Here is a 60948-nt window from a genome sequence, read left to right as displayed (position 1 = left end):
CCTGCCCTGTTTTGCCATCCCAATGCCCCATTTTTGTCTCAAGGAAATGTGGTCAGCCTACTTTGTGCAAATCTACACCAATTTCTCTCTGGAACTCTGGTCGTTAGTCTAAATTACATTGGGTTAGCCAACCCCATCATCCGACTTGGCTGAAAGTAGCTTCTGGCATCTGTCCCTTACCCGTCAAAACCCACCCATTTTATATACCAGAATGAATTTGGGATATTGAGTTTGCAAAGATGAGGACAGCAGTGATCACGAATACTATTTATACTGTGGTTTATGTTAAAAGGATTTATAGACATGCCCATGTATAAGATTTGCCTTGGCCTCTACCACCCAATGGAGTTGGGTGGCATATACGTTTAATAAATTATTGTTATTGTATTTTTATGGACTTTGCCCTTTCTAGAGTTTTGCCATGGGCTACTTTAACGTTTCTCTTCTGCGGAACTTACCAGTTCAGTTAATTTCAGCTGTCCTGCATTTTACCATATTTACTTGAAAGGAAGATATAAAATTTAAGAAAATTTCTCCTCCCCTCCAAAAGGTTGGAATAAAACACACACAAAACTCCTGTACATTATGCAGCTTCTCTGCCTTGCCGATTACCAGCTCCCGTTGAATCCAATCCAAAAGAATGTGTTAATGTGATACATTTAATCATGTTTGTGCACACACACACACACACAGACACGCACACACACAAGTAGTTAGAAGCCATACCACCCCTTCCCCCAAAGACAAGCTCAGGACGAGTGAATTATCATTAAATTAATAATCTCTTATTAAAATTATTTCTTGTAAATTAAGCGCTCCCTTTATAAAATTGATCCTCTATCTGCATCCATACTCACAAACTGTTCTTTAACAGACTAACTGCTCTCTCAGGCACTCATATACACGTAAGTATAGAAACAAAGGCAGTTGGTGGAAACTCGGCCTCAGCAAATATAAACTTTTGCAGCACACAGGCTGGAATCCAAAACGTTATTTAAAAAGATAGTAAGTAACTAGCTTAACTAGGTCTACATTGATTTTATTTGGCATTCTGTGTGTTCTTGTTACCTTTCATTCTTTTCCTTTTGAGATAAACTCCTTTTTCTATCTATAGATTCGGTTTCTTTGGTTTTATAAATAAATTGAGTATCTTCCCCATATGCAGGACTACACACTTACATAGCCACCTCTTGCATTTTAGGATTGGCACACCTTGTTCTGTTCTGTAATTCTGGCTTTGAGCAGAGAGACCCTGGATTTTGGTACTGGGTAGGGGTTGGACTAGATGATCTCCAAGGTACTTTCACACCCTTACATTCTATGATTCAAAGCGCCAGAGGTTCCTGCAGGATCTGAAGCTTTGCTCAAAGTGATAAAAGCAGCCTCTTGCTATTGCAATGAGAGCTCTGTCCCTTTCATATGGGCATGTGATGCCATTTATTTATCTGATTCCAGAGCGACCCCGGGCGGCTGTGCATACAAAAGTCTCAAATTGCTTTTGGCCCCCCATTGACCCCCCTCCCCTGCAGACCCCTCTTCAAAGCACCTCCCTTTCTCTTCCCAGAAATGAACTGAGAGAAGTCCTAGATATAAGGATGAAGACTCCCCAACTAGACTGATTATCTTTTACTGGGGAACCCTGGAAAGGGTCTGCCTGGAAAGTTTCAAATCACCCCCCCTCCCAGTTTGTGACACTCCCCTAAAACTATTAAAAACATGTCCCTGACTGCTGAGAGGTTGCCCACCTCCTGGTGCTGCAGGTGCAGTTGGGTTGCAGAGGGCCCTTTGAGTAGGAGCCATCTGTAGGCACAAGACTTGGGAGGGGGTCAGAAGGTCAAGCCACCTCTTTCTGTACACACAGACTTCTCCAGATGTTTCAGTCAACCTGAGTGGCTCCATCCTGCGGCCTCTCAGTAGGGTTAGCTTCCTATTTGAGGACTGAGAAAGGAGTGCTTGGCTGGGCCATCTCATAGAATCATAGACTCATAGGGTTGGAAGGGACCTGGAGATCTTCCAGTCCAACACCCTGCCCAGTACAGGAATCCTCATACCCTTCTGGACCGGTGGCTGTCCAGTCTTTTTTTGAAAACCTCAAACGATGGAGCACCCACAACTCTAGGAGGCAGGCTGTTCCACTGCTTAATAACTGTCCCAGTCAAGAAATTCCTCCTTGGTTCAAGTTTGGATCTTTCCCTGTTAAGCTTCCACCCACTGGTTCTTGCCCTACCCTTGGGTGCTGGGAGAAGAAATCTACATTCTTTGCCCTGTGACATCCCTTCACGTATCAAAAGACGACTATCATGTCTCCCCTTAGCCTTCTCTTCTTTAAGCTAAACATATCAAGTTCCTTTAACCACTCTTTGTAGGATTTAGCCTCCTCTCTCCATGGATTCCAGCTGGCTTAAATGGCAGTAGCAGGTAGCATTTCCATGCATCATCCTGTGACTGAGGGTAGCTACTGTTGCAGCTTTCTACAAAACTTCTGGAGGAACACCATGTTGATTTATTGTGAGAATCTGGACGAGGTGGACGAGGTCCAGTTGACTCTCCCTGTTTGCCATGCTATGCCATAAAATAATAATAATAATAATAATAATAATAATAATAATAATAAGTAATTAATGATTAAAAAATGGGAGCAGAGAAGTCACTAATGGGAGTCCTGGCAGATACAGAAGGATGTTCAAGTGCTGATGTAGGACTTGGCCCATATTTCTCAGTTGTGTCCTGCATTTGAAAAGGTCCTTCTTAGAGTCCAATTTGCATTTTCATTCCTGAGATCAGAGCTAGTGGGGATGGTGGTACCTTTACTTCCCTACTTGTTATTGTCACACTGGCTCTCCCCTCCTTTCCTCCCTTCTCATTGCATGCAGTCCATATTCCTGAGTATCTGCAAGGTTCGTTCATTCATTCATTCATTCTATTCATATGGCCACCCAACTCACCCAAGGTGAGCAATTATTTGTGGGTACAGGCAATACAGATCTAGAAAAGATATTTTAAAACATTTATTAAAGCACCCCTTAATGAACCAAGTAGAATTTCATATTTTCTACCTCCTGCCCTGAAGGAGGTAATTGATTTGAAAGGTCTGTGACTTGTCTGAAAGAGCAGAAACACAGAACCAGCCTAATAGTACTTTTTTTCTCCTCCTATTCTGTTTAGTTGGAATTCTCCAGGGCAAATTATTTTTGTATCTCAATTAAAGGAATGCTAGGGCTAATGCTACCATATCTGGGCTGCAAAAATGCAGACAATGAGTGGTTCACAGCAAAGAAATAGATTTTCTGTACTGTTTTGCCACCATCTACTGGTCATCCAGATTTATGCATTCCTAGAGGTCTGTTCCGAATCCCGGTTGTCACTCATGGCCGAAATTCTTGAAACTATGTCTTGTTTTGACGAGACACAGAACATCCGCATTAGTTTTAATTTTGTTCCCAGCATTGCAACCACTTTGGATTGGTTTATTAGAACATTTTGGATGCAACATTTCAAATAAGAGACAGAATTTGGATCGCACTGAAAATTAAAAAGTATTCATATTTAATTTCCAGATTTTCTTTTAGACCTTTCGATACACAATCTTCCAAATTCATGTTGAAATGAAATCCACAGCGGAACGATATAAAATCTCACATTACAAAAACTTCTTTGAATAAAGGTTTTTTTTTTTTTAAATGGTAGCTGATGATTAGTGCAGCGATTGTCTGTACAATTTAAGGTTTTTTTGTTTTTTTTTAAGGCTCATCTGGGGTGGCTTTGCTTGAGAGTGGTGTAGATCTTTAAGGTGTTCTCTGACTGCCTTTGCAGTTCTTCAATGTGAGAGTTTAGAACCTGTTCAAAGTCTTTTGCTCGCCTCTCTTCCTCCTGTCGGAATTTCTCTGCTGCAGCGGCCGGAAACGAAGTCTCTGGGGAAGGCTGAACGACACAAAGGATTGGCACAGTGAAGACAGGTATAATTAGGCAGCTTTTCTTGTTTGCCCAGGGCCACTGCTGCAACTATGCCTGGTGATATATGGTTTATATCTCACAGACATTCAATTTTTACAGAGATCCTGTTGTGCCCTACACCCTCTCCAATGATATTATGAGGTTCTAAATCTGGGTTGCACACATCCAGAGGACCTCCTGATGCCAGCAACGTGTACAAAGTATCCTGTCATCTCTCTGCTGCCATCTAGTGATTGTTAGAAGTCTAGCATCCCAAATATGATAGGCTTAATATTATATTCTGTTGAAGTAGCTCCAGAAAGAGTCTGCATGATGGAAAGGGAAGCGTGCTCACATAAATAGCTCTCCTCTATTCTTCTAACTGCATCCTGCTGCAATGTATTCATTTATTTATTTAGGCCACATGAAGTCAATAGTACGTTAATCAGGAATGTGCATGAAAACCTGAAATACCAAGATAATTATTGCTATTATAACTGATTAGTTTTGCAGCCTTGAATGTAAATGTTGCTCCACCTGATCACCTGATCGCAATATTAAACTTTACTTCAGATGGGGACCCTCCTTGTGGGTCAATTGCTCACTCCAAGTCAGGTCCACATTGGAGTATTATTGTCCTTGGATCTGAAGAAGCATATCGAAAAGTGTTTGACTGCATCCATATGAAAATGCAAATGCGTCAGCATTTTTATATTACTGAAGCTTGATGCAAGTTTTAATCTCTGAGACTTGGTTCACATTATTTTTATTTTGACAAAGACTATATCCAGTGCTGCTTGAGTTAGCAATCCTATCTGGGGGTAAGCATCATTCTCAGCCTACTATACTGTTATTTATTTACTAACTGACTCCATCCAAGTGGGGTTCTTGCATATCTATTTTCTCACTTTTTTAGTGCAGTTAATTCTCACGTGCATGAATGAGCTATTACAAATTAATCGGCAGATATAATTTTTATATTACTTTGGGTATTATCAGCAATGTGACATTTTTCAGCACAGCAAATTGGATGATTCCTGGAGAATCATCCAATGCTCAAGCAAAGAAAATTCTGTAGAATTGTGAGACTTCCACAATGCCAAAAGGATACAAACCTCAATCTGAAATTGGATAGGTAGAGTAGAATATTTAAATACCTTTTTAAAAAGGCAATGGAATTTTTTTAATTCTACAGAAGTCTTTAAATTTAGGCTGATTGCAGATTTAAGGTTTTTTTCCCTTTTAACTGACTATCCATTTGACTTAGTTGATTGCTGATATTTTGTAAGCAGAGCAAAGCTGTCATGAGTACTGATGGTGAGCAGGAGGGGGCCTCTATCCAGGGGGGAAAACGCATGCGTAGTACTGAGGAGTGAAGCAGCCATTCAAAGAGACACAGATCAGACCCGCCTTGACTTTTGGGGTTTATCTGTCTGGGTTTTCCCACGCTTCTTCAGTTTGTTAGGATTCTGTTTAATGTAGCAGTAATAAACACTAGAGACCTACTCCTTGTCTCAGCGTGATTTCTGACTGTTAGGACAAAAGCAACCTAATTCCAGCATGCATTTGTCCCTTAGTTTATTTGATTTTATGAGTGCCTATGAAGGGATGCGGTGGCGCTGCGGGTTAAACCGCTGAGCTGCCGATTGGAAGGTCGGCGGTTCGAAACCGCGCGGCGGGGTGAGCTCCCGCTGCTAGTCCCAGCTCCTGCTCACCTAGCAGTTTGAAAACATGCAAATGTGAGTAGATCAATAGGTACCGCTTCGGCGGGAAGGTAACGGCGTTCCGTGTCGTCATGCTGGCCACATGACCCGGAAGTGTCTATGGACAACGCCGGCTCTAAGGCTTAGAAACGGAGATGAGCACCACCCCCTAGAGTCGGACACGACTGGACTTTACGTCAAGGGAAACCTTTACCTTTACCTATGATGCTGATTGTTCATTTTTAAAAAAATGTTCTATTTTATTTTTGTATACTGTTTATTTTATTTGCTTAACCTTGTTGCAACTTGCCCAGAGTCCTGTAGGAATTGGGTGGACTATAAATATTGTGAAATTAAAAAAAAGTTACTGAAACAAAAAGTCTCTTGCTTTGATAATACTAGAAGGCAGCACCCTGAAATACTAGGATGTAGTGCTTGTGTTCATCCTCTTCCTCTTTTTAATCTGTATTATTTGTTTAGCCCACAATTCAAAGGGGCAGCTAGAACTGGAGATCCACCATGCAATAGTGATCTGCTGTTGCAACAGGTGTCAGGAGTAGGTTACCCTGAACTTGATTTATCACTTTGATAGAGGAGGGGAGTAGAAGGAGTATAAATTGGTATATCCAAATTTGTGCAAGTATAATATTGCTCATATAGCAGGGCAGAATTTTCCCTACCAAATTTTCTTCATGACACATTCCAACTCAGAAATGGATTTTCAGAAAATACAGAATCTACAGAGCAGAAGGGGGTTAGATTTTTTCCCCTCATAAACAGCCTCCTTTTGGGAGGATTTTTGGATGCAGCTCAATACTTCACTTAGCAGTGTATGTGAATTATTATAGACAAATCACTTGGAGCAAGGATAGGCAATGTAATGTTTCTGAGCATTAATGTGTTCACACATAGTTCTCTTGGTGTGAACCAGTTCCCTGCTAACCCAGACATGAAGGTTTTAAATAAATAGATGTGCAGCTAGCATGGTAGAAGCATAGCAGACTCCATAGAGGACTTCTTATAAAATAGAAAGGGTGAGCTGAATATTGTGTTTGGAAGTGTGTGAACCTTCCTAGAAAAACAAATGACAAACAAAAAAACCCCCGAGACGCTGGGGATGAAGAACATTTTGGGGAGCGCAAGTAGATAGAGGAAGCAATGCCATCAATTTGCATGTTGCTAAAGGGACCTAGTGGGACTGAGCTGTCATTTGTGAATATACAAGTTCCTCATAGCTGTCATTTTGTGGGCGGACCCACAACATGCTGTTAAAAGTTTCAGCTGTGCCCACTAGTTGAAAAAGATTGTCATCCCTTGGCTCACTGGGTGAATTTTGATCACCCTCTTATAAAGCAAACCAATAAATTACCATCTGACTTTCTTCCACAATGTAGACACGGTTCAGCAATGTATCAGACTTATTCCTTTCAGGAAAGGAAGTGCTGTAAAATGGTGGGAGTGCCTCCAGCGGGGATGGAGATCTACTGTCAGCTATAGGTTCACGATGTCTGCTTGATCTTTGAGGAGGTAAAGTGCTGTTGCTTTCAAGAGTAATAATGTCCTGTTGGCCATGCCACACAGGAACTTGTGTTCGGTAGAGTCCAAAATGGTCACAGATTGCAGACTGGGCTGAATTCTTCACAGGCCTAAAAAAGCAAAATGTTTACAAGGTTATGGGGACCAGTGAGGGCCTCAAAATGTTGCTAACAAGCAAAATAACTTTGTACTAAACAGTCCATCCAGCTTTGTTTTATGGAATGCCAGGTAATGTCCATGGGGCAGAAGAAAACATTCAACTGTCCACACTCCAACATACTAATTTCAACATACTAAAGATATTAAATATACACTTGAATGGAAGGTTGTTCAGAAAGTCCAGCTGAACAACACTTACATGAACAAAGTCATCCCACCGGCTGATGTAACTCAGTATTGTCATAGGAAGTGGTCTTCCATACGCTTTGAGATCTCAGATCCTTTTAAGTTTGGGCTCTGTCTGTGCTACATAACTGGCATTTTCTAATATTGCTAGGGGGAACATTTGAAGCAAATAGTTTCTGTTTATCACAATGAAGAATTACTGCATTTTGCTATCCATCTTGGCATTATGACAGTGAATGAAACAATGTGTTTAAACAATGCATACATCCTTTGGCTCATTTTTGAGAAGTTGGCTGAAATACTGATCGAATTAATACATGATGAAATGCCCAACAGAATTAACTTGATACAACCTCCTCAGGGTCACTTGTATGAGTACATGTGTGGATTAGAACTCTGTGAAAGCAGAGACATGTCTGTTAGGAAGACCTGGCGTTTGATAATCAGGCTGTCACTTTTATTGGACCAGAGGCTTACTTGCAGCCCACCAACTCAAACACACAGAGCCCCATTTGGTAACCCACCACCATTCCATCAGATGTCCTATGGTTTGGCTTGCCAGAGACTTCACAACGCCCTGCACTGCTGAGAGCTTTAGAGATAGCCATGCATTGTTACTGACTACACACACTTGGTGAAGAGATGATACTGATCTGATAGGAATCTCTCCAAAACATTTAAAGAGTGTGTAAACATGTCAAAAGTTTTTTTTTAAAAAAAAAACATATTTAAAGATGGTTGCTTGATGATCCTTATAAGATTGGTCTGTTTCACTTTTGAACAGAAGCAAAAATTGAGAAAGAAATTCATTAACAATCTAGCAAACATCAAGCCCATTTTAGTTGGCAAGCTCAGGAAGAGGTCGCAGATGATTACAGAGAGAATTATCAATGTTGGCAGGGTGAACTGGTTTTTTGCTGGCCTGCTCTGCCAATAACTTGCAATGCAATTTTTGTTTTCTCTTGCTTTATAGGATCTTCCCATGTGAGCGGGCACTTCCTTGTTCATTTTGTATGGAAGGCTGATCATCTTATTGACACTGAACAGAAAAAAGAAGAAGCAGGTTGTAGGTGAGAATTCTGAGTAAAAGGAATATAGGGGTTGGATATTTTAACACAAATATTGCCTTCCCATGGACCCAAATGTACTAAAACCTCTTCTATGCTATTTGCTTATGGTTTTTTTTTAAGTGTGCACATTTCACACCTTGGTGGATTTGGGGATGGTACAGCTCCTCTATCTAAAAGATGTGATGTAATAAAAGAAGAACCCTACTGGGTTGGATCAGTAGATCTGGTTTCTTTATTTCATAAAATCATAGAATTATAGAATGGGAAGAGACTCCCAGTTCATCTAGTCCAGCCCTCTGCAATATGCAGGAAAACTAAGTAAACTATCCAGGAGAGGTGTCTGTCCAACCTAGTCTTTAAAATCTCCAGAGATAGCCCACGATCTTTGTAGGCAGGATGTTCAACGCTTGTACAGATCTGTCAGGGGGTTCTTCCTTCTATTTCAGTGAAATCTGGATAGCTGCAACTTCATACCCATGTTTTCCTTTTATCCCATTAAAATTACAGTTGGGTAACAACTTTTGTCAATCTCAAAGGGCTACCTCAAGATTTTTAGAGATCACATGCTGCCAGGGGGGCTTAGATAAGGAACTTTTCTCTTAAATACAAGGTTTATATTGAATGATTCTAGGCTAAGGCTCCCAGTTCAAAGCTGTTAAACTCTAAAAGCTAGTGGTCTAGTGGTTAAGGCAATGGGCTAGAAACCAGGAGACCAAGAGTTCTAGTCCCGCCTCAGGCATAAAAGGCAGCTGGGTGACCTTGGGCCAGTCCCTCTCTCTCAGCCCAAGAGCCAATCAGGCGTGGTAGGAGAGTTCTAGTCCCGCCTTAGGCATGAAAGCCGGCTGGGTGACCTTGGGCCAGTCCCTCTCTCTTAGCCCAAGAGCCAATCAGGCGTGGTAGGAGAGTTCTAGTCCCGCCTTAGGCATGAAAGCCGGCTGGGTGACCTTGGGCCAGTCCCTCTCTCTTAGCCCAAGAGCCAATCAGGCGTGGTAGGAGAGTTCTAGTCCCGCCTTAGGCATGAAAGCCGGCTGGGTGACCTTGGGCCAGTCCCTCTCTCTTAGCCCAAGAGCCAATCAGGCGTGGTAGGAGAGTTCTAGTCCCGCCTTAGGCATGAAAGCCGGCTGGGTGACCTTGGGCCAGTCCCTCTCTCTTAGCCCAAGAGCCAATCAGGCGTGGTAGGAGAGTTCTAGTCCCGCCTTAGGCATGAAAGCCAGCTGGGTGATCTTGGGCCAGTCCCTCTCTCTCAGCCCAAGAGCCAATCAGGCGTGGTAGGAGAGTTCTAGTCCCACCTTAGGCATGAAAGCCGGCTGGGTGATCTTGGGCCAGTCCCTCTCTCTCAGCCCAAGAGCCAATCAGGCATGGTAGGAGAGTTCTAGTCCTGCCTCAGGCGTAAAAGGCAGCTGGGTGACCTTGGGCCAGTCCCTCTCTCTCAGCCCAAGAGCCAATCAGGCGTGGTAGGAGAGTTCTAGTCCTGCCTCAGGCGTAAAAGGCAGCTGGGTGACCTTGGGCCAGTCCCTCTCTCTCAGCCCCAACTCACCTCACAGGGTTGTTGTTGTGGGGAAAATAGGAGGAGGAAGGGGTATTAGGTATGTTCCCTGCCTTGAGTTATTTATAAAAATAATAAAGGCGGGATAAAAATTAAAAAGTAAGCACGCAAGCAAGCAAGTAAATAAATAATTAAAAGCACACTAAGAGCAGGATATACCTAGAGCTGTTCCTGTATTTCTTTGCTGCTATCTACTGGGCATCCTGCGTTGGCAACCTAGATAGTCCTATTTTAGCTAACTGCTCTTAACAGAGCTGTCTTCCACTGATTTGTCTGTTGAAAAAGGCTATATCAGCTGGCTGGACCCTGCCACACTGATCTGCTGGGAATTCTGGTATTTGAAATATTTCATTATGTCCAGAAGATACTTATGCCCATAAAATCCATTAATTAGTTGTATTATGTGAAGTTCTTTTGTGCATCTGCCCTGAATCTACTGCAAATCAATTTAACCTGGTAAGAAGAAATTTCCAACAAACCAGCTATCCATCTCATAATGTATCTTTCATGGAAAGTATACGCCAGCTGTTCTCAGCCCAATGTCCTCCAGATGTGGAAGGACTACAGTGCCCCAAATTCTTCTGTCAGCTGGGAATGTTAGATGTCATATTCCCAGTACATATGGAGGATGTACAACTTGAGCATAGCTGATATTCTTCCTAAAGTTTCACTAGACTCTCGAAGGAATCCATGACACAAAAAGGTTAAGAACCCCTGCTCCAAATTTTAACTATCTGTAATACAGATAAGACAAGGAAAATTACTTCTATTCATTTGTTTTTGTTTTTCCCCCCACTGGGCAAACCTTATCAAGAAGAGAGACTATAAATAGCAGAAACACATTAGCATGGCATCTGGAAATTGCCAATAACCTACCCCCAGCTTTTGAAAAGCCCAACACATTTTTAAAATTTTTGCAATCCCAAACATATCCATTGCCATTCCTTGCTTGGCATAATTGCCATGGTAACAGAACAGCAAATTAAAATAGAAAAAACAGGATTTACATTCATCATAAAATAAACTATGCCCTAGAGTTAAAATAAACTAGCAACAATTGTTTGGTTCACCTGCTTCTGTTTGATTTTTGATAATTTAACAGTAGCTTGGGGGGGGGGCGAAATTGTGAATTGTTTACAAAATTTAAAAAATCAAAAGCCAAAGTCAAAGCCAAAGCCAGAACCAGAGATGTACTTGATTTCCAGGGTTTCAAGGGTTACGGTTGCCAAATGTGAGCTGCAAAATTCTGGACGACCACCAGACAAGATCAAAGAGTTTCCTTCTGAATGTAGGAAGACAGAAGACAATGGTGTGAGTTGATGTGATGGACTTCAGTAATGTTGCTGGTTCTCAGGAAGGAGGGAGCACATTCCAAGGAGGGGAGCAAGATAAGAGAAAACACAGTCCAGAGGTGGAATGTGGGAAGAATAAGAGGTTCAGAATAGGCCCACCCCAGAGCCTTACCAGGTTATTTCCCCTTAAGTTAGGTAGAGTAGCTTTAGTCTGGCAAGATTCTGTCTATACGGTGTTAGCAAATAAAGAACTGAAGTTTGGCTGGATTGATTCGTCGTCGTTCTTGGTCTGGGCCTGCTAGTTAATATATACCTTAAATCTTGCATCTCTTTACCCCTCCCCCCTCCCAGTGAGCTCACTGTTACTGTTAATTGGTGGGGGGGATAAGATGGGGGGGGGGTTAAGCCTTGCAAATAAGGGGAAGCTGCCGCACCATATAAGCTGAGGCAAACCATCACTGGGGCCAACCCAGAGAGAAGAACCCAGAACTGGGAGGCTGCACAAGCCAACTGGAAGTGCAAATGCCTTTGTTTGCCATATACAGTGGAAATATGACAATAAACGTTTGGGAGGTCAATGGTTGTGAAACACTGATTATTGTGAGAAGAACAAAATGGAAGCCAGAGGCACTATTTAAAGTTTCATTCTTGTGAATTATTTAAACCTTGAAGTGCACAATGGGCTGGAGCCCCCATGCTATTTAAAATACTGTGTGTAAATGTCCCAGCCCTAGTATCTAGTATCATATCATTGGGGAAAGCTGGGTGGATGGGTGGGCAGGGAGCAATGAAAGATGCTTTGGTGAATGCTCTGAAGTCCAAACATCCATTCTTGATGATGCAAAGCACTGGCTGGTCTGTTGGGATTGTTACCATGCACTGAGATACCAGGCAAAGAGGTTCCCAGAGCGCAAGACCATTGGATGCTTTGAGCTACAGACATCCTCAGGGCTGCTGTTCCACTCTCTGGTGGGGCTAGTTGTAAGATCTAGTTGCAAAGGGACATGATCTGTGCAGAGTGTACTGTTCCTGGGACTGAAGATGCAGTTGTGATTGAAGAGCTTTCCAGTCATAAGGGGGCTGGAACCATGGCCTGCATCAAGAGCCCAATGAGGAGAAGAGCTGGAGGTCAGTTCTGAAAAAAAATCATTTTTTCCCCCAAGTTTTCAATTTTTTTCAACTTTTCAATTTTTTGCATTGGTCTCACAACTGAAGAGACCTTCTGTCCAAAGGCTTCCTGGGTGAGACTCAAACTGTAGACACATCTACTTGTAGAATGAGATGTGGTCATTAACACATCTGAACATTGCTTTCATGCAAAACTGTCATATATAATGTACTGTTTTTATTCATATTTTGCACTGGTATATTACATACTATTGCCCTAACTGTATATTCCTTAGACTCAGACTGAAGCAGTATATAAATCCTGTAAATAAACAAAGCCCCCTGAATTCAGAGGCAATCCTGAGTAGGCAACTACAGCTATTGCACTGCAAATGGCAGCTATCCTGTTATCATGTAAATTATCTTATGTTATTTAAACAAGATCCCATTCTCTGCAATATTTATTTCGAGAAAGTGGTCGAAAATGATGTTTCAACACTGCTTATCGCTGTTAAATGTTATATAATTCAGTATGTGACTGCAGAGGAGGAGGAAGAGGAGGAGTTGCCAACAATAGTTACAAATTGTTTTTCGACTATGTATGGATTATCTTTACGTTTTGTACTCTCTTCCCTTCGCATTTAAATTCCAGTGACACGCCTTCGTTTGGTACTGCTTGAAATGATGCAATTTTTCATACTGTACCAGCACTGAAATACTTTTAATGAAACTTCTCAAAATTGCAACTGGCATAAGAGAAAGAGCTGAGATGGAAGATGTAATTCAGACTGCTTATTAAAATAATTTCCTACTGAGCCGTTTACATCACACACTGGTTGCTCTCCCTCCCCTTACCTTTTTATTACATAGTATTAACACATTCTATACGGCTTTTAAAATTAATAATGGGAGGAAAACCAGGGTGGCCTGCTAGGAAGGCTTTACAATATGATATTATCCCACAAAAGAAAGATTTTTCCAAGGTTTAGAAAAGCATAAAAAAATTTGATTTCAGTATTTTTTAAAAGAACTCTCCTTAATGAGCCTCTGTGAGTCAAAGGCAATTTTGAGCTTTGGCAAAAAGGAAAAAAAATGTAATGGAGATGGGAAAATTGATGCTGGATGTTTTGTACTTTCCCAACTCCTGAAAAGAAGAAAGTGAAAGGAAGAGAATAGCATAGCAGGGTAGGCAGGTTTTTAACCAAGAAACAGCCTGGGGTAAAACCATGGCATGGGGGCTCCGGCCCAACCAGCCCCTAGCTTTGTGCATCAGGGTATTGCCAGAGAAGGACACACGACGTTTTAGGCCAGTTTCAAGGCCAGCCCAAAAACGGTGTCGAGTCAGTGTAATCCAAACTCCAGTTCTTTAATGCTTTCACCGTACAGACAGGATCTTGCCAGACTAAAGCTACTCTAACTGACTTAAGGGTCAAAAACCTGGGAGACTCTAGGGCGGAGCTACCGTGAACCTTTTAACTTTCCCAGAAACAGTCTCTGGACTGTGAATCCTCTTATCTGCCTGGAACGCGCTCCCTCCTTCTTGGGAATCAGCGGTGTGCCGAAATCCACCAAAGCCAGTGGGAATGTGGAAGACACCTAGTATAGGAAACAAAGTTCAGGAAAAACAATTTCTGCATCTTACTACTGTAAGTCTTAACTTGTACCTTTGATAACCAATCACTTCCTTGAAGACGAAGATACCCCTTGCTTTCTCTGTATACAAATGGAAGTGTGCTACTGTGAAAAGTCACCTAGGACTTTGTTGTTAAAAATTTTCACCATCAAAAAGATGGGGCATGTTAATCTACTCAGGCTTTAAATCCACTAACTGCTTGGAACATAAAAGAGATGAAAATACCCTTCACACAAGACTTTGGAAACTGCAAGGGCTATGCTGGTGTCTTTATTCAAAGTCTGGTGGATCTGGTAAAATATTAGGCTGTTAACCGAGATAGGGCCATTTTTCTTACATAGCATTAATCCTAGCTGAATGTCTAAAACAGCAATAGCAGGTGTTTAAGGATAAAAAAACAACTGAATGAAAATAAGCACAAGCTCCAATGAGTTTCATGGCAGGGTATCAGAGGGATTTCATAGCTTGCTTTGTATCTGTCATCTTCTGAAAATCTCATCTGTAAGTCCATGCCTAGAACTTAGAGCTCTGCATCCTCTCTCGTTATTAACCATTTATATTTTACTGTATGTCCTGACGAAGCAGTGAAAGTGATAACAAGAAGTGAGGTAGACGTCATGCAACTGTTGCAAAATTCACAGACTTTACAGCTGTTTGCACTCTTTCTGCTTTGGACAAAAAAACCATCGTTGGAGACAATGCCCTTTTTGCCGCTTGACAGAACTCCAGAGCTGAGCAAATCCCATCAAATCTGACTTTTCTTTCGGGCCTCAGAGACCATTATGATTGCATTGCAATCGTTCTCTGACTATCATGGAATGGCCTGTCCCCTCATTTAACACATGACAAATGGCAGCACACACAGCGTCATTGGTTTGCCCTCTGCTGTAATTGCCATAATTGCAGTGGCTTTGTCAGAGAGAACCCCTAATAAACTACAGTGACCCAAAGTGTCATTAGTGAAGTTCATTCTCTAAACTCTGCCATCAGCAGAGCAACAGGGAAGAAAAGAGGTTTGAAAGATGAAAGGTGTCCAGTGCTGACTGGGGCTCTTGTGACGATGTGCTGTCAAACAGTTGCCATAGACTGAGCCCAATTATGTCTAGCTTGTTTCCCATCCTCTCCTCTTAAGAAAGATTAAAAGCTAGCATATTCTTTTTCAAATCCGGCACACACTTCCTAAAAAGCTGGCACAGGCTTGCATGAATCACATTTCTAAATCACAACTCATTTTTAGGAGTCAAGCACAGTACCTAAAATTGAGCAAATGATTCTTACAAAGTGGGACCCACCTCTTACATCACCTCCCCACCCCCAAACCTCCCAATTTCTTTAAAGCTGGCATTCACTCTTAAAGATCCCTACTTTTAAAAATGAAAAAGTTTTTTTTTAATTGAACTGGGGATGAAGGAAGAAACAGATTACCAAACAGCTGAGAAGATATAGATAGAGATTTAAATGGAGCCTAATTAAAATAATCCAAGCAATACCTTTACTCAGAGGTAAGTTATAAATTGCCCTTTCCTTTAATCCTCACTACCCTATTAATTGTCTCAGCAGGCGGCCATACTTAGGTTTGGGCTCTAGAAGTTAAACAGGGTCAGGCCTGGATGGAACTTGGATAGGAGATCAGGAGAGATTGAGACCCACAGACTGGGAAGTTAAGAAAACCATCCCAGAAGAGCAGCTACAAATCACTTCCATGTTGTTGAGAAGAAAACTAAACAAACATATTCTTGAAGCCATCAGGAGCCAACTTTGACTTGAGGTAGGCTTCGCTTTTTATCCAATCAATCTGTTAGTGACTCAGGGGACCTGGAATGCCTGTGTGTGATATTCAGGCAGACTGACAGTGTTCTGCCTGCAACTGTGCTTCTTCCTTGCAGACCAGAAGAGGAGAAGAGAAGGAAAGACACTTCTGGATCTGTTTTGAACTATTCTGTTCTCCCCTTGAATGGTAGCACCATTACTGTAGCCCTGACTCCTTCCACTGGCTATTGCAATTCTCATGTCTTCCAGATTTCTGAGAAGTACTTTTGTCACTCTAGGATCCTCTGTGTCAATAAATTCTAGGAAATGCACTGTGGCAATCACCATTGCAAGGACATTTTTTACTAGGTTCTCTTGCTGCAAAATGCATCCATAAAGCCTTTGTTCTATATGGCTGATCTCAGGTGTGCAGTCCAGAATAGCAGAGTAATAGCTTCCTGACTTCAGATCTACTACTATAATCTTCTGTTGGACTTTTGTTGCCAGTAATGGTATGATCTCATTTTGTTAGCCCTGCGAGGTAGTCCAGACAAGAAGTACAACCAGAAGTACTAGTTCTATTTTTATTGTAAGGTTACATTAACTGAATCTTGCAAGACTGAAAGTATTTCTCCCCTCCTTTCCTGTTACTCTCTGGAAAACTAGGGAGGGTCCCTTCTGAAATGTTTCCCATGCCACCCCCTCTTCTATGAGCTGAGACATCTTTTACATGCCGGTTGTCTGGTCTGCGACTCTCCCCAAGGTCATTCCCACATACCATTATACATTTTGAACTTTTTTCCCAAAGTAGTTGTGTGTGTAGATTTCTTGGGTAGTGATTCTTTTTAGATGCTCCTGGAGTAAAGTATCAAACTCAACCATCCGCTCTACAATTTTAAGAAACTTTCAGTTGTTTGGCATGTACAGGTGATTTAAAATACCATGCAGTGCTAGATTTTGGGTAGTAAATATTCTCACAGTAGCAACAAGCCTTTCCAGAATGTTTCACCAGTAAAGAGACTCTGATGCAATCTTCTCTTGATACTCATCTCCTCTCTGTGATTTGCTACCTTCTCATGGCATGTGAGATTTGTAGCCAGAGTATCCCAGTCCTCTGTTTCTATAGAACCTAATATGTCTGGAACATTAGACTGGAAAAGTATGCAACCAAATTAGTATGTAACATTCTAGATTTTTGAGTACATAAGCCATGACCTCTCCAGTGGCCACAATTTGTAATGGAAGAACCTTGAGCGGGAGGAAGAGCCGCAAACTAGACAATAGTCAGATAAAAGAAATTTGAGTCTGAGGCAGAAATGTAATTTGAGAAAATGTCTCAGGCTTGACCCTCCCTAGTTCTCTTGAAGATAAAGAGAGGAAGGGAGAAAGCACATTTAGACTTGCAAGATTCTGTTACTGTAACCTTGTAATAAAAGTAGTATTAGCATTCATAACTTTGGTTTCCTAGTCTGGTCTACTGTGAAGGGCTGACACCATTGGGGATTTCATGCCAATGAAGTATGGGACAGAAACTTCTATTTTCCTTCTCTTTAGGGAACAGAAAGATTTTCACTTTTTGTGGCCCATGCAGTGCAAGCAAGTGCACTCGTGGGTCCACATTCCCACACCATCTAGACTTCATGTACAGTAGCAGCTGTTTCTTCTGTCTCCACTACACTTTTCTCAATTCTTCACTTTTCTGCAGGATTGGGCATGGTTACATCCACTTTAGAAGGAGATCTGGATGCTGCAGTAGGGTCACCTAGAACAGGGTTCCTCAACCTTGGCACCTCTAAGCTGTGCGGACTTCAACTCCCAGAATTCCCCAGCCAGCTTTGGAATTCTGGGAGTTGAAGTCCGCACAGCTTAGAGGTGCCAAGGTTGAGGAACCCTGACCTAGAAGATTAGTCCTCTCACCACCACTCACACACTTGCAGGGGCTGAGAAGCTGGCAACGAATATTGTTTCTGTGGGCCTGAGAGCAGCTCGTTCCTGCTTTGATAGAAAAGCTTCCTTTTTCTGAATGCTGCTCCAAGAGGGGTGTTTCCTTCTTCCGATGATGGCTGCTGTACTGTGCCTGCTGTAGTGGCTCTCAACGCTTAGCTGGAGAGGATAAATAAGCAGGTTGGTAAAAGGGCCTGGCTGAAGGAAGATGTAAGTGTTTTAAGCGGCCTAATTGGCTCCCACTGGTATCTCCTCCCTGTTCTCTTCACGAGAGTCAGAGGAGCAGCAGGTGACCATCCTTTGCCCCCTTTCATGGTGTTCTTTGCAATTATTTCTCTTATTCGCATTATACAGTATTTTTCTTTCACCCTCATTTTGTGCAGCAATCATTCTCTTGTGGGCATTTCTCTTCGTCCGCATCCTCTTTCACTTCATTGTTCTACCAAGCATCCTTTTTCATATTTCCCATTAGCATAAGTCCACATTCTTCTCTAACACAATTCTTTTCACTTCGCTCCAAGCAGCTTCCATATTCTCTTTCCTTATGGCCACTTCCACTCATTCTGTTGGAAGATTCATCTACCTCCTAGTACCTTTTTGTAAAGGCTCATATTTTCTATCCCAGCTGTCATTTCACTTTCACTCTCATTTCTTTCAGTTCTTCCCATTCAGCACCTCTCATCACCCTTGTATCCTCATGAATTCTCTCAACCTTCCATCAGAAACAAACAAATCAATCCAGCTTTTAGATTAATTCCTTTGCCATGTGTATTTGTGAAGAGGCTAATGCTTAAACCACCTATCTGAAACAGAGAACTTCTAAGCAGCTACTCACCAAACCATAACCATTACTATTCATTCTTGTGTCTCCCAATGGCCCAATCACCTTTTCTGTGGTCTCATTTGGTTCCCACCTACCATCTTCATGTTTCTTAACAGAAAAATTTCCCCCTGGATGGCTTTCATTCAGAACATTGTAAAATGTTGCACCAACCTATGAATTCTTAGTTTTATATGCATCGATTTAGATGACAGCAATTCATAATTGTTGACAAATATTTTAACTCCTTCATTTATAGTTAAACCTGTATCTTTACTTCCCTGCATGTATTCATCAACTCCACTCCAGAAGACCAGACTACCCTCATTCAGATCTATCATGTTCTTCTGTTTTCTCTCAGTTTCACAAACACACATCTTCCTACTCTACCCTAGGCTTCACATTTTTTAGTAAAAGAAGAAGGTGTGATAAGATTAACAAACTTATTTATACTCTCCCCCCATGCAAAAATTCTGCTAAAGGTCAGGACAGTACAGGTAGTCCTTGGGTTACAACAGCAATTGGGACCGGGATCGTGGTTGCTAAGCAATGCAGTCCTAAAGTGTGATATCATGTGACTGCATTGGTTAGTGATGGCAATCCCTGACAGTCCTGGGTGCCATTGTAACTGCAAGACTCGCGGGCCGTTAAGTGGGAAGAGGCGGGAGTCCCAAGTAAGGAGTGCAGGGTTGCCACGGGGAGGTGGGAGGGCCTGGGAGGACTGACACAGGCCACGTGTGAATCATGGGAGGCCAGGGGAGGGCTTGGGAGGGCTGGCATGGGCCACGTGTGGGCAGGGAGCGTGCTGCAGGTGGGAGAAAACGGGGGACTTACCAGAGTGACTTGCAACCTTCCCTGCTGGCTTCCCCACTGAGTTCCCCACATGCCCCCAATCGCAATCACGTGACCGCAGGGGTGCTGCGATGGCTGGAACTTCGAGGACTGGTCATACGTCCACTTTTTCAGTGCCACCGTAACTCTGAATGGTTGCTGAATGAAGGGATATAAGCCGAGGAATGCCTGTAGCACTTTTTGGTCCATGTGCCTCAAGTGCAGCCAAAGCCCAGCTTTACCCCAACATGCTTATGCTATTCAACGCAAGTGAAGTTCTCCAATATAGAGATTGCCACGCAAACCTGCACTCTGTTGCCTGCATCCCACCCACTAGAAGGTACATGCAAAATACACTCTTTGGAAGTATAATAAAAGGCATTCTACAAATTGCAGAGGATTCTATTTTCCAGTTTAAAAATCCAACCCTTGATATCAAAATGGTTTCCTATTCCAGGATACTAGGCATAAACTTATACCCACAACTTCTATTAGTGACTATCACATTCAGTCTTCAGTCGCCATCTTGAGATTGACTCGATATTAACGACACCATCACTGTGACACCTGCCTAACTGCCAACCTGTTGTGTGTTGCCTGTCATTCCCTGCTTCTTTGTAGAGTCTCATCTAAGAAAGAACTATGGAGCATTTGGAAAGACGCACATTTGTGTCCTCTCAGATTTTTTAATTCCTTCTAATGGTGGACTACTCATGTGATTAAGTCAGTCTGTTTAGAAGTGAACAGGGGCAGGGATCCCTAACTTTCGGGGGTGGGGGGGGAACACGTGGCATTTCAAGAGTGTGTTGTGAATGTTCTCATAAAATGGCAGCGGTGGTGCGTGTGGACAATCACAACGTATCCATGTCCTCACCACGTGCCTGGTGAGATTGCTTCCCATCACCCTTTTTTGGGGGGGGGCTGTCTCGGGATACGTTCTTCTGCCTCCAATTATCTTTATAATTTGCGGGCAGGTAGGCACACTGCTGAATAAAGCCACAGCCAGCCCACCATTTTATTTTCTAAGAATCCCTCTGAGATCCACAATATTATGCTATATTTCCAGCAATGCCTGTTGCTTGTGTTTTGCTTTGAAGCACGTGAGTTTCCCCTCTTTTTATTTAGAAGGATGAAAAAGAAAATTAAAAAATCAAGTGGGGCGGCAAGGGAGATACCAACAAGAACATTAATCTCTGTTGCCTCTACAGTGAGGGCTCAAGGACTGGGCCCTTAAAAGGGTAAGATCAAGTTTTTAAATATTGGAATCTCAATAGATGCACAGAAGTATGCAACGATTAATAAGAAAGAACTTTAAAAACTGACTGAGGATTTAAGCAGAGAATGGGAAAAAAAATCTACCTAAGCCCGAAATTGGGCAGACTGTATGAAGATCTAATTCAGTGTTACATTAAGTACATTGCTTATATTGATAAAAATTAATTTCTTCCTCCTAAATAATGGGATGGTGGCATGCTGACTTTCCATCCCCTGTTGTTATTTGGAGAAACTTGGATCACATGGCGATTTTACCATGCCACTCCTGCTATACTCTAGTTCACTGCATACTGACTGGAAACCAGGGGCAACCAGGTTCCTGACCAGTCTTGGAAAATCAGCTTTTCATTTTTCTTTTCTCCCCTGACTCTGATTCATATGGAGTGTGTGTTGCAGCGTGTTCATCCTGTGTTTCTGGAGTGCATGTGCACAGATGTGGTGGAACTGCTGTTGAAGAGAAAGATTGGAATGTGCAAGTGCCAATGAATGGGAGATGAGCTTAATGGGTGGGTGGGGAGAGTGTCAAGATGGGAGAGGAGACCTCTGTTGATGCAGGAGACAGCTGGGTGAGGGGTTGTGGCTAGATTTAGATAACCGAGGACAGTTAATAGTGAATTCACAAAGATCTGTAGGTGGGACTTGGAGACAGAAAAAAGAAAGCATTCCTGCAAGGTTATGTCTAGAATTCAGTAGTACAAGGGGTGATGATGGCGAGGAGATTAGGTGACTTCTGAAAAAAGATTCCTGATGCACAGAAGAGAGCCAGGGTGAGATAGTGGAGAAGGGGTAGGACCAGGAGTGGAGAGACCCAGTTCAAGCCCAACCTCAGTCATGAAAGTTCACTTTGGGCTAATCACAGACTTTGAGCCCAATCTACATCACAGGGTTGCTCATGTGGGGAAATACTGGAGGCAGGAGCACTACACAGACCATCATTCCTGAAGGAATGGTGAACTATAACTCTAATAACTAAAGAAGTAAAGAAATAGAACTTTGGTGTTTATTCCCCTTGACAATAAAATGTCCATCAGGTGGTGAGTAGGAAATAGATCTGTGTGTAGAAAATGTCACCAAAGTGAGTAGGAAACAGATCTGCTTTGGCTCATCTCCAAACATCCTCTATCATGACCATCCCATGATGGTAAGAATGAAAACTTTAAGAATGGATGTTGGAGTTTGCTTTTGCCTGTCCAGACTTACATTTCCCTTTGTGTAAACTTGGGTGGAGAAGAGACCATCTTTGTTATTATGGAAACGTTTTCAGCTGCTCAGTATGGATCAGTAGAGAAAACACCGCCCAACAGAGATGCGTAGTAGTTTTGCATGTTAACTACTGTAACAGCAGACGAGATGAGCTGTTTCTTTCATGCAAAACCAGAGGCACCTGGTTAGTTATTACAGGAAACGGAAAGCTGGACTAAGGATGAACACGCAGTTGTCTTTAGCAAGGCAACTCTGATGCTGCTGCAGCACCCATCTCTCTCATTCCCGATAAGGATGAAAGGAAAAAAATAAAGAAAAAAATGTTAAGAGCTAAAGTGGAATTATTTGTGCACAGTCATGTACCTACTTCTCTTCCTTTGCCTGCATTTTTAGAGATGTCTGCTTGGCGTGATTTGTTCCAAAGTATGTAATGGCATTCACCAACGAAGGCATGTCTGTGTCCTTTGGCAATTTAAGAAGTTCACTGTGTAACCTTCCATTTTTACACTCCAGCATATCAGCAGAATCCAAACAGGTTTTGTGTTCTTTCTTTGATAAATCCATTCTCTGTGGAAAGAAGTAAGGGGGGGGGGAAAGCTTATTTATAACTTTGGTATAATTGAATTGATGCAATTCTACAAAGAAGCAGGCACAAGGTAACCATTTTTTTTATATATATATATATACACCACTTGTAATCATATAGCATTTATTGTAAATAATAATAGCAATAGAATTGCCTCTAGAAGCAGCAAGCAAGACAAATGGGTAGAAAAGATAATAGCCTATATAACACAAAAACAACATATTACACTTGCTCAATGAACCCTGTATTCAAGGCTGTATAGTGTTTTTTAAAAAGCACTCCACGTATTTGAATCGCTCGCCTTCGAAGCCTTAAAGCGGCACAAAAAAGCTCGAAGGCTGCCAGAGCTGTAAATATTTTCATTAAAAAGCTAGTCCAAGTTATGCATTCACCAGAGGCAAACACAGAACAATACTTTCAAAATTTCTATATAGTTAATGTTAATAAATGATAAAATAAATATAAAAATGCAATATAGTAGTGTTAAAGAAAAAAGGCCTTTAAAAATCCTGCCACAGTTCTATTGAAAAAAAAAATCCTGTCATGGTACTGATGAAAAGGAATGGCCAAGTCGAATATTGTAAGGGGCAAAATGAAGACTTGACAAAAACAAAGTTAGATTTTGCCAATTTCAATAGTAGGGGCCTAAGCGACACTTTTTTTCTCAGTTCAAAATTAGTGGGGCTTTAAGAGGCTTCATTTTGGCTGGATTATGCATTGGTTTCTCTGTCCCAGCTTTAAAAAATGCATAGTATATGGGTGGATAATGCGGTGAAACATTTTAGGCCAGATGGTTCCCACCTCTAGACTAAGCTCTCTACTTCTTCTTATGCTCAGTCTGTATTTTTGTAAATAAATTAAACTGTTACAGATCCCCCAAAGCCTCCTGTTATTCCCCATTATTGGAAATAAACTCAAGAAAAACCTGTTTTTCAAAGCTATTCCTCTCTTGCAGAAATGGAGCAAGTATAGCTGTATGTTTGGAAGACCATGGAAAAAGTGAGGAAGCGGCAAAGGAAGATGGCAAACAGTGGAAGAGCTGCTGCCATTATTATTATTATTATTATTATTATTATTATTATTATTATTATTATTATTATTATTAAAATCTATTAGCCGCCCCACTCCAATGGACTCTGGGTGGCATACAAAACTAGAAAAACAAAACATAAAAACAACTAAAAACGTTAAACCAGGCAGACTGCTCAGACTAAAATCTGAGGGACCACCTCTCCCCGATCACATCTGCCCGTCCCACCAGATCCAGCAGAGAGGATGTGTTGTGGATCCCGTCAGCTAGGGAGCTACATTGGCGGGTCCTACACGGTGAGTCTTTTCAGCTGCGGCACCTGCTTTGTGGAATATCCTTCCTCCCCAAAGTAAGGCTGGCTTCATCCCTTTTGACCTTCCAAAGGTCCCGCAAAACCTGCTTATGCCATCAGGCCTGGGCACCCAGGGAACTAATGAATTATTGAGGTGGCTCCCCTATTATTAATATCTCTTCACCTATATTTCTTCTTTTTTAGCTTTGTCTTTTATAGCTTTTTAATGTTTTTATAATAATAATGATGATAATTGTTTTACTATTTACTAAATTAACTGTTTTTTTTAGCTTGGTTGTATGCCGTCCAGAGTCACTTGTTTGCGAAATGGGCAGCTATATAAATTTGACAAATAAATAAATATATAATAATCTAATAAACAGCAAAATCAATCAATAAAAAAAAGGGCCCTAGACAAATATTAAACATCAATCCCAGGCCTGGGACCAAAGCCAGGCTCTCAAAGCTTTCTAGAACCCTTTATCCTTCCAAGCTTTGAAGCTCTCAAACAAAAATAGAGATTCATCCTCAACATTCATTATGGTCTGCTAAATCTAGAAAACGTAGATGTGAACTCCTATCCCACCACATTAAAATGATAATTGTGAGAAGACACAAACCTGTTTCATGGAATCTGTTTTATACGCGGTGGAACGACTCAATGCTGGTGCCTTTTTGAAATAAACTACCGTGGGTCATTACGTCCACTGTTTGAAATTTTGGGGGGCCAACCCCTGAAAACATGCAACGCCTCGCCCTCCCAGACATCCAGTTGCGCACAAAAAGCCAACATTTTAACAGCTGCTTTTTAGCACAATGCTTAGAAAAGTGGTTCTACCTAGGAAAGGCCTCAGGAAGACTCCCAGTCAGGGGTGGGCGGGAGGGGAATCAGATACAGAGGTGCTGAAAACTTGCCTTCTGGAATAATAGAAGGCCCAGATTTATATTACCCGGTATGTTTTGCTCATTTCTTGACCTGAGCCGATCACATTCTTTTGGTTGCAAGCTTGCCAAGTAACAGCTTTTCAAACGTCAATAGGTGTTAATCTCTGCAATGACCAAATGACCTCAGCCACGTTTCATTCAGTCTGCATACCTGTTGTTTTCCTAATGTTTTCCCTTTTATCTCCAACTCCATTTGTAACTGCCTTTCCAGCACAGCGGCGTTTTCCACGATAGTTGCTATAGTAATTTCCTTCTGATGAAGCTTCTCTGTCAAGCCAGAGATTTCCATCCTCAGTCCCTCCAGCTCAGAGTGATGGGACTGCTCTTCCTGAGAAAGCTGGTCCCTTATCTGCAGCAAACGTGGCCCAAGAAGGAACAATGAGAGCCGGCCTTTCAGATGGTATCGTTTTTTCACCTACTAGTGACTTTCGGAGCTGTCTGTTCTTAAACACCAACCATACAGTGAGAGCACCCAGGAATTTAAAACATCTTGATTCCGAACGACCAGCTTTGCTACTACTTTGAGCTTCTTAAATGCATTTTTCTGGGTCACTCCCAACATCTACTCCACAGGTGAACAGATATGGACCACAAAACACGATTACAAGGGAGTTATCCATTGTCATCAATAGATTCAGGTTCCAACATAAGGTATTTTGTTAGAAGAAATAATTGGAATAAAAGCAGCAGGGAGAGGTTCTCAGCACTGTGCATGATTAGCTCCTTTACTTCCATACAATTATCACACAGTAAATGGATCTGCAGTCGCAAGTTGCATGCTGCTTTCGCACAGGAGTGCAGAACACCAGTGCTGTTTGCTGTAAAGCTTTAAAAAAAAAAAAAAAATCTCTGCACAAACAAAGAAATGCTTTGAAGGGGCTAGGCCAGACGTTCAATTGGTTCAGTGTCACAAAATGTATTGTGTGACACTGTATTATTTAATACGTTAGTACTATTTCCGTCTCAGAAAGCCTGTAGTTCTGTGTCAGATTTCTCAAGAACATAAGCAGTGCCCTGCTGGATCAGACCCGTGGCCCGTCTAGTCCAGCCGTCTGTTCTCACAGCGGCCAGCCAACCACACAAGGAAGCCCGCTGGTCTCCCCCCAGAAGGCCCTCAGAGGCAGCCCCACCGCCATCAAGGCTAATAGCCACTGATCCCCAGGGCTTCCATGGATTGACCCAACCCTTTTTCGAAACCAGCCAAGCTGGTAGCCAGCATAAGAATAAACGTGGGAATAAATACGAGAGTGATTCTGAATAGTTGATATCAATATGCAAAGAAAAGCAATGATCTGGATTATTTTCATAATTCTCTTTGTAGAGATGGAATCCAGCGATTACTAAATATAGTTCCTGGAAATTTAAGTACGCACACTGTGGGATCCAAGGAGAAAAAGTGGACTTTAACTCTGTAGGGGCTGGTTGTGGCTCCTTAATTCCTCTTGCACTGAAAACCCAAACAGATGTTTGAGTATAAGATCTTTCCTGATCTGGCATTATTAAGTCCTGCTCAAGGGAATCCTGTGTCCTTGGGTAACGAGACTACCAAGAAGCTCAGAGTAACCTCAGAAGCTGAAGGACTGGTCAGTTCTCCCTGAGGGTCAGCTAGAGGCAAAAGACAAGTAGCTTCCAAAGAGGCATTCTACCTTAACATGGGAAACATTTTCTATCTAGCAATAACAGGTCTACTGGCCCTTTAAGTAAAGTCAGCAGCTAAAACATCACATTCAATCAGAAACAAATTTCAGGAGTAAATTAAAGAGGAAACACGGTAAATTGTTGACAGCGTATTTTTTCAAAACACTTTTGGAGAAAAAACACATTTAGTAGCTGCCCTGTTAGTTGTAGCCTTGACATTTTCTGTGCTGTTCTGTTCTCCTCTAAGACTATTAAAAAAAAGAAGAAGAAAAAATGGTGGGATTCCTTTTTCCCCCCTGCCAACAGCCAGTAGTGAGATGCCCAAATTCTCCTAAAATCAGACTGTTAAAATAAAAGAGGCCATCAAAAAACTCTCAGATGATTTGGGGGTTTCATATCCATCTTCACACTGAATTCTTGTAATTGCACTTTGCTCTTTTTCTATTTCTTCATTTCCTATCGCTAAAAACTTGGAAGGCAAAAAGTACCAATAATTAGAGCTATTAGGTACGTATGTCAGAGTGGTGTGTGCTCCAAATTGCTAAGGGAAAAAAGGAAGCTTTACTTAAACTGAATGGCTTTAGGAATGATCAGTAGATGAAAAGTGAGATCTACTGTATTTTGCAAGTGTTCAAGGCTCCTTCCAAGGTAGCTGCACCACTTTGTTATTTGGCCCCTCCCATTACTACAGGAAGGCCAAAAACATGGAGGTGCCCAGACACACAGGGAGGTGATTTTCAGTGACTACCTGACTCCAGAGGTGACTTATGAACAGATCTATAGGAAATACACAACCACCCCTTTGGCCATCTATGTATTACACTATGCTAGAACAGTCTCTTTGGGAATGACCCAAATGTCAGGAATAGCAAATGTCCTAACAAAGAAGGATGCAAAAGTCTCTGTTGCATTTTTCTCCTTCGGCTGTTCTCTCCCCACTGCATGGCAAAAACAGGATACAAGATGCTTCACCAAACTGAAGCTTATACTCTGCTTTCCTGAAGATGGGGAGCCTTAGGCAGCACGGCTACTGTGGAATAATGCAAACACTGCAGTTCATCAACATTTGAAAGCTCCATAGGTTTCCTATCCTTGATATAAATGGAGAGCCTAGAATTTATTGCGCATATCCTAAGGAGAGAGTGGGGTGAGCTTTTCCCCACAGGATACATTATTTCAGTTCTTTTATGACAATATACCACAGAGATGTGGCAACCAGTCAATTTCATAGCTCTTGCCTTCTGTGTGTACTCCCTAGACCTTTATAGCTTCCCTCCCACCCAGCGCCCAACTTATCCTTCTGCTCTTACATCCTGGTCCACCTTTCCTTGTGAACTTTACTCTTCCTGCTCCATCAACCCTAACCCTCAAAGGTTTCCTGCTCCCTCAATATTCTTGTTCTTTCTGTCCTGCACATCTGGAACTTCCTGAACACCTGGATGTTGCCATCTCTTTTGTTTCCTTCAATCCCACCTCAAAAGTCACTTCTGCATGAAGCCCTTGGTTGAACACCTCTCACTAGCCCTGCAACCTCTAATTAAAGGTCAGTTTATTTCAGTAAAACAACCAGATGTGACTTCCTTGCACATTCCATCAAGCTCCGACTAGAATACTTATTGGGTTGAGGCAGTTATTTGGCCTTAACTACATCCCCCAAAAGAAGATTGGATACAATTCACATTCTTCAAAAAAATACCTGGTTTAGCTCTTTTTGTTGATTGTTCTGCTGCTGTTCCAGAACAAGTATCTGAGTTTTCTTTATCTCGAGATCCTTGATACATTGTGCATAAGCTGAATGAAGTCTTAAAAAAAAATCATTAATATATTTAAAGCCCTCCACCCAAAGCTTTTGTCTCTAGAACAAAAATATTTAAATAAGGCCAAGTGGACAGAAAATACAGGAAATGTTTCTCTGGATCTTATTAAAGATTATTTCCAGTTTCCGAGAAAGGCCAAAGTTTTTCCCCCCTCCTACAATAATTGTGAAGCATCAAATTTCTTCTCAAGACCTTTTTTTCTTACTTATTCCTATATCACAGGAACATACTTATATAAAAAATACATTTTTGTAAGTATAAAAGAAAACAAAATCTGACTTTACAAAAAAATGCTAAAATTCAGCATCAATTACATTGTACAATGTAAATTTTATTTATTGATTTTCCTGATGTATTTTTTTTTAGTGTACAGAACACATTAAATTATAAGTCTCTACACAGTATTTTTGGCTAGGGCAGTAAGTCCCGGGTGAGGTGAGTGATGCTGTGACTGCCCTCTCTTGGTGCCTGGGGGCTGTGCAGTGTCTGGATGGGGAACAACAGGGTTCAACTGAACCCTGGTAAGACAGAGTGGCTGTGGGTTAAGGGCTGTTCCATATCCGGGACTTTGACATCTTTGGTTCTGGATGGGGTTGCACTGCCCCAGACAGACCCGGTGCATAACTTGGGCGTCCTTGTGGACTCACAGCTCCTGCTTGAAGAGCAGGTGGGCAGTTGTCTCATCCCCATGACATCGACCCGTCCCACCCGATCATGCAGAGAGGGCATGTTACGGACCCTGTCAGTAAGGGAGTTCCGTTTGGCGGGGTCCAGGAAGCGGGCCTTCTCTGCAGTAGCTCCCGCCCTCTGGAACATCTTGCCCCTGGAGGCGAGGCTAGTCTCATCGCTCCTGGCCTTCCGGAAGAACCTGAAGACTTGGCTCTGCCACCTGGCTTGCAGCAGGAAAGGGAGTAGTTATTCTTGGGAACGGCTGGCGCCTTAGAGTGCTCCTCACATACATAAGAATCGAATTAGAACTTTTACTGCCATCTGGGTTTTATTTATATTTATATTTTGTATTTGTATTTATTTTTTATATACTATTTATGGTTATTGTTTTTAACTTGTTAGCTTTCTTGTAAACCACCCAGAGTCCCTCTTCTGGGGGGAGATGGGCAATGGCAAAATTTGAGAAATAAATAAGTAAATAAATATCTAATATTTTCAGCAAGTGGTGCCTAGAAAGATGAACAGACAATAGAATCCTCTGAGGATAAATATTATCTCTTTTTTTTTTTAATCGTATGGCGTAGCAGTTCGGTGTTCATGCTGTCTTTTCTTGCTGGGAAATTCTTGTGAGGTCCAGCAGTCAGATGTGTAGACTATTTAGCCGTGACGAGTCACGTTGCCCAGGTGCACCACGAGGCTAGTCTACGTTGCACCAAGTTGGGCTGAGAGGGAGGGACTGGCCCAAGGGCACCCAGCCGGCTTTCATGTCTAAGGCGGGACTAGAACCCTCATGCCACGCCTGATTGGCTTTTGGGCAGAGAGAGAAGGACTGGCCCAAGGGCACCCAGCCGGCTTTCATGCCTAAGGCGGGACTAGAACCCTCATGCCATGCCTGATTGGCTTTTGGGCAGAGAGAGAGGGACTGGCCCAAGGGCACCCAGCCGGCTTTCATGCCTAAGGCGGGACTAGAACCCTCATGCCACGCCTGATTGGCTTTTGGGCAGAGAGAGAGGGACTGGCCCAAGGGCACCCAGCCGGCTTTCATGCCTAAGGCGGGACTAGAACCCTCATGCCACGCCTGATTGGCTTTTGGGCAGAGAGAGAGGGACTGGCCCGAGGGCACCCAGCCGGCTTTCATGCCTAAGGCGGGACTAGAACCCTCATGCCACGCCTGATTGGCTTTTGGGCAGAGAGAGAGGGACTGGCCCAAGGTCACCCAGCCGGCTTCCATGCCTAAGGCGGGACTAGAGCTAACAGACTACTGGTTTTTAGTCAAGCACCTTAACCACTAGACCAAACTGGCTCTCCTCTTATATGTGTTAAAAACAAACTTCTAGAACGTAAGAAATGTGACACCAATTTTTACTCAGGACAAAGTCTACAGTGTACATAATCTGATAGATTCTATATATCACTTCCTGCAACACCACTCAGCATCAGAACCTGGATAGCTCTTAAAGCTAAGGCACTATATACATTTTTAAAGTTCAATGGTTCATGAGTTCAATTCCTGGGCCAGGATTTGCACCCCATAGAATAAAATCGGGCTGTGTGTGTCTGATGAGTCCTATAAGGATGAAACCAGTCACACACTGCCTCCTGGTGGTCAGTGTAACTAAAACTACAATACAGGATATATATTTTGTAAAAATAGAGCAATTCTCCCCTCCTTCCAGGCTGGTGGTGGTGGAAATCATGTCAAACCTCACATGTGAGGGCATGATATACTGTAACATCTGTATATCTTCTGAGAGTTTAAGGGAAAGTGGACTGCATAAACCATTCTGATCGATTCTGAAATAAATGCAGTTTGCTTTCATTTTTCTGCACTTAAAATTTACCTTGATCAAAACTGGAATGTCCTGCATCCTTACTTAAAAGTAAGGGCCATTGAAGCTACTGAGACTTCCCAGCTGGCCTACAGAGGATCATGCATTTACTCCCAAGTAACCAGCTTTCGAAGCATAGGTGCATAGTTTCAATACATACTTCACTTGATTTCCTTCTCTGCTTTTATACTCTTCGATTTTGGCCACTTCCTTTCGCAACTGCTGGCATTCCAGTTGCACCATATTCAAGAGGTCTTCACGAGACTGCAGTTCGTTCTTCACTTCTACCAGCCTTTCTTCAACGTTCTAAATAAATCCAAATGCCACACTCAAATAGCTTGTCCACTGATGACTTGCCATTTCACGATTCTGTAACATTTAGAGCTCTCTGGCATGGGCTTTAATGCTGATATGCCATGGAATGAAAGACTCTTTTCATTTGCAAGATAGGCTTAAAATTGACCCATTCTTTATTGTTTCCATAAGATTTTGAGTTGCCAGTTTCTCTCTGCAGGAAGGTCACTTGGAAATAAAGCACGTAATATGCAATCCTTTGCATATTCAGAAATAAAGCAGGGTCTTCTAAGAAATTTACTTCTAAGAAAGTTCACACAGGTTCAGGTTAATAGAACTGTATGCATTAAAAACTCATGTCCTGATTACGACAACATGGTTAACGTGAAGGATGTGCTATGCACAGGTATCAGTCACAGTCCAAAACAGATTATGGGACTGGATATTCAGAAATGCTCCTTAGAATTACATTACATTCAATAGCCCAATCACATATTGACTCGCGCAATAGATTGCACTTACGTCTTGTACCAGTTTAGTAACACAGCTTCCACAAAGGTATCTTATGAACTGAGATATGAGGAGGGTGTGGAAAATGCTTTGCTAGAGGTCCTTTATATCACCCAGATATAACTTGCAAGATTTTCTGGAAAAAGGGACTATTAAAGCCTATCTCACATTTGAAAGGAAAATGCATTCACTATATGTTATATACAGTTATGATAACTGAGAATAGCAGTATTCACACTGCCAGCCATAACTTACAATAACAACAAGCTAAATTATATCAAAAGCTACACCATCCATCAATGAGAGATTAAGGTTGAGGATTTCAATATCAAAAGTGCAGAATAGGTAAGTGTGGGTGTTATTGCTTCCATTTCAGATTTAAATACTAAGCTTCTAATTCTGAAATAGTCAAAGTGACTCACAACTCCAAAAATGATCCACAGAAAATAAGTGCCCAGAGACATGAGATCATTTCTGAAATTGTGAAGTGTTTATCTCAGGGATGGGAAACTTGTGGCCCTCAGATGTTGTTGAGCTACAGTCCTCAGAATCCTTAATCAATCACCATTATTTGATAGGTCTGATGGGAGTTACAACTAGGGATGCAACTAAGGGGGGGGGCAAGTGGGGCATGTGCCATGGGGGCACCAAAATGAGCACTGGGGGGTGCCAAAATGGGTGCAGAATCCATGTTTGCCCCGGGTTACTCAGACCCTAGTTGCAGGCCTGGTTAGAACTCAGCACATCTGCTGGACCAAGGTTCCCTACTCATGTTTTAGATAACAGTAAAAGCAAATGAAAATAGATCGTCTATTCCCACATACAAGCTAACAGAGGTAAAAAAAAATGCCTGTTGCTGTACAATCTAATCAATAGCAGGTTAAGCCTCATGGAAACCTAAGAGATCTAGACAGACTTCACCATATGTGGGATGGATAGATGAAGGGTTCCTGTCCCTTGCTAAGGCTGGTCCTCCTTTATACCAAACCATGGCACAAATGGGCCTTTACAACATTTTTTTGCTTCCTCAAGGTTGTAAAATCTGTCAAGCTTGGAGGGAAGTCAGGTGACTGGCAGAGACTGGGAACAGAGGCAATAAGAAAGGAATTGGCAATAGGGATTTCCAGTTTCATGCTTGGTATAGTTTTCTATTGACCCAAATTTGGGTGGTGGCATCTTAACTCATAGTTGGGAAAGGCCCCTAGAACTGTAAACTTACATTGGTTTTATGTACAAATCTATCTATCTATCTATCTATCTATCTATCTATCTATCTATCTATCTATCTATCCATCCATCCATCCATCCATCCATCCATCCATCCATCCATCCATCCATCCATCCATCCATCATCTAGTTTGGTTTAGTGGTTAAGACTCCAGGCTAGAAACCAGGAGACTGTGAGTTCTAGTCCTGCCTTAGGCATGAAAGCCGGCTGGGTGACCTTGGGCCAGTCACTCTCTCTCAGCCCAGCTCACCTCACAGGGTTGTTGTTGTGGGGAAAATAGGAGGAGGAAGGAGTATTAACTTTGTTCCCCACTTTGAGTTATTTATAGAAATAATAAAGGCAGGATTAAAAAAATCTAAAAAAATATTATCTATCTATATCTCTCTCTCCTAATATTAAAGATGCATAGAAAATCACGTAAAAGCAGGATGTCCAGGCTTTGTTATAGTCTGCCTTTCTGAACAATGAGATGAAAGAAGGTCCATTCCTGAGCTTCATCTGGATTAAAAGTTGGATAGAAAGTCTGCCTGGTTAGGTTGTAAATGTAGCCCCTCATTCCAGATAAATCACAATACTCCAGGTTACTTGCCAACTGCAGAGAGATCTGCATTCTCATGAGGAATTGCTTCCCGCCATGTACATAAAGAGATACCCCAGTCCTTCCCTCTATTCTGGGGGTAGAAGATGTGAGTCCTTTGGAGGAAAAAAACCTGAAGGAGAAGCTGGGAACTGAGGTCCCAGGCAAAGCATGGACCTAAGATCCTTCTAAGCAGCCTCTGAATAAAATGTGAAACTTTCCAGGAATCAGGAAATGTCCAGATCATTGAGACAGAGGGAACACCTGTTTTCCAAAGGACTTCTTGAATGGTGATGTTTGTGGAAAGAAAGAGATCTTTCTAAACACTAGAGAATATTGGAAAAGTTGGTTATTAGGAAGAGAAGCTTTATCCCTTGAGGCTGGAATAAACTGTTGCAGGAGACAGAGGGATGCTGTTAGAAACAGCAGCTTTGCCTCTATTGGTTTAAAAAAGGCAATCTCTCTCCCCACTTCCAGCAAACGATTATGTTATGTCCAGGTTTATGTCCCTATAAACATTACTGGAGGTACAAGAGTAGGAAAGCTACAGCTATTTTTGGCAGCAGGCTTGAGTTGCCTTGTTGCCAAGTTGCAGCCGCCATCTCTCCTGTCATTTGTACAAGACCATATTTTGCACAGCTCCTGCTGCTGCTTCTCCTTCTAATGGATTGAAGTGAACAAAACCCAGACTCTGTCCTTGTAAATTTATTGGGTAGCTCAGTGATCTTTGATGGAGGTTTTACATGGGTTGCAGGACAGAGAGAAAGGAAGACTGAGTAAGTCAGAGATACTGTATTGCAACAGTAATGAGGGACAAAGAGATGGATTTTAAAAAAAACACACACACACAACACCACTTGGCTGTAACTAGAGGCATTCCTCACCTGTTGGCAGCTGCAACTCTTTTATTTTCCATCACAGGAAAATATATATGAGAGTCTTTTACATTGCATTATAAACCCTCCTGGCTCCACAGGAGCAATCTGCAGGATTTAAACAGGAGATCAGCTTCCTGTCCACACCTGCTCACAGATTCTTTTGAATTCTGGATGTAGTTTACTGTTTTCCCAAACCTTTCTTATTTCACAGATAAGACTTTGGGATGGGGACACTGTTGTGTGCAGGAGGTATCATTCATTCATTCATTCATTCATTCATTCATTCATTCATTCATTCATTCATTCATATTAAGCTTGATTCCTGACAACTCATATAGATTTACCTATGCCGTCTAAGAGATACTAAACTCCCATTTCCCCTTTCCTTTGGACAAATCTGGCTACATCCATAGTACATACCTGCTACCATTTACAACCCTTTCTAGACTGGCAGCAGGATCAAGTATCATTTACATGAAATATTACAAAGCAACTATTTAAAAATGACAACTAGCCAATTGCTGACTGTTTACCTGGCATTTTCTTTGGTACATTTTTATTTCCTGTTGGAGCTTTAAGTTTTCCTCTTGCAGTCTGTTTCTGCTCACTGCTATTTCACTCACAGTTGATTCAAGTTTTTCCATAAAGAATTCATTCCTATCAGCAGGCTCAGTAAAAACACAGTTCTGGACACCAAGATGCTCATTTCTGTAATGGCTGCAAGTATCCCCATCATTTTGCTTCAGCTTTTGACAGTGTATTTGGATTTTACAATTTTGCGCTTGTTTCTCAAAAAACAAAGAAAACAGTTGCATGAAATTCATTGCTTTGGGAAGAATAGTATCTTCTCTTCTATGCACAAATGAATACTGCTATAGAAATCCAGCACTTGAGAACTGCAAGCTTATTTATTTAAAGCAAATTTCTGTTAGGAGACTTATATGTCCTTGCAGTACCAATCATTACTCAGTCTTGGACTAGGCCAAACTTCCAACAGAGCAAAGTTCTCCCTATGAGCCCAATGATCTCCTGAGACCACCTGGAAAAAAAACTACAACTATGACGAATACATCAACATGTGCAACTAATTCTCCATCAAGTGAGGAAGAAACCCAGATTTAATGCACAGTATGATGCTTTGTCTAATTATTTCTCCCCAGTCACTCTTACAACCAGAATCTACCTCCAAAAGGAAGAAGTGGCTAGGGACTGGAGTTATAGAAAACCCAAATGGTGAGGGAAGCTTAAGTTCCCCCAATCCTATGTTTCCCATATTGTAGGAATTTGCTACAACCTGGAGAATTTGTGCCCTTGTCTGGTAGCTTCATTCTTTCTCCAAGGCCATGTCCCACTTGCATTGAATCATGGCATGTTATATTTATTTCAGTCAATGTATATGGCTGTTCATCTCACAAGAAGCCACTCTGGCCAACTAACAGAAGTCGTGCCTTGACAGCAGGGATGTCCCTTGTTGTTCACATAAAGTTGTCCTTCTTTCCTCCCCAGAACTATGAGTGAGACAGGCTTAAGTCATCATTTAGCTGTACTGGTCAAAAGGCAGTATTTCCCCCTTTATTTCAACACTATCCAAGGACTGGTTCAAGGGGTATAATATCTGTTACCCTTTGCCACCTAGTAGTTTGCAAGTGAAGTCAGGTGACCAGCAGCAGGGACCATTAGAGTAAGTTGTGGGAGTGTTAGGAGGCATGGATATGCCTCTTTCCCTCTGGGCACTAGTAAGCCTCCATTGCAGCCACTTTTCATCCAGCCTTTGCCTTTTCTATTAGCATTTTATTTCATTAGTTCCTTCAAGACCCTTCCCCTCCCTTCTTTCTCTCTTGGTTGCCAACAAGGTAGAGGAAAAGAGAGTAAACCTTCACTATTGGATCTGGAGAAGAAGACGGAGGAGGTTTGGGTTTAGTTGCCATTTTCCTTGGGTTTGAAGAAGAATGGTTGCCAGCAGCTAGTTGGCTTCACCTCTTCCACTTTGCAGGACTTAACTAGTTGTGGTGGGGTCTGCCTCTTTCCTCTGGGGGCTATTTCTGCCCTGGTGGTTTCCTATACATTTCTTCATTCCACAGTCTTTTTGCTTCGGAGGTGCCCAAATATGAGGAGAGACCTACAAACCAACCTAGAGAAGCCAGGACCTCCTCGTTCCTGTTTGTTTGCAGTGCCTTGCATGAGGGATGTCTTCCCTGCTAGCTTGGTGCTGTGCTGAAAGGAGACCGCAGCCACTAAGGGGAGAGAACCAATCACACTGTGGCACACGCCCCAATCAGAACATCACCATTCAGCTATGGCGGAATAGAGGCAGGATAGGGACTGGCAATGGGGACAGCAGATTTTAGGCCATTGTTTTTTGTGTGTGTGACTCAAGGATGGATAGAGAGCACCTTTACCTAGCAATGGAGAACGTCCCCTAGCTGCTGCCATCTTTGACTCATGGTTCTGATAGGAGCAACGTCTGGTTTATTGGAAGTCACTGGCTGAGGACAACCATTTGTCCGAGATGGTCTGAGGATCCCTGCCGTGGGCAGGGGGTTGGGCTCGAAGTCCTCCACGGTCCCTTCCAACCCTAGGATTCTATGAAAAGAGCTGCACTGCTTTATGCTACCCTACAGTCCCTGTTCCAAAGAGCTTGCAGTCCAAACAAGGGGGTTAAGAGCATGCCCCTCCCATATCTACCGCGAGTAGAAAAAGCACTTGAGGTGATTGAGATACTTGCTATTAAAAATGTAATTTGTCTCCTTATACAAGTAAAAAAAACATTCTTATAGCACCACATTCCTGGAATGTGATGAGCCTGATTTGCAAAGATATCTACATATTCATTTTTAAGGCTTAGAAAAAGCGAGTGGGTATATATATGTGTGTGTGTGTGTACACACACACACACACACACACACACATATTTCCTGTTAAGTATTTATCTAGGCTTCATGGTTCATTTAATTCTAATTCCTCTTTGTGAAGGGAAAAAATGGTACCTGGAACAGATTGCATTTCTCAGACAATAATTTTCGCTGAGCATCTAAAGAAACTAAATGATTTTGATACAGTGTTTCCTGTTTATCCCACTCTCTTGATTTTGCTCTAAATTCCTGAAAGAGAAAAGAAGCACAGAGAAATTAATCAGATTGCTGACTATCTACTTTCTCTTTATACTTCTTGAAAACTAACAACCGGTACCACGTTCAGCATAAAGACCTTTGCACTTAAAAGTTCTTGCATAATACATTATTATTAGCAATTTAGATAGTCCATGCCAGGTGCAAAACGCATTATCCGCCATTAATAATATTTAGCACGTAAGCGTTCAAAACGCTTGGCATGCAAAAATGCGCTCACACAGAGCTAGGCTGCCTCCTCCACCAGCCCTTTAAATAACAAAGAGCCTGCCCTTGCTCATATAAATCAGCCCAAAGCAATGAAGCTGGGCTGCAATTCCTCCAGTTTTGATTCATTTGCTGGATCCCACAGAGGAGCAGAGTTCTGTTGTGATGCTGCTGAGAATGTACTCCTGTGTATGTACAAAAATATGGTCATATCTGAGTTATGGGTCCCCTGCTTGGATTACTTATCCAGAGCATTAAGCTGAGGTAGGCAATCAATCCCCAAACTGGAGTAGATGAGATGGGCCTTTCCATTGGAATTACCCAGGCTGACATTAAAGTCAGAGATGGTACAAGCAATTTTATCCTTGAAGGGTCTTGCAGACCTGTCACAGCAGGCCTCTGATGGCTTCATCATAACCCTGCTAGGTTTCATCTTAATAATCTGTTTGCCTCTTTGAATAACTCTGTTGGATGAATACTTGAGGATGTGCTGTCACAACTGGACATGATAATGTCCTTTCTCTTGTGTTTGCTCTTGTGCAGTATGAGATTTGGGCCGTTCGTCACTCACCTATTGTTTGGCCTGTTTTATAGCCTTGGCATCCCTACCAAATAAGGAGCTGGAAATAACTGCATTGATAGACCTTCCATTTTATCACCCTATAGCGTGCACTGGACTTTGATAGGAGCATACCTATCAATCAATCATTACATATGAGCATCCACAGGTCTTCTTAGACAAGACCACCTTAAGTCCATCATCCTAGTGAAGGAGATATTAATCTAAACTTCATCAAGAAGCAGTCTGGCCATGTCAGTAGTCGCAGGGAAAACCTCTTAATTGCAGACCTCCAGGTTTGCCCTCAGTGGAAAGCACCAGGCTCGGTGTGCTGAGTCTATGACACAGAGAGTTATGGGTGGTTGTCATACCAGTCATGATGTTCCCAGATGGATCTCCAAAGGCATCTCCAATGATGAATTCACACAATACATTTGTTCTGGGATTTTTGAACACCATTCTAGAAACTACCACATCTACCTCCAGCAGGGAGAATGATGGGCAGAGGGATAGTGAATACATAATAGAATCACTAATTTGTCTCTCTAGCCCAAAGACAGGTACACTCAAACCACACCCCTGAAGGGGGTTTTCTCTCATTCTTTTCTGCAGTAAAGTTCTGCAGTCCTGCACTTGTCTGTGACTTCTTCAGAAGCCAGTAAACCGCTCTTCCCTGCTTTGCTTTCAAGCTAAGAACAAATGCAGTAGCTGTTCTTTCATCCCTTACTGAATAAAAGACAAGACTGCCTTTGAAAAGGGCATTTCATTCAGCTATTTCTGCCATGGAGAACAGAAATACATGTACTCTGTTCTGAAACCATTGTCTTTTGAAGCAGCTCTGGGGAAACTGTTGTAAATTTGGGTTGGCAAAAGGCAGATTCTATGGCACAGGGACAGCTCCAGCAGTAGATCCAGTAGCAAATTAGCAATTAAACACTACTGAATGAAGAAGCCCAGTGAGCAATACCATCAATGTCTCCATGTGCTTAGATTCATTGATGAGTGTAACTCCCTCCCTCCCTCCCTCCCTCCCAACTGCAGATACCTAAATAATCTATCAAGCAATCTTTTATACTCAGGGCATATAAATCTGTTGTTCCTAACTTAAGCTGGCATCTGAGAACTCCCCTCACCCTGTCCCAAGGCACTCATTACATTGTGTCCCTATCAAACTTATTCATTTATTTTATTAATGCAACTTTTATATCCTGCCCCTGCAGAAAAAATGCTAGGAAGGAAAAAAAATACACCATTGGCGTTCATGCAGTCCAACACAAGTGTTTATCAGAGTTTACAAAAGTAGTACGTGTATGCAAAGTTACTTTCAGCTTTTAAAATGAATCTAAGAACCTTAAGTCTCAAAAGGGGTGTTGTCATGAGTGAGGATGGCGAGCAGGGGGCTCCCATCCAGGCTGTAAAGCGCATGCGTAGTACTGAGGAATTAGGTGGCCATTCAAAGAGACACAGATCGGGCCCGCCTTAGTCTTTGGGGTTTATATGTCTGGGTTTTCCCACGCTTCTTCAGTTTGTTAGGATTCTCTGTTATGTAGCAGTAATAAAACACTAGAGACCTACTCCTTGTCTCAGCATGGTTCCTGGCTGTTAGGACAGGTATGAACCTTAAGTCTCAAATGGGGTATGGTTTTAATAAAGTGTGATTGGTAAATATGTTACAAGTTCAGTCCAAAGTGCTACTCTAATGCATTAAATGTATGTGACAAGGTCCCTGTCCTTGTAATATCCTGGTGTGCTTTTGAGTTTAGACTACCAGACAGGACCACAAGTGTCTGACAGAAGTTACAATAATGTGCTTCATGATGTCATTGCCCAAATGATGTCATGGTACACCTGATGTCACGTGTTCCCCTTGTTCTACTCCACCTGTGGCTTGCCCATGAACAGGGCAATCAGAACGGGTGAGAGAGGCAGTCCTTCCTACGCCTATGTTCCTGTGACACAGATTAGCTGTCCGTACTTCAAGTTTGCCATCAGAAATTAATTGGCAAACATGCATTCACTTTCTGGGCCTACAAACAAAACAAAACACAGAAACAGAAGCGAGAGTCCGTTTTTCTCAATGTCCAGAGAATGCTCCGCCCAATTAAAGAAGAAAAGAGACAGAGCCTTGCAGGTCTCCAGAGACAAATCATAATATGACCCCTTCCTGTCCTCCATCTTTGTGCATAGCTACATCATGTGGCTTCCTGGATTATGGGACCACTCACAGCAGACCTCCATGGATGATCTTGGAGTACTTGCTGTACAATAGAAGGCACTACTTCTTATAGAGATCCTTACCTCCAATTTCTGGTTTAAACTGTTCAGCTGAAAAGGCGCTTCTTGGTTTTCTGTGCATTTCACCATGCCGTGAGTTTTATTTTGTTTTAACTGGTGCAACTGTAACTTTTCGTAGCTTTGGGTCAGCTTAGCAAACTAAAAATAAATGAATGCCAAGAACATCTTATTTCATCCTTAAAAACCAATAGCAGAATTGGCTGAGGCAGTTAAGCTTGAATAATCTAATTAGCCAATCTTTTTTTAAATATTTTTTTATCCTGCCTTTATTATTTTTATAAATAACTCAAGGCAGGGAACATACCTAATACTCCTTCCTCCTCCTATTTTCCCCAGAATAACAACCCTTTGAGGTGGGTTGGGCAGAGAGAGAGCGACTGGCCCAAAGTCACCCAGCTGGCTTTCATGCCTGAGGCGGGACTAGAACTCACATCCTCTTGGTTTCTAGCTTGAAGCCTTTGTACCAGCTATTATAACTAAGTGGTTAAGGATGAACATAAGCGACCTTTCACACAGTTTGTGGTGTTAATTAACTGCATGGTTAAACAGTATTTGTTTGGTTTATTGTACACTCTGCGTAAAAGCATTTGTTACCCAGTATTTGTAGGAACTGTTTTACATTAGTTTAGCGCCATCTTCTGTAGACAGGCTTAATCTTTCTTCAAAATCAAAGAATTGGATTAACTGGCATAATCCAACCATTAACAGATCGAATAGTGGCTTCCCTAGATGGTAAAGGGCAGCATTGGGAAAAAAAAATCTTTTTTTACCCAGACCACACAGTGGATCTGTACGGTAAGAATGATTCATTTTACTTCCTGAATGCTGTGATCCCAATTCTAAACTTGTAGCTAGTAACTCAAACCCACAAAAATCAGATGTATTAAGTGTGATTCTTATGTAAAGTATATGGTTTGGTCCTGAAATTAATGGATCTAAAAACATTATAATTGAATATTACATTCAGTGTCAAAGAAAATGAGTGCAAGATTAGGGAGGTTATGTTGAAAAGGGCACAGAAAGTACAATTGTTCAGATGGGCTGCCTGACCATTCTGGGAGACCAAGAGAAAGATTGCACAGGGATGGGGAGAGAAATGCTTCCTTCTCATAGATGCCCCATCAAAAGACCATTCTCATCTTCGATTCTTACTCTCCGAGTGTTGAATGGGAATTGCTGGATTTTAATGGACAAGGTTAGCTGCTGTCTGGAGGAAGAACAATGCCTTGGAAGGGTTGTGTGCCAATCACCAAAATGTTTGGGGAAAGGAAGAAACTTGGTGACATGCGTAACCTTTTTCTAAAGCACAATCCAAACACTATGGATAGACTCATAGGTCGGTTGCATTCTTACAACATGCTCGGCCTGATTCCTGAACAAACCCATTTTCTGGGTTCACACAGTTTCATTCCTGACCTATTCTGTTTGAGCACTTGAGCATCAAGAATAAAGAGTGACTGGATTCAGACTGTGGTTTGTTTGGTTTCATCTGAACAGACTGGGTGAATCTAGCCACCAGTGCTTTATTGAGATCATAATAAAACAATGGCTTAATGCAACTTAACTTTGTCTCTCATCATTCTTGTATACCAGTGTATTTCGTAAGTATTTTTGGTTATTAACAATCAAAAATATCTTTGGAATGTCCATAGTAGTCAGTATTAAGTAATTAATCCAACCTGTGAATCAAACCAAATCTCCATGGATAAAAACAGCTCAGTCCAATTTTGGGGAAGAGAGTAAACTTGGCCAGCAATAGATTGGCTCATTTTGGTTTGAGAGGGAAATCATTAAACCAAGTGCTGGCAAGGATTCCATCATGACCTCTTCCAATCCACACACAAAAATCCCTTAGTGCATCACAGTATACAGTACTGGTGAAGTTAGGGAATAAGCGTTCCAAATCACTAAACTAACCTTGGAATATTGCAAGCACTGTAAAATAGGAATCTGACTTTTTCCTTACTTGGGTTTTCAAGGCTTGAAGCTGTGCATCATAATTCTGAGCCATCTCATATTTTGTCTTTTGTAAGCTGTCCAGCTTCTGTCTGAGTAAGCCGACCTGTATTTGAAAGTGATATTATACTGAGCCTTTAGACAAATCCACTAGGAAAATTAATCATACACAGGGCTATATAATAACAAATAAGATTGTATTGACATTAGAAAGAACACTGTAAATCAATAACAATAATAATAATAATTCTCCTCTGTAGTGCCTGCCCTCTGGAACATCCTCCCTCCAGAAATTAGGATGTCCCCGACCCTGTTGGCCTTTCGTAAGGCCGTAAAGACCTGGCTTTGTGCCCGGGCCTGGGGCCGCGAGAGTGTGGATGGTCCCGTCTCTTGGCTGTATTAACATCCATGCGTTGCTCACTTGGCAGCCATGTATATTTATTTTATGTTTATTTTATATTTTAACGGTTTTAATTATAATTGTTTTAATTTATGGTTTTATTGTTGTAAGCCGAGTCACTTGTTGAGATGGGCGGGTATAGAAAACAAACAAACAAACAATTTATATGCTGCCTGACCCCCAGTGACTCTGGGAGGTTTACGAATTGTTAAAAACATTTAAAGACCAACAACACAAAACAAAAAAGAACAAAGCTGGCAGAGATGACAAACCCAGATGGGAACAAAGAAAAGGAAGAAAATGGGGATTCAAGCACCCTTGCCAAAGGTCTGGGCAAAGAATCAAGTCTTCAAGGCCATTCTAAACAACAGCAGAGTGGGGGGCAAGTCATGCCCATCACTGCCTGCACTGCCGCATTCTGGACCAGTTGAAGCTTCCAGGTGGTTTTCACAGGCAGCCCCATGTAGGGTGCACTGCAGTATTCAAACCATGAGGTGACCACGGCATGAGTGACTGTCTGAAGGCACCTCCCCCACCCACCCCCGTCTAGGAAAAGGTGCAACTGGAGCACTAGATGAAGCTGTGCAAAGGCCTTCCTGGCCACAGCTGCCATCTGCTCATCAAGCAGGAGATGTGAATCCAGGAAGATCTCCACCCTTGAATGGGGAAGGGCCGCCCCATCCAAAGCCAAAGATGGAATATCTCCAGATCTGGGCAGTCCAAACACCCACAGCCACCTGGTCTTGGTAAGATTGAGTTGGAGACGGTTCTTTCCCATCCAAACCTACATGGCCCTGAGGCAGAACCTCGACAGTTTCACTTGACTGGCCTGGAGTTGAAAGATATTCAACGGTGCAACAGGGAACTGAAAGGGATGTTACTGAACCAGGCACCACAGGTATCAACTTTTCTAAGTTTTGGGCTTGATTATCGGTTGCAAGTGCTTAACGTGGACTATAAATGGATCAAATGCTCCTTGAAAGAGGAAAAAAAATCATTATTTGAAAAAATTAAAACAAGATATAATTTGCCTACAAGAGACACGTATTAGAAAAAAGGACATAAAATATTTGATTTGTAAACATTTGGGTGAAGACTTTATTTCAGCAGGAACTAAAAGAAGTAAGGGGGTTGTTTTCTATCTAAATCCTTAACTAAAACCAGAACTTGTACTGACTGATGACCATGGTAGACTTGTTGGGGTGGAAGTTAATTTGCATGGGACTAAGACTTTCATACTGGGAATTTACAGTATGCCCCAAATGAGGACAAAGTACTGTTCTATAAAGGACTTATCGAGAGACTAATTGGTTTCCTCTTACAAAAATTGGTGTTTGATGGGGATTGGAATGGGATGATCTCCACACAATTGGACAGAACTTCTGAAAAAAATATTAAAATCACTCAACGCAAATTACCAAAAGTTTTCTTTGATTTGATGGACAATATAGGGCTTGTGGACATATGGAGACAGCAAAATGGCAATTCAAGAGAGTACACCTACATTTCTGAAGGACGTAGATCCTTTTCAAGAATAGATACTGCTTTGTATCTTTGTATCTTTCTTTTCTCTTTTCTTTTTTCCCTATTTTGTACTTTTAGCTCTCTCTTTGACTTCTTCCTTTTTCTTTTTTCTTCCTTATTTTATATTAGTTTGTATTAGTTTTTATCTTCTTTTTTAAAACTTTTAATAAAATTATTAAAAAAATGAAAATGAATGTACAGGTTCCTTCTCCAACAGGCTCAAGGTGGGTTGATCTAACCTCACAGAAAATGTTCTGAGATGATACTGTCTTGACCTGCTCTTGAGCTGAGCTGAGAACCTCTGGCATGGCTGGAACAGCCCTTTTTTTCCTTGATATGTTTAGAATTCAAAATGATTTGCACGCTTCAGTACACATACGTGCTTTTTGCTCTATCAAGGAATTATGAATACATGGTTGTCTCTAACCTGATCTCTGTATATACAAATCCTAATTATCAGAAGGAGAACAGAGGGAGATACCTTCCCATGCAAAAGAGGTCATAAATAGGTTTCCCTAAATTTTTTATTTTATAAATGCTGATGCAGCTCCATCCGCTCTGCACAAACACTGTCGAGCAGGAGCTAAAATGCCTTTCCTCCGTTCCATCCAGCCTGCCTTCCCTCTGTTGAAACCTAATTATTTTACAGAGTCTATCTTTTGGAAAGAGGATAAATAATGCAAAATATGGGTTATATTTATTCTATTGCCTGGTTCACATATTTTGCTACATTACGTTTCTGTCAGGTTTTGGCTCAGCATGATTCATGAACCCATTATAGCTTGGCATTCTGTGCAAAAAAGCCTCCACAGCTTGTTCAACAAAGCGTTATTTTAAAGTGGTTTATCATGATGTGTGAATGCAATTCTTGTACAAAGGTTAGGTAGAAGGCCCTGGATATACTATTTCTGTCGCGGAACATTTTATGATACATGGTTTATTAAACTTCCAGGCAAACATAAAATCCAGAAAGATCAGGAAAACCTAACTATAAAATGAATACAAATCTATATACATAGTATAGAATTACAGATATCAAATCGGACATAATATACACCAAACCATTGTACATAAAAAATACCTGAAGGTGGACAATTATTTAAATCAGATTGGTTAGTGTCAGGGTCAGTCTCGCTTCGCAATAAGACACAGACTCACTTAATGGGTATTAAGGATTTCCGGTTTATTGGAATGGTGGCTGACAGAACGAAAAACGGGAACGGGGTGTGTGGTGTGGAGGTGCCCCTTTTATACCCTCTTGTATGGCCCTGGGCTCCTCCACCCTCTATTGTCCCAATCCCTCTTGATGGGATCCTTGATGGCTGCATGGGCGTTTTCCCGGTGTCTTCTCTTGTCCTCTCGATTCTGGTGTGTCCTCCAGGGCACCAGGTGCGGCTTATCTCTGCTCGTCCGATGTCCTTCTTTTCAGCTGCATATGGGTCCATGGGTGTGGGTGCTTTGGGTGCTTGTTTTAATCCCTGGTTTAATTATCTTCTTCCTCTATTCCTTGATGATCATGATCCACGTTGTGAGGCTCTTTGTGCCTTGCAACGAGGTCATGACAGTTAGTCACTGTGTGTAGCTGCTGTTAAGTACAGCATTTGAAGACGTCCAGTAGAACCCACAGTGACGAAACTGTATACGTGTTACAACTTAATTGTGGAAATTGATGCAAATTATACCATTTGTATTATTGGACAATAATGTCATGATATACACAGTATCACTTGACCATGCTTCCCATGGATGCCATGACAGCATGGCAAATTTATTAGCTCTGTAAAGTAAAAATATTGCCTACAAACTAGGAGAGATCTCTTGAAAAGCTTTTAAATGAAGAATAGATTTTAAAAAGCCTATCTCAGATGTTTACGTGAAAAGGAAAAAAAAAGAAGATACGGTCCTCTGGATCTCTATGTCCATCTAAACAAGGACATAAATATTCTGTAGTTACTGAATGTATTACTCGCTTCATGGACACATACATGAACATGTAAGTTTATCATTGTGAGATCTTTATTACTACTTGATCATAAAAAGGTAACAGTGAAATTCCCATTTTGGGAGCACAATTCTTTTACGTTTGATTATCTCCAAGGTCCATAATTAATGTTTTATTCTTATTGTAAATCTGTCCAATTCTGGTTACAGCGAATGCTTCATAATCAGTGTCTCAGAATTTGCATTCCAAAGACATATTCTGAGGATATGTAAACATACAAATAATATTAATACAAATTCAAACAGCAGGCATAATCTACTTTTTTCTCTTATTTTTATTGTACCAAAAACATTAGATTTTCCCTCTGCACACCAATCTGACTGGGTGCCTAGGGGCTCTAATTTATAATTATAAAAACATTCATGCCACCTAAAGTGACAGGATTCCATTTCAAGAAGTCTTACAAGCTGACAGGATTGATGTTTCAGATTTTCAGCAGATCATGAGAAGAAGGTAAAATATCTGGTTATCACTATGACAAATATGAACTGTATGTTATTTCAGAATAACTATGTTAAGACATGAAATGAAGTTAAAAAACTAAAAACCTGGTTCTGCCAACATGCTTGGAACAGGACGGGGAATAGCCACTCCTGGCGATGGCTAGCCCCTTAGAACGGCCCTTTAGTCTCACAGACTGATAAAGAATTTTTTAGTCCATCTGGATTCTATCATATTTTATATTTTATATTTTTATTTATTGTTTTATAATTGTGTTGAATTTTAACTGGGTTTTTATTGTAAACCGCCCAGAGTCCCTCCTTTGGGGGGAGATGGGCGGTGATACAAATTTAGTTAAATAAATAAGAAAGAAAGAAAGAAAGAAAGAAAGAAAGAAAGAAAGAAAGAAAGAAAGAAAGAAAGAAAGGTGAGTTAAATATAAGGTGTTACAAGATGCAAAGGAAAGAGCGGGATTGGGCCTATCTGATTTGAAATTGTATTTTGCAACTTGCTGTTTGGTTTGGATGAAAGAGTGGGTGCAGCTGAAATAGAAGGCTTTTGGAGTTAGAAGGACTTGACCTGAGATTTGGGTGGCATGGACACCTGTGGTACGACAGAGCCAAGGTTAATGTGGATTTTAAAAATAATTATGTTAGACACGCCATGTTGAGAATATGGAATAGCTACAAATCCAGGTTGTGCCTGAAAACACCTCTGTGGCTCTCAGCATGTTATAGACAAGAGATAATAGGCAAACACAAATGGCTCACTTATTGTGAGATACTAGAATCTTGATTTTCAGCAGATCATCACTGGTATAACACCTGCTTCCAAGAAAAATTGAAGATCACTGTTCACAACCTGCTGAGAACTTTTGAAGGATTTAGGGGAGCTTCCAAAGGAATTGAAGAAGTATTGGGGATAGCAGAGAAAAACAGAAATGAAAAAGAATGGAGAAATCATAGGAGGACAATGACTTGATGTAGCTATCCCCACCTCCTTATCCCCACCCAAATAACCGAATAATAGGGTTGGGAGGGACCACTGAGCCAACAAATCCAGCTACAACTCAGTGGAGGAATCAAAATTAAAGCATCTCCAGCAGATGACTCTCCAACTTCCATCACTTCCCTTGGTAACTGGTTCCACGGTCAAGGGAACAAACAGTGCCAATGTCTGAATAAAAACTTGTTATAGAAGAAATCTTAATTTCCTCCAGAACAAACCCAGAAGTGGAGCAATGAACCCGGACTTTATTGGATGCAAACAATACATTCTTCCCATGATATGCTGAGAGGGACAGCTGGTGAAAATTCCCAAATGCCGTACCATCTTTTTTTCACATACCGTACCTCCGAATATGTGCCAAACAAATCATTCATGTTTCCCTTGTTTTATTTGTGTGAAAGAAGGTGACTCACCAAAGATCATTTATTATGTTTGGGGATTATTAACTGGGATATTGTAGAGCTGACTGCCCCATTAAATCACAATCTTTATCATGATCTCAGGATATATGATTGGATGTGCAGCAGTTTTGTTCATTATAACAAGCGGGGAAGGGGGGAAATGATAACCTGTTCCAGGCTGAGCAAGCACACCAGGGGGAGTTGCAAGTGGTTTATTGATGAGTTGTATTTCAGGCAAACTAAAACTGGCTGAGCAGTTGCACATACGCTTCAGGAAATACAAGGAAGCAAGATTTTGCCCGTCAGCTGGCTGCAGGGCAGGGGCCACAGAGTCCAATCCAGCGTCACAGTCGAGGGAGACAGATGGTGGGGAAGAAGGTGGAAAGCCAATGTAGCGTGCAGGAAAATGGGGCAGGGCAGCAGCAGAAAGTCAAGAATGGCCAGTGATGGCTGAAGAGTCAAGTGGGAGTTCAATAAAACAGTCCATGTCATGAAGCTGAGAGTCAAGGATGCAGGAATGTGGGTTCACTGTTGGACAGTTGTTTCCATGGACGGCCAATGTCTGGCTTCCGTACTTAAGTAGCCCAGCTGTAGATGTAGCTCAGTTATGGGCTTTGATGTCCTCGCTTCTCAAAGAACCGAGCTGACCACCTTTGCCACTGCATCTTGGAAGTAGGTGCCCTGCCAGGATCTGGCCCCTCGCCACCTGGGCTCACCCTCATCAACTCCTGCTGAGTACTGGCTGAAGCAGCCTCAGACAGCTGATTGCCTGCCAGCTCCTGAGCAGGCAATGTGGTAAATCAAGCCACTCTGATTCAGAGGAGACCATAGCAATAGCAGAGGAAGGACCTAAACATTTCCAGTCCCTTTACAAATGATGCAATTGATTTCTGTGCATTTCAGCAGAAAAACATCTCCCTGCAGGTTACCATTCAATAGGATGGAGGGTGGGTTTGCCTCTTTGCAACAAGCAAAGCATCCCCAAGTTTATTTGGAAGTACCATCTTGTTTGGAGGAACGATTTAAGGCACTGCAAGCTAAGCCTGAAATGCGTACACATAAGCACATCCACATCCCATATATACCCACAATGGGGACATTACATTCTTCACACATTAAAGAATAAATGTGGGCCATTTATCTGACTTAGATTTCACATACACAGATGCAAATTATTGGGTATAGGACTGTGACTGTGGAGAAGTATATCCACTATAAAAAAGAGAAAGTCCATCTTGAGTCAAGATCTTCTACTTACTATATATTGTCTATGTAGTCATCCACGTTGTTTCCTTGGCAACAAGGGAAAGTAGCTTCCCAGTCTATTTATTCTACAAGCCTGGGACTTCCTGTGGACCCCCCTCCCACAACTAACTAGGCTGGCCTCTGCTTAACTTTTCTGAGATCAGCCAAGGCAAATTATTGAGTAGCATTTAATACAATATTCCCAAAATAAATGATGCGACATACCTCTTGACCTTTCTGATCTAATTTGCTTTGGGCACTTGCTAACTCTTGATCCCGGATAGTCATTTTGGCTTCCAGTGCCTGCACCTTCTTTTCCCATTCAAGTTTCTTCTTAGTTACCATTATATCAATCTGGTGCATTAGTTCTTGAAGTTCAGCATCACAGGGGATAGATCTAAAAGCAATCATTCATTTCATTCTTCAAACAAATCAGAACAGGTGCAGCACACACATTTTATCCAGAATATGACATCTCCCCCTCCCCATTAGTTTAACTTTTTCTTCAGAATAATTTAGTGTCTTGTGGACTTTGGAAAAGCTCTGCAAGGAAAGAGTATTTAAAAACTGCTCATTCAGCTAAGGAACTCAAGATGATGTGTTCATATCAAGCTTTTGGGTGCCACTGACTAAGTAAAACAAAAGTAAATATCATGCCTTGCTCACCAAGGGCTCAACCACACAGCCTGTTTGACCTGGCTTGGAGATGCCCCCCTTACCTTTTGCCATGTCCTCACAATGGATCCCCCACCTTGTAGCTACGTGACTGCTGCAGCACAAAATGCCACAATGCTGTTTCTACAAACCAATTTGCAAATAACCTTGATTTTGGGCCTCTTCCATATCACAACAACATTATAATTCTTCTCCAACTTACTTGAGAGAAAGTCACACACAGATCAGCTAGACTGACTTCTGAATTAACTTGCATAGAATTGGGTTGACCACCAAGAAACATCGCAGTAAAATTTCAACAGAAAGAAAGCTCAAATAGGCCAAGGCTGTCTCCTTGATGGGAAAATAAATAAATAATCCCAAGCTTCAGGGAATCTGTTCTTGACGACGTACTAGCCATTATTCCATGTACACTAAAGCTTTTGAAGTAGTCCAATTAGATAACAATTAAAAATGCTTCTCAACAAGATTCCTTTGAGGGGGGGTAAGGGTAAATTTCCAGATTGTAACCTTTTTGTAATTAGCAAGTTTATGCACGCTAAAGAGTTTCAGCTAAAGAAAACTCCTCTTCTTTGACCAGGTTTGAAGTAATGAGGGTCAATTAAGAAAGCACTCCTGATGAAAAGTAGTTATCCCATCATGGCTCCATAGTCTAATAAACGAAATCTTAAGCTCAACAGTGTCAAACGTTATGGCGCTAATTAAGCATTATGGTGCTAATTGATTGCCCTTAGCATCTGAAACAGTGACACAATATGGTCTGCGTATTCGTGGCCTCTGTATAAATCTCTAGAACAGTGTTTCTCAACCTCCACCATTTTAAGATGCGTGGACTTCAACTCCCCAGAATTCTGTGCTGCAACCTGTTGCAATGCTGACAAGGATATTATATCTGTTCTTATGGAGGAAAAATTCTGGGAGTTGAAATCCACTTAAAGTTGCTGAGGCTGAGAAATACTGCTCTAGAACCTCCTTAGATTCTAAGGTATTTTTGATATACACTTATCCCCCATTGTTTTCCTATTTATTTCTGTTGTTTCTCAGAAACTGAAGCTAACGTGCAGCTGTGCTGCCAAGGCTATTAAAACTGTTCTTACGGAGGAAAAACACTGACAGATTAATCAATATAGCTTTGCACATTTGATTTTTCCAACGTTGCTGTTGGAAATACAGTGAAATACAGTGTTTACAGAAATGTTAAATAAACTGAAGGGTCACAGGTCATTCTAGTTGTCAATATAATGACAAAACAGAGAATGCAGATATGAGCCAGTTCAAATCTCAGTTTAATGGCAAATACCCTGAGTTAAAGGCAGACAATCAGCTCTGTACCTTAGATTACTTTTCCCATCTGTAAGGAGGTCTTACAAGTCTTCTATAAAAATGGTTTAAGCAATATAGCACCTTGGATCCCCAGCACAAATACAATACTGTATAAAAATATTAAGTCAGCAATCCTTTGCATATGTGCCTGGATGTGAAGTCACATTAAACTCCGCTCTTAATGTCTACATGCAGTTTTTCTGGCAATTGAAGGAGTTTGCCATTCCACACTCTAGGATTTTTTTTTAACATTTTCCAGTTTATTGTGATATATCCAGGTAGTAATCAGGTCTGTCCATATCTGCCAGATTCTGCCAACTTGTAAGGCTATTTAGAAATAAGCCTCACTAAAAAGTAATGGTCCATTTCAAAAGTAATGGCTCTTCCTTCCTAAACTACTCCATAGCTAGCCATGAAAAAGCAGTGAAAGCATGTCATTCATCTTTCACCCTCCCTTCACGTGCCAGCTTTGAAGTTCTGAGCCTGTTTCATTTAAACCAGAGTTTCCTGTTAAGCTTTTAATAGGGAGCTCTGCAGTTCTACGGGCTTACTAACTGAAATCATGCAAAGATATTGTGCTAAGCCATGGTTTGTATAACAATTCGCAATTGGCTGGGAACACACATAGAACACAGCACTGAAAAGAGATGGTAAATGTGGGAATCACAGATTTCCCTATTTCTGCCTTAGACCAAAGATAGCAAATCAGGCCCATGAGAAAAAGATCTGGCTCATCCAGCCATTTTTACCTACCTCCTGACTCATTTGTAATTAGCATGTGGTCAGTTCCCCCTCTTTATCTGATTTGCCAAAAAAGACACCTTCAACAATTTTGAAGGAACTATTCATTGCTTTGATGTGATATCCTTTTTTAGGCTGAATGCAACGCCATAACAAGAAAACATTCAGAGACCCCTTGTGTATCTCTTATAAAACCGTATTAATTTAAAAAAGTGCAATATTTGTATGATGCTTTCAGGGTTCAAAGGGCTTTATTTGCATTAGCCGGTTCTAATCTTTGGATCAATCTTTTAAGGAAAGGAAGATGTGGCAGCAGGACCTGAAGCAGAGAAAAAAAAAATGCAGGAGGGCATCTTGTGGATTAAAAGGAAGGACAAGATTTGAACCAGGGGTGCCTGCATTTTGTAACTCATCTCAGATTAACTTGGCTACACCCACTGCATTGGCTTGTTTTTGAACTTTGTGTAAATGGGAAAGGACCACAGCCAATTCTTCCACTGACTAGATATTTTAGGAAGCAAATCTATCTCCAAAAGCAGCCTGCACAACCGGTGCCTTCAACTGACTTCAATTGCCAGGATATCCCAGCCAGACTGGGCCAACTGGGAAATTATAGTAGCAAACTATGTGGGTGAGCTCTAGCTGGGGAATTTACTAGTGTAGACCACTGGTTTACCTAACCCAAATCTCTATAGATTTAAATGTTACTACCCATTTCACACAATCTAACTGCTTTGGAGGACACTATATGCTGCTAAGCAAAATCATCTTCTAGCACCCAGGACTGTCTGAATAGGCTGCAGGTAAAATCCACCAACTGAGTACTATATGCTGCAAAATGATTTTTAAAATATTTATATAATATTTAATAATTGATATGTGTGTGATATGCTTGGATTGTTTATATTTTTTGCTTTGTTTGCTTTGTTTATCAGTTGGCCTTTTCTTGTATTTGGAGGGTGTTTTTGTGTATTGTGTTGCACTGTTTTTTTTAAATATAAAATATTTTTTAGAAAGGAATGGTTTTGCAGCATCCAACTGGCTCACTGAATGGGCTGCAAGGTAAAATCGACTCTCTGAAGGGGCAGCAAAGAAAACCAGCTTTCTAGCTTCCAGCTGACTTCTAAATATGCTGCTGAGCAAATTTGATGGTCTGAAGGTGCTGCAAACCGTCTCCTCTTTTCCATTTGACTGTCCAAAGATCAGAGAGGCTTGAAAAGACAGGCACCAGCCATGCCTTCTAAAGATGGTTCCCTAAGTGTGCCTTATTCATTCATTCATTCATTCATTCATTCATTCCATTAATTGGTATTAATTCAGTTTATTGTTTAAAAGAGGGAATAAAGTAGCCTCCATGCCCCAAAGACACCAGATTCCTTCCTTCCTTCCATTAATTGGTATTCAGTTTATTGTTTAAAAGAGGGAATAAAGTAGCATCGGTGCCTCAAAGACACCAGATTTGTACTGTCTTAAAATGTCAAATGTCCTGCCAGAAGGAAGAAAAGTCACATCTCAAGAATCCTGGGCTGCCATTTGACCTACCTAGCCATCATTTGTTCTTGCAGACCCTCCAACGTCTTCTCCATCTTGGCCTTGATTGAGGTCTGTTCAAAACGGAAAGTGGAGGAAAAGTTTAGGGCTTCTTCACAGCTCCGGAAAGCCTCCCCAAATGGGGGCTGGTGGTGGGGCTGGTGGTGGTGGGGTAAACAGCAAGCGTTCTTTCCCCAGAGCCTTTCCGTAGAGCCACAGCAAGTTCCAGCCCACAAATGCAGTTTTCGAGGGGACCCGTGAGTCAGGAGAGAGGAGAGAGGTCCTCTGAGCATACCCAGAGGGCTGCGCTCAAAACGTCCTAGGGCTGGGCTTGCGCACCACTCACGGGGGGCGGAGGGCTTACCTGGAGGGCTCTCGGGACTCTCCCGTCCACCTGCGGAGCCCCGCGGCTCTAGTCACACCGGAGGGGAAGGAGCCTGGCATCCCGGCCGCCCTCCCGCCGCGGCTGCCGCCTTTCGCGGCCACGCCCCCTTCGGCCTGGCGGCAGTTGCAGCAGGGGCCGGCGGGCTTCTCCCGTTGCTAGGGCGACGGGGCAACCCGCGGCGGCGGCGGCGGCGGCGGCGGGGGGGAACCCCGAGGGGGCGGAGCCAAAGGCAGATGCTGCGCGCGCAGCGGGGTAGCTGGCGGATTTGTTTTTCTCCCAGCGGGGACCGATAAATCCACCCGGGAGGGCGGGCGAGGGATTCATTTGCGCCTTTCCCCCCTTTTCAGCGCATTCCTGTTTTTCTGAGTTTTATCGGTGGACATCGAGGAGCCCGTCAGTGGGGGAAGCGCGTTTATTGGATTTATTGCAAAAGCTTCTTCTGCCGCGTCTCTAAGCCGCCTACGGCAGGAGCTAAAATACTTCGACGACTGTGGTCAGATGGAAGGGATCCAAATGATATAACAACAACAACAAGTAAATAACAACAATAATCTCCGCGTCAGTTCAGCAGGGTTATAGTAATATTAGCATCGTTCATCTCAGCTCGGGTACTTATTTATTTATTTATTAAACAAACTTCTATAGCCGCCCATCGTAGCAGAAGGAACTCTGGGAGGCCAACAGGAGCTAAAAACCACGATATAATTTAAACAAGACATTTAAAATAGCGCCGAGGGCCCGATAAAACGTGCATTCATTGTTTGTTATCCTTATGTCAACCTCCCAATGCATCTTCAAAAAGCACCGAAATGGCTCTCAGGGTGGTCTCTTATCTATTTCCCTATCCTGCATGAAAAATATCAGATCTGCCTGGCCATTTCAAGGATGGAATCAGATTGTGGACAGCTCTCTGGGTGGGGGCGCATGCCACCCAACCAAACCATACAGCCCCTTGTCCACTCTTAATTATTAAATTATTTGCAGACCACCAAGCTCTCCTTTCCTTCCTTCCTCCAGTCAGCAGACTTTAAGTAGCTTAGAGCAAACACATCCAGCCCCAATACAATCATTCAAAAATTATTAAATATGTCAAATAACAACAGTAAGAACTACCATCAACATTGAGTCAGCATAATCCAACATTTGCTCAGTTTGCTTACATTTTATTACATTTTGATCCTTGTGTTCAAAGATAGCTTGACTGGAAGAGGGTCTGACATATTTAGAGGGTATTAAGTTAGGAAAAGATAACTCAGATGTAGTTGATGTGATACAGTAGGTCATGGTTTCTCCAACCATGATTTCTTGAATAAGTCATGATTTGTTGGATTCACACAGGCTAAAAACTATAAACTGGTCTGCAAAGCACAGCTGCTGAATTTGCACAGCACATTAAGCCATAATGTTGCTTGATTTTGGCTTAGGAAATCCAGTTATTGTGATTTATGAATCATTGTTTATGGTTTAGTGTATTTTATGAACCCAATGGTATGGCTTATTGAACAATAACTAAAACAAGCCATGGCTTTGTGTGATATGTGAACCCAGCCCAAAAGGTTTTGTCCTTTGTGGACTTGCAACAAGTGTGTAGTGCAAGAAAGAAAACAACGAATGACTTGGTGCTGGAATTTCACTATGGGAAATAGGATTAACTCAGTTAACTTCTATTTTTTTTTTAATCAAATAGGCTATGCCAGCACTCATTTTAACTGCCCCTACAGCAGCCAAATCTTTCAAGACAAGTCTTGTCCTTGAAAAAGGTAATACTCTTACTGTATTTGAATGCCCCTATTGCAGAAATGGAAGGAGGAGGAGGAAGAAGAGAAAGAAAATGGATAATAACAACCTCCTGTGAATTCTTTTCAGCTTTTAAATGAATGGCTGACCAGGAGAAATCTAACTTTTTTTTGAAGAAGAAGAAAACATTTGCCTATACCATAAAAAGGAACCCTGGTTGAGAAACCCTGGCTTAGATAGACAACCAGCTGGATTCCCACATTGCTCAAAGCATGATGTGGCTTGCTTCATTTTGATGTAATTGTTGCATGAACTCAGACTTGGGTGGTTTGTAAACCAGAGTGTATGGCTTAGCATAACAAGTGCATGCAGCCCGTTGGGGGTTGGTCAACAAATCATGATTAAACAACTTAAGTCAGCGGTGAGAACTAGAGCTGATCATTTTAGAGCAATTGAGCTTTGGTAAACTGATCCCAAATACGATAATTCCAACTTCTAGTTTCCATACTTCCCTCCATTCTTCAGCTGATAAATCTGATAATTTTTTTTTGTAAATTCTCTTTTTCCCCTGCCTCAACTTATGAAAGAGAGAGAGAGAGAGAAAAAAAAAAATCTGCCGGAAAGGCAAAGGGACAATCTGAACTTTAACTCCGGGGACAGTGTTTGCAAAAGTCTAGATTAAAATATTAGCAGGTTCAGTGTTTCTCAACCTTGGCAACTTTAAGATGCGTGGACTTCATGCTGGCTGGGGAAGTCTGGGAGTTGAAGTCCACGCGTCTTAAAGTTGCCAAGGTTGAGAAATACTGGGCTAGCTTACAGTTCCATGGGTTATGCAAACATGGCCAAGTCATACAGACGTGGCCAACTCCATTTTTGTTTGCCTGTTGTGAGCAGCCCACCTGACCTATGAAAACATAATGCTTTTGACATCATAGGAAGTAAGGAGACTGTAGTTCTCTGTTGACTGAAAATCAGCTTCTGACTTCGTAGCTGATAAAATAAAAGGATAATTAAAGTGTTCCAGACTGCCAGAACTCCAAGGCATCAAAATTATTTAGTAACTGAGACTATTTTTGTTTCTTAGCACTGAGGTCCCTAGTTGAAGGCACTGATTATAATAATAAAGAGAGATGGATGCAAGATTTGGGATTCGTTGGTTCTTGGGTTGAGGCATCATGCTGTTTTCTTGACAGTTGCCATTTCATTGAAACTGCTCATCTCTTATTCTTTCAGACATTCTATCAGTTTCAGATCTATAAAGGGGAAGAAAATATATTTGACAGATATAAATGCTATTTTATTTCACCTTATACAAAGTCAGCACAGTCAACTTCAAAGCGGCTGCGGGGATCTGTCAGGGAGGCGTGGGACGAGGGGTAGCAGATGATGATGCATGCATGAGGATGCAATCACACAAATACTGCAACCTATGTAGATGCGTTGGAGTCAGATTTTTCATGCAAGCGTGTAATAGCATTTGTGTGATGCTGTCAGCACACACACGTCATCACTTCAGTGTCATTGCAGTTTGCTGCGGATGTCAATATATTGTCATATGGATGTATATGTATTGTCTTATACACAGGTAGTCCTCGCTTACCGAGCACTTGTTCAGTGACTATTCGAAGTTATGATGGTGCTGAATAACGAGACTTATGACCGGTCCTCAAAGTTGCGGCCATCAAAATGTCCCCACAGTTGCACGATCGCGATTTGGGCACTTGGCAACTGGTACGTATTTCCAACAGTCGCAGAGTCCTACAGTCATGTGATTGCCATTTGCGACCTTCACAGCTGGCTTCCAACAAGCAAAGTCAGCGGGGAAGATGGCGGGAAGCTGCAAGCCGCAGTCATGTGACATTGTGCTTAACAACCCATGGTGATTTGCTTAACAACCACAGCCTGAACTGATGAACTGCTATCGTAAGTCAGGTGTGGTTACCTGATTTTTCACTTTACGACCACATCGCTTAGCGACCGAGTTGCTAGTCCTAATTGCAGTCAGTAATTGAGGACTACCTGTACTGAATACCCCTGCCATTTAAGCAAAATTGGTGGAAAAACGCTGAGTGGAAGTGACTGTGGGGGGAAAGCAGGAAGGAGTTCGATCCTAGTGACAACGTCCTCCTTTAAATGGTACTTTCTGACATACATTTTTTTTCTTTTTATTGTCTTGTTATAAATCTTGAGATATTGTATTATTTCAATACAGTGATGTTTATATAATAAAAGACTATGACATTCTATCAATATTAATTAAAATTTCTTGTTGTGTATTCGTTCAGTCGCTTCCGACTCTTCGTGACTTCATGGACCAGCCCACGCCAGAGCTTCCTGTCGGTCGTCAACACCCCCAGCTCCCCCAGGGACGAGTCTAGAATGTCATCCATCCATCTTGCCCTTGGTCGGCCCCTCTTCCTTTTGCCCTCCACTCTCCCTAGCATCAGCATCTTCTCCAGGGTGTCCTGTCTTCTCATTATGTGGCCAAAGTACTTCAGTTTTGCCTTTAATACCATTCCCTCAAGTGAGCAGCCTGGCTTTATTTCCTGGAGGATGGACTGGTTTGATCTGCTTGCAGTCCAAGGCACTCTCAGAATTTTCCTCCAACACCACAGTTCCAAAGCATCGATCTTCCTTCTCTCAGCCTTCCTTATGGTCCAGCTCTCGCAGCCATATGTTACTACGGGGAATACCATTGCTTTAACTATGCGGACCTTTGTTGTCAGTGTGAGGTCTCTGCTCTTAACTATTTTATTGAGATTTGTCATTGCAAGGATTAAGCGTCTTCTGATTTCCTGACTGCATTCAGCATCTGCAGTAATCTTTGCACCTAGGAATACAAAGTCTTTCACTGCTTCTACATTTTCTCCCTCTATTTGCCAGTTATCAATCAAGCTGGTTGCCATCATCTTGGTTTTTTTGAGGTTTAGCTGCAAGCCAGCTTTTGCACTTTCTTCTTTCACCTTCATCATAAGGCTCCTCCGTTCCTCTTCGCTTTCAGCCATCAAAGTGGTATCATCTGCATATCTGAGATTGTTAATGTTTCTTCCAGCGATTTTAACTCCAGCGTTGGATTCCTCAAGCCCAGCACGCTGCATGATGTGTTCTGCATACAAGTTGAATAGGTAGGGTGAGAGTATACAGCCCTGCCGTACTCCTTTCCCAATCTTAAACCAGTCCGTTGTTCCGTGGTCTGTTCTTACTGTTGCTACTTGGTCATTATACAGATTCTTCAGGAAGCAGACAAGATGACTTGGTATCCCCATACCGCTAAGAACTTGTCACAATTTGTTATGGTCCACACAGTCAAAGGCTTTAGAATAGTCAATAAAACAGAAATAGGTGTTTTTCTGAAACTCCCTGGCTTTTTCCATTATCCAGCGGATATTGGCAATTTGGTCCCTAGTTCCTCTGCCTTTTCTAAACCCAGCTTGTACATCTGGCAATTCTCGCTCCATGAGTTGCTGAAGTCTACCTTGCAGGATATTGAGCATTACCTTACTGGCATGTGAACTGAGTGCCACTGTTCAATACTTTGAACATTCTTTAGTGTTTCCCTTTTTTGGTATGGGGATATAAGTTGATTTTTTCCAGTCTGATGGCCATTCTTGTGTTTTCCAAATTTGCTGGCATATAGCATGCATTACCTTGACAGCATCATCTTGCAAGATTTTGAACAGTTCAGCTGGGTTGCCGTCGTCTCCTGCTGCCTTGTTATTAGCAATGCTTCTTAAGGCCCACTCAACCTCACTCTTCAGGATGTCTGGCTCTAGCTCACTGACCACACCGTCAAAGCTATCCCCAATATTGTTATCCTTCCTATACAGGTCTTCTGCTGAGACACTAGAAGTAGCCCAAGAAAGAAGGAAAGCAAAAGGCAACAGTGATAGGGGGAGATATGCCCAATTAAATGCAAAATTCCAGAGGTTAGCCAGAAGAGATAAGGAATTATTTTTAAACCAGCAATGCATGGAAGTGGAAGAAGACAATAGAATAGGAAGGACAAGAGACCTCTTCCAGAAAATTAGAAACATTGGAGGTAAATTCCAGGCCAAAATGGGTATGATCAAAAACAAAGATGGCAAGGACCTAACAGAAGAAGAAGAGATCAAGAAAAGGTAGCAAGAATATACGGAAGACCTGCATAGGAAGGATAACAATATTGGGGATAGCTTTGATGGTGTGGTCAGTGAGCTAGAGCCAGACATCCTGAAGAGTGAGGTTGAATGGGCCTTAAGAAGCATTGCTAATAACAAGACAGCAGGAGACAACGGCATCGCAGCTGAACTGTTCAAAAACTTGCAAGATGATGCTGTCAAGGTAATGCATGCTATATGCCAGCAAATTTGGAAAACACAAGAATGGCCATCAGACTGGAAAAAATCAACATATCCCCATACCAAAAAAGGGAAACACTAAAGAATGTTCAAACTATTGAACAGTGGCACTCATTTCACATGCCAGTAAGGTAATGCTCAAGATCCTGCAAGGTAGACTTCAGCAACTCATGGAGCGAGAATTGCCAGATGTACAAGCTGGGTTTAGAAAAGGCAGAGGAACTAGGGACCAAATTGCCAACATCCGATGGATAATGGAAAAAGCCAGGGAGTTTCAGAAAAACACCTATTTCTGTTTTATTGACTATTCTAAAGCCTTTGACTGTGTGGACCATAACAAATTGTGACAAGTTCTTAGTGGTATGGGGATACCAAGTCATCTTGTCTGCCTCCTGAAGAATCTGTATAACGACCAAGTAGCAACAGTAAGAACAGATCACGGAACAACGGACTGGTTTAAGATTGGGAAAGGAGTACGGCAGGGCTGTATACTCTCACCCTACCTATTCAACTTGTACGCAGAACACATCATGCGACGTGCTGGGCTTGAGGAATCCAAGGCTGGAGTTAAAATCGCTGGAAGAAACATTAACAATCTCAGATATGCAGATGATACCACTTTGATGGCTGAAAGCGAAGAGGAACGGAGGAGCATTATGATGAAGGTGAAAGAAGAAAGTGCAAAAGCTGGCTTGCAGCTAAACCTCAAAAAAACCAAGATTATGGCAACCAGCTTGATTGATAACTGGCAAATAGAGGGAGAAAATGTAGAAG

At 41.9% G+C, this 60948-nt stretch overlaps 1 protein-coding gene across 1 annotated transcript; it reads right to left on the bottom strand.

The window, feature by feature from the left end:
* Nucleotides 1-3489: 3489 nt before the first annotated feature.
* On the bottom strand, nt 3490-53771 carry DEUP1 (deuterosome assembly protein 1). The gene is made up of 12 exons (XM_063305919.1): nt 53728-53771; nt 49672-49843; nt 42436-42531; nt 40473-40607; nt 37268-37381; nt 34814-35068; nt 30954-31099; nt 28175-28280; nt 25041-25189; nt 22355-22552; nt 7006-7282; nt 3490-3921 (listed from the first exon to the last, which is right to left on the bottom strand). Exons 1-12 carry the CDS (start codon nt 53769-53771, stop codon nt 3748-3750), a joined length of 1866 nt encoding a protein of 621 aa, XP_063161989.1. The 3' UTR covers nt 3490-3747.
* Nucleotides 53772-60948: the final 7177 nt, after the last annotated feature.

Source organism: Candoia aspera, chromosome 5 (genome assembly GCF_035149785.1).
Source record: "Candoia aspera isolate rCanAsp1 chromosome 5, rCanAsp1.hap2, whole genome shotgun sequence".
NCBI lineage: Eukaryota > Metazoa > Chordata > Lepidosauria > Squamata > Boidae > Candoia > Candoia aspera.
This window is presented reverse-complemented; position numbering and strand designations above follow the sequence as displayed.

Coding starts and splice junctions, on each gene's coding strand:
- DEUP1 (XM_063305919.1), bottom strand. CDS start 53,771: ATGGAGAAGACGTTGGAGGGTCTGCAAGAACAAATGATGGCTAG. Junction 49,844..53,727: donor CAAGAACAAATGATGGCTAG/GTAGGTCAAATG, acceptor GATTGCTTTTAG/ATCTATCCCCTGTGATGCTG. Junction 42,532..49,671: donor TAGATCAGAAAGGTCAAGAG/GTATGTCGCATC, acceptor TTTCAAATACAG/GTCGGCTTACTCAGACAGAA.